Here is a 72,089-nt window from a genome sequence, read left to right as displayed (position 1 = left end):
CACTAGGTCTAAAGATGTTTGTAATATCTTAGAAACCGTATTTGAAGGAAACTCCAGTGAAAAGGAAGCTAGGCTTCAAAACCTTAATTCCGATTGGGAAAACCTTCGTATGGCATATGAAGATACATTTGATGAGTTTTATCACAGAGTGTCTGAAATTGTTAATGCATATTTTGCATTGGGTAAGACTATTCCTAAAAAGGACATTGTGATGAAAATTCTCAGATTGCTGCCATCTAGATACGAGTCTAAGAAGTATGCCATCGTTGAGGGAAATAACCTTGATAATCTTTCCAGAAATACATTGGTTGTAAAGCTAAAGCTCTTTGATCATGAGCATACATCCAAAATCGGAAAGGATGTTGCCTTTAAAGCATAGAAGAACACTAAGTTACTTGATAAAAGTAAAAGTGTTTATGTCTCTGAGGATGATCAGTCTGAGGGTGATTTTTCGGATGAAGATATTGACAAATTAGTCTCCTTGATCACAAAACATTTTAGGGATCTTCTATTGAAGAGAAGTAAACGGTTTTCAAGAGACAAACCTAGGTCGTCAGATAAACCTCACAATCGCGTTCCTCCTAAAAACAGGGATGCTGATGAGGCTGATGACGAGGATATGCCACAGTGTTTTAAGTGTAAAGGTTTTGGTCATTTCGCAAACGAGTTCCCAAATCGTAGAAAATACACTGGGAACAAAGGTCTTGCTGTAACACTTGATGAGATGTCTGAGATCTATGATTCTGATGAAGATAAGAAATCAAGTGTTGGTCTTCTATGTGAAAACATTGATTTTGATAATTGTAGAAATACATATATCAACCTTGATTTTTTTCGGTGAAGAAGAGAATCCAATCAAGTCGGAAGAATCAATTGACCCATCCTTTGGAAACTCTGGTTGTAATGTTTCAGGATCTACTATGTGTCTAGCTGCTTTCACACCACATATGCCTGAATACTATCCAAGTTTGACGTGCTCGTTTTGTTCTCAGAAGGGTCATGAACTATCAAGATGTTACAAGTACAAACATCAAGTGAGGCATGCCAACAAACTTCAACGAAGATCAAATCGATTGGCAAGGAAGCTTAAACTTGCTCAGAAGACTGCTGAGGTATGTATGATTTTATCTTCGTCTAAGAAGTTGGTTTCCAAAGACAAAATAAGACCATTAGAGAATAAGGTATGGTCAAATCGCTTTGATAGACATAAGTCTGAGGATTCCTCTCAAGAGGAAAATGGTGGACAAATTGTTGTTCACTACATCACAAATTAATTGTGTTGTTTGGTAAATCTTGTCTCATGTGCCTGATCAAAAAGAGATAAGATTGTATACCACTCAGGCTTTAGGAAAAGTTTTTTTCTTAGGATTGTTTTTCCTGTCTATAAAATGAATTAAAGGGTTATTATTGACAATTCTACTCTTTATAGGGTTTAGAATTGGGCGTCCACGAACCTGTTTAAAAGTTGTGAACCCTACATTCTTTTTTCCTCTCTGATATCTTTTATATCTTAAGACTGCTTGATGATATTGTGAATTCCACTCACAAAAACCAGTTGTTTATAAGTGTTCTCTAAGCATCATGTCTTTGGATGGAAAATATGTCAATATGATTGTTAAGCCATCAATCAAGGAAAAGGAGAAATCTCCAGTAACTCCTTCCTTGAAAAGAAAGAGGAGGAATACAAGAAGCAAGGGTTGTCCCTTCTAACTCTCAGAAAGTTTTCCGATGTCTTGATGAGTTGAAGGAAGTAAGAAAGGAGATTAGTGAAATAAAGCTTGCGTTTAAGATCTTTGGAAATTCAAAAGGCCTGGTTCGACATCATCAGCCAAGACGGTTGTGTTGGTATTGACTCCTTCCTACGAACCTTATATTCCGATGGCTGTTGACGACAAGGAGTTCGGGAATGATAAGGATTTCTCAAAGATATTGTTGCCTAGTATGTCTTCTTTTTGGTTTAGTTGGAAGAATAACTAGTGCTTGAAATGCAATCATTGTGACTACACATAGATATATTTTCATCTTCTTGTTCTTTTTAGGTTTATTGGTTTAAATTCTAAAAATATTTGGAGGATGATGGTTTGCAGTATTTAATCTTTATGATGATATTGCAATTGTTATGGGATATTGGTGTTTACGTCCGTGAACTATGTTGTCCCATATTTTGTCAAAAGTAAAGTCGTTCATGATCGGTATTCATGTATTGATTTAAGGATGAATAGACTTTTGACATATACAAAAGTTAAGCCTATATTGTCAATTCTTTGATGGAAGATAGGTTAAAATCTTTTGTGTTCAAGGATTATGTCTATTAAATTCGTTATGCAAATAGTGATGGAAGATAGAATGAATCCTTGTGTATTCCACAGTATTGATCTTCACTGATCCATATTTTATGTAATACTGTGAGGCTCCGTAATGTGTCTTATATTGAGCACGATACAACCAAGTTGATTAATTTTTGATTAGCTTTGTTGGTTGTTCCGTAAGGTACTTTATGTTGAGCATTCTTGAACTAATTTAATCATCTTGTTTGGTTATTTAGTTATTGCTCCATAAGCCTTTTTATGTCGAGCAAAACAAATGACAATTAAATTGATTATTTTTGTAATTAGTTTGGTTGTGTATTCCAATTAGATTAATTATGGGTTCTCTTGTAATTAATCTAGTTGAGTATTTTCATACTCCGTAAGATTCCTCTTATGTTGAGTATATGAACGACTATCCTATTCATTTTCTAATGGTTATGTTAGTCGTATGCTCCGTAAGTTCTCTTATGTCGAGCATAATCAATTAAGTTGACCACTTTTGTGTTTAATTTGATTGCGTATTCCGATTAAATTAATCATGGGTTTACTTGTGATTAATTTGATTGAGTTTTTTGATACAGAAAATCATTCTCGTGGTTTTTGATGTCCAATAAAAATCCTTCTTTTCTTTTGAAATTAAGGTCGCTCTTGTTGTTCCCTTGGGAAAGACATCAAATGGGGGAGAGTTCTTTTGAACTTGTGCTTAATAGTTATATCTTGAGGGGTGTGCGGCTGTGGAATTTTAAAAAGGTTATCTTGTATCTTTAAACTCCTTGATGAATGCTATTAGCTTCGGCTTCATGATTGCATCTAAATTAGTTGGAATGTATTTTTTTTCCTTTTGTCATGAAATGTCTCTCTCGGAAATTTCATTAGGATCCCCTTCTTGTACCTTTGCCAATTTTATTGACAAAAATGGGGAGAATTAATATGTGGTTCACACTACAAATACATATGGTTTTCGGATCATTGTGTAAAGGGGAGTGGTTTCCATGTGAGATGGAGTATTGACTAAGGGGGAGTGATACATATCACCATAGTATTATTGTTGAAGTTGTGATACAATTGGAGACACTGTGTAATAATACTATGACATTGTATAAAAATGATCGAGACTGATGCTTTCTCATTGTTATATCTACGGATCTTCAACAACGGTGATGCTAAACTTACAACCTTTGGGATCATTGGAGTACTTGGAAGTGACGAAGATTTCGAGGAATGTTGAAGAATAGACATGTGGAATAGGATCTACTAAAGTTTCTTTATCTTTCTTGTATTCCATATGTATTCATAGTTTTGTCACTAAAATTGACAAAGGGGGAGATTGTTAGAGCATTGCTCGGTCATACTCGCATGCGTTGTTATCTCAAGCATGTTTGTCAATGTTAGTGATCAAAACTATAAGTCTTGATTTCTAGTATACTATAGCTAAGTCTCGGACTAGGATATAAAGTGTAGTTGAGCTCAAGGACATCATGGCGATTCATCATACAAGAAGAAGAACTACTCAAGTAACCGGTGGAACTTCTCGACAAAAAGGTATGTTAAGACTTGAACTTATCTGTCACTCAAAGGTCTATCTATTTTATCTCCTACTTCTTGAGACAAAAAGTCGTATGCTATATATAGACTTAGATTATACACATTTGGTATTTCGAGTCGAGTATACCTCGCCTATCTATATCTAGAAATATGTGTTGGTAAGCGTCTCGCTTCGACCATGTTTATCTTTACCTAGTGACAAAATTCATGATATGTTTCAATCACTTTGAAAATTGCTTTGACGAGAAATGGTGTAACAACTATATAACGTCCTTCAAGAATGTTTCAATGGTTGGAATGAGAGTTTAGGTTACATAACCAATGATGGACATAAGTATTGTTGTGGAAACCCATATGTGCATAAGTCATATACCTTGAACCAACGTTTGCGAACTTTGTTGATCAAGAGAAACCGGAAGAATGGCTTGTTGCCAAGTCCGTGAACTGCCGAAATTCTCATCCCGAGAAATTCTGCTGGAGTTGACAGAATTGTTGCGTGAGTACCAGTCCGCGAACCGGCGGAAAGTCTTTGCCGAGATTTTCTGTCGGAGTTTGTAAACTCTGCCCGGTTGCTTAAGTCCGCAAACTTAAGAAGGTTATATATCTGAAGATGATTTTTGAACTTAAAATTATAAAGACTAAGGAATGCAATTTGCAAACCGTGGCTATAAAGTTCATGAACCGATTCGAGTGAATCAAATCATCTTTGCTTCAATTGTGTCTTGTGTAGTACATAAGATTTCCTTGCAATTGGAAAACTCTCTAACTAGTTCATTTGAGTCATTTGAACTAGTTATGGTGAAGAAGAATATGTTTGGTATGAAATGCTCATATGGCTAACCTTTTGGTTAGTTATTGTTGAACCAACAATGTACACATTTGGGTACGGTTAACAAACCTAGAAGCATGTATTTCATTTGTGTATAACAAGCTAAGTTTTCGATCTAACGGTTGAGAAATATTAGCTTGAATCTAAATCAGGTTTTCATCTAACGGTGGGTATTTTTTTCTTTGTGACCAAGGCAAAACCCTGATTTGATAGACTATATAAGGGGACATCTAGCAACTCTGCAAAACTAATCCCCACACTTCACGTGTGATACTAGTTTGCGTGCTAGAGTCGTGTATCCTTTAACCTTTGGTTTTCTTCTTCTAAAACCAGGTTAACGACTTAAAGACTTCATTAGGATTGTGAAGCCAGACCGATAATACTTTTATCGTAGTTGTGTGATATGATCTTGCATCTTTTATTGTACGAGTACAATCAGATTGATTGTCTTGAGATTAATATCTCCGATAGGCAAGATATAAAAAGTAGTCACAAACATCTTCGTCTCATTGTTTGTGATTCCGCAACATCTTGTTTCGCTATCATACGATTAAGATTATTGTGAGGTGATTGATTTATCTAGGCTGTTCTTCGGGAATATAATACCGGATTATCAATTGGTTCATGTTCACCTTGATTATTATCAAAAGACGGAACAAAAACTTTAGGGTTTTTCCGTGGGAGACAGATTGATCCTTTGAGAGACTTGTCTGTGTGAGACATATTTGTTTATTGTCAAAGCCTACGATTTTGGGTCGTAGCAACTCTTAGTTGTGGGTGAGATCAGCTAAGGGAATCAAATACGCAGTATCTTGCTGGGATCAGAGGCGTAGGGAGTATAATTGTACCTTGGATCAGTGAGAGACTGATTGGGGTTCAACTACAGTCCAATCCGAAGTTAGCTTAGAGTATTCTAGTGTCTTTAGCGGATTAATACAGTGTGTGTTCAATCTGGACTAGGTCCCATGGTTTTTCTGCATTTGCGGTTTCCTCGTTAACTAAATTTCTGGTCTTTGTGTTATTTCAGGTTTCACATTATATTGTTTTATCTTTATAATTGAAATAATACAGGTTGTGCGTTAGATCATCAATTAGAGTAATCCAACCTTTGATTGTTGATTGTCATTGATTCATCCTTGGATATTGGTCTTTGGTACCATCCAAGTTATTCCTTGTATTTGATTAGTACTCGCAGTTTCTGTTTGAGGAAATCAAATCAAGAGAGAGAGATATAAACTCATTGATGTACTTTTAATTGATTGAGTCTTGTTGACTATCTTAAAAGTATATTCGAGTTTGTCCATACAGATTGCTAAGAGAAATATTGGTTGGTGGTGTTAGAACCGCTTTTTCACATCCAAAGAGCTATGAGGACATAGAGTTTCTGCATGCTAGTAATAAGAAGTTAGAAATACCAAATAACATATTCTCATGCTTGAATGTTGAGTGAGAAATAAGCACACCATAATGAGAGAACGCGTGTTTGAGAGCCACCAATAAGCATTTCGCCTCGAATTTTGCCCCACTTAAAAGGATTTTATGATAATTGCACTCAATAATACGACTTTTTTTATGGGTCTCACATGTGTGCAGGTAGGAATGAAGACGGAAATCATACATATGCTGAGTGATGGGAAGGAAACTTCCGAATTATTTCTGGAGACCCCACAATATCGTGGGGAAAAAAAGACTTTTTCTGATGATCTTTAAGAAAGGAAATCAACCACTTGCAAGGATGGGACTACTTACCATCTTCACATCCGATCAGCAGTGACGAAAGCACCACTCCCACAACATCCAATAGAAGCATCTTCCTCTGGCTCGTCTTCTTCATCTTCTTCTTCGTCTTCGGTCTTCAATTGTTGATGATAAACTCTTGAACTTCATAAAACTCTGACATTTTGTAACTCTTTTTCTTCAAATCCTTGTTTCTTGAAACTCCCTTCTTGATTTTTCTTCCTTCTCCACGTCTTTATTAAACAAATAAAAACAATATAACAGTTTTTCTTGTCTCTTTTTTCTTTTTTTCATTTTTTTTATTTAATTTAATTCTTTTTTTTATTTGTGAGACAAGAAAAATAATCCAAAAATAACAATGGAAATAGCCATGGGTGAAGTACTTTACCGCTTGATTCTTTACAACTTGTATTGTTTTCGATATCATAAACTCCAATAATTCTCATCTTTTGATTTTCTTCACTCTTGTGATAAGTTTTCATACTTGGATATATAATTTCGCTCCTTAAGTGTAAGTCTTCAACATGTATATAAAAATCTGCTCATTGTATGTTGCTTTACTTGAGTATGAAATTTGCTCTTCTTTATGTTGTTGCTTGCAAACCTTAAACGTCTTCAACTGATGAACTCTATATTTTGATGTTGCTCCATTGTTGATGATGATGGTGTGTTTCTATGGAGATGTTGTTGGCGATAAAGAGAATGGTGCTAACTGCAAATCAAACTACAAGAAGGTGGCTTTCATCTATAGATGTCACCCTCATGATTAACAAAATTAGCACTCAAGAGATCAAAGAGTAGTGCTTCTATTGGTGGGAGGTTGGGTAGCTCACCGCTCTACCCGAAATTAACGCACAGTGACACACACTCAAAAGAAAGCTCTTTAGTCAGCTACAAAGAAAATATGGTATGGTGCCTCTGTTGATTTGAAAATAGGTAGTCTCCACTAATAATTGATCATCAACTCTAATAATGCATTTCTCCCCGATCCTTATTGGCATCACCGGCATGATTAAATCCATTATTTAACACTCTAAAAGTAAGAAATCGGAACGTAGTTCCCTAACACTTCCAAGTTCAGTTATGTCGGTCATAATTCTCTATGTAAACATACCTAGAAGTATGCTAGTCACTCTAAAATCTCTACAAGTTGGAGGTTTTATGCAAAAATTTTAAAAAACTCTATATGCAAAATATCCAAACGCTCCCCTACACTTAAACTTTACATTGTCCTCAATGTAAATGACTCATCCTAAGTAAAATCAATGTAGGAAATCAAAATATGATATGCAAAATAAGAAAAATAAAATCAAAAGGAGAAATACAAAACCGATGGGTTTCTTCCCATGCAGCGCTTAGTTTAATGTCCTCAACCTGACTTTCTTGTTATCGTCCGTAAACCAACAATTTGAAAATCTGGTAGTCTTCCCAGAAAACAATCTGCAATTCTAATAACAGCTTCACAAAAAGATTAGCACAAGATATAAATATTGAAGCTATCACTTTATTGAAGTTTCCGCCACACTTAGTCCTCTACACTCGAAAGTGGATAGAGAACATAAACTTCAGGAACTTCAAAAGGTTCCTCTTGGGTAACCTGCACAACGCTAGAATCAAACACATCAAGTGGTGGATACTAAAGCAAAATAATCCGTTAAAACTTTGGAAGCACACAACTCCAATCCTAAGTGAGGCATTTTTCTAAAAGTCGGGTTAACAACTCTTTGAGAAGCTACTTCAATTGGATGAAAAGGATCAATAGATATTAAATTATGTAAAGGATTAGACAAACCTTGTTCGAGATCCTCATCTTTTATTTCTAGTGAATTATTTACCTCAAGTATATCGTGGTCCTCTATCAAACTTTTAATTTCTGCTTCAACCGAAGTCTCAACATCATTGACAAGCTCAATTGGGTCTTCCACAACTTCAATCAATTTGGTTTCATTCTCAATCTCTATCTCTTCAACAATCTCGTCATCGGAATTAGAATCTTCCCCCAAAAAGTCTAGTTCATTGGTGCAAATCCTAGGTGAAAAAGTGGGGGTCTAACAACCACACCCAATATTTCTCTTAGCAATCTGTATGGACAACCTCCAATATACTTTTAAGAGAATCAACTAGACAGTCAGATTCAATCTTATAAAAAGTATATCAAAGAGTTATATCTCAATTTCTCGATTCAATACTTACTCAAGCAAATAGAAATCTGCGAATGTAATTGAATACAAGAGAAATTAACTTGAACGGTACCAAAGATCAATGTTCAAGTATCAATCAATTTCAATCAACAACCAAATTTTGGATTTCCCAATTGATTGATTCAACGCACAACCTATGATATTTCAATTATATAACAAAATATAATGCGGAAAAGAAATAACACAGACACCAGAAGTTTTGTTAATGAGGAAACCGCAAATGCAGAAAAACGTCGGGACCTAGTCCAGATTGAACACACACTGTATTAAGCCGCTACAAACACTAGCCTACTACAAATAACTTCGGTCTGGACTGTATTTGAATCCCAATCAATTTCACACTTATCCAAGGTACAGTTGCGCTCCTTACTTCTCTGATCCCAACAGGATACTACGCACTTGATTCCCTTAGTTGATCTCACCCACAACTAACAGATGTTATGACCCAAAGTCGAAGACTTTAACAAACAAATCAGTATCACACAGAAAAGTCTACAGTAATAGATAAATCTGTCTCCCACAGAAATACCAACAAGTTTTGTTCCGTCTTTTGATAAATCAAGGTGAACAGGAACCAATCGATAACCCGGACTTATATTCCCGAAGAACAACCTAGAATTATCAATCACCTCACAATAATCTAAATTGTGTGATGGCGAAACTATATATTGTGGAATCACAAACGATGAAACGAAGATGTTTGTGACTACTTTTCTCTGTTGCCTATCAGAAAATTGATTTCGAGCCAATCTTACAATTGTACTCAATACGATAGAAACAACAAGATCAGAGCACGCAGCTACAGAGAAAATAGTTGGGTATGGCTTCACAATCCCAATGAAGTCTTCAAGTCGTTAACCTACAGGGTCTCGAGAAGAAACCTAAGGTTAAAGGAGAACCGACTCTAGCTTATACAACTAGTATTACGCAAGAGGTGTGGGGATTAGGTTTCCCAGTTGCTAGAGTTCTCATTTATATAGTCTTCAAATCAGGATTTGCAATCAATGCACCTTGGTAACAAAGCATTCAATATTCACTATTAGATGAAAACCTGATTAGATTCAAGATAATATCTTTCAACCATTAGATCGAACTTAGCTTGTTATACACAAATAAAATGCACGTTCATTTAGGTTTGTGTAACCGTACCTAAACGTGTACACCTAATTGGTTCAACAGAAGTTAACCAAATGGTTAGACGTATGAGCACTTCCATATCAACCATATTCATCCTCACCATAACTAGTTCAAATGACTCAAAAGAACTAGTTAGAGAGTTGTTCAATTGCTTAGATCTTATAGAAGTATACAAGACACAACCAAAGCAAAATTGGTTTTGATTCACTCGAATTGATTCATGAACATTATAGCCACGATTTACAAATTTCATTCCTCAATATATAAATGTTTTAGTTCATGAACAAACCAATTTTAGAAAGTAACACACTTAAGTATGCGTACGGGTATGCGTACTTAAGTACCCGGATTTGAGTTTGTCTTGGTTTTCAAACTCAACAGAAATTCACGGACATGAACTTTACGCTAGTATGCGTACGGGTACGCATACTTTGGTAACCAGATTGAGTTGGTTTTGATTTCCAAACTCAGCAGAAATTCACGGTCGTGAACTTCCACCAGTATGTGTACGGGTACGCATACTTACCCAGTCTCCATCAACCATTTAGTACACACACAAGTATGCATACATTTGGTTCCCGGTTTTGGACTTATACACTAATGTGCGAACACAGTATATGCTTATATCCAAATATGGTTACATATTCTAAACTCTCATTCCAATCATTGAAACATTCTTAGAGAACATTATATAGTTGTTGTTCACAAACTATTTTTCGTCAAGGTGATTTTCAAGTGATTGAAATAATATGACTTTCGACACTAGTAAATATGAACTTGGCTAAAACGAAAGCTTACCAACACATATTTCGATAAATAGATAAGTGAGATAAACTCGGCTCGAAATAACAAATGTGTATAATCAAAGTCTATATAGCAATACGACTTTTGTCTCAAGATAGGAGATAGAGTAGATAGACTTTTGAGTGATACATAATTTCAATTTTCCACATACCTTTTAGTCGATAAAGTTCCACCAGTTCCTTGAGTAGTTCTTCGTCTTTGTATGATGAACGCCGTGGAGTCTAGAGCTCAACTACACTTTCTATCCTAGTCCGAGACTTAGATATTAGTAGACTAGAAATCAAGACTTATAGTTTTGGCAACTAAACTTGACAAACAAGCTTGAGGTAGCAACGCTTGCGAGTTCGACCGAGAAGTGCTCTAACAATCTCCCCCTTTGTCAATTTTAGTGAAAAAACTATCAATACATATGGAATACAAAATAAATAAACTTTGCAGATTCTCTTTCACATGCATGATCTCCTTGATTCTTCAACATTACTCGAAATCTTCGTCACTTCCAAGTACTCCAATGATTCCAAAGGATTTAAGTTCAGCATTATCGTTGTTGAAAATCCGTAACCATAACAATGAGAAAACAAAAACTCTCAATCATTGTTACACAGTATCATAGTATTATTGCAGAACATTAAAGTTCAATTGTATCACAACTTTGACAACAATACTATGGTGATATGTATCACTCCCCCTTAGTCAATACTACATCTCACATGGAAACCACTCCCCCTTAGTCAATACTCCATCTCACATGGAAACCACTCCCCCTTACATAATGATCCGAAAACCATATGTATTTGTAGTGTGAACTGCACATTAATTCTCCCCCTTTTTGTCAATAAAATTGGCAAAGGTACGAAAACTAGTGGGATCCTAATGAATTTTCCATAGAGACATTTCATGACCAAAAGAAAGCACATATCAACTTTTTAGATGCAATCATATAGCCGAACCTAAATGCATTCATCAAGGAGTTTATAAAGATACAAGATAACCCCTAAAATATGCCGCACTCCCCACAAAGATTTGGCAATTAAGCACAAGTTTAATAAAGAACTCTCACCCATAAAATGTCATTCCCGAAAGAATAACAAGAGCGACCTTACTTCACAAGAAAACAAGGATTTCTTTGGACAACACAAATCACATAAGAATATGAATTTGTATCCAAAAACTCAATTAAATTAGCCACAAGAGAACCCATGATTAATTTAATCGGAAATGCTCAACATAAGAAAACTTACAGAGCCACACAATATACACATAAAAAATATGGATCAGGGAAGATCAATACTGCGAAATGGACAAGGATTTGTTCTTTTTTCCATCACTATTTGCACAATGACATACAATAGACATAATCCTTCTAAACAGAAGTTTTATCCTTTCTTCTATCAAATAATGACATAAAGGCTTTAACTTTTGTAAGTCAAAAGTTCATTCAATCTTTTATCAATACTTGAATATCGATATACGAAGGACTTAACTTTAAACCACGTATGGGACAGTCATAGTTCACGGACGTAAACACACATATCCTATAACAATTTGCAATATATAAAACCATAAAGATTAATACTGCAAAAATCATCTTCCAAACAAACTTTAGAATTTAAGCAAATAAATCTAAAAACATTGAAGATGAAAATAGTTGGACATAGCTATGTGTAATGACAATAATGGCTATTCCAAACTCTAGTTATTCTTCCTAAAACTCAAGAATGAAATTCTCATAAGAAGATTTTCCTAGACAAAATCAAAACAACTCTTAGAGAAAATGATTCGGAAAACACATTAAACATAGCCAGCAACCAAAGATTGTACATGGACGAGTTCATCAGTTGCTTTCTTCAGTACGTTTTTCATAAAATCAAGATTCCTTGTTGCAATTCCAAGTTGTTCACGTACGACCTCAAAATCTCGAAAAAGATTTCCGACCAGTTGTGATGACATCTGAACTGGTAGTTTATTTTCATGATCAACATCATGATAGAAGGTTATGAAAACAGGGTTCTCGTGAAACTCGATAGGCTTTCCCTTCTCAACATTGTCTTCCTTGTTGCATCTATCCATTGTGTACACATAAATCAGGTGAACCTTTTGATATTACGGAACATGTATGTACCAAAACTGAGCATGATACACACATATATATATAAGTGTTTCTTAGGAAACCCTAGGGATACTCGTATATGTTCCGTGTAGGTCAGGTGTACGTGCACTTATGGTTACAACCTTGGTACGAGACCAAAAGAATAATGGATCTAAATTTAGAAGAGGTCTTGAAAAACTCAAGAATCATTCTAAACAAGGGATGAACTTCTTAGTTCAAGGGAACATAAGAGAATCGTTGAAAATCAAGGCAATCAACAAGAAACTGTTCTCAAGAGTGAACGATCAAAAAACATTACATCATGTAAAGTACTGGAGAAAGGCTCAACAATTTAATGATCGTCGTTTTGTAAACAAAAATAAATATAACAACAACTACTTTCTCAAGACAAACATGTTTCTTGAGAATTATAAGCATCCTTCCATATTACAAGAAGGATGTTACATTGAGTAGTCATATTGTATTTTGATGAGATTTTTGCTCATCAAGAGTATTGACTTCTTCTCTCTTTCCTTCTTGAAGATTTTCAGATAAATCACTAGGATTAGTAGAAAGAGATTTAACCAGAGGGGAACAAGGAATACCTGAACCTACTGCTTTCCTTGCCTTTTTGATGCTCCATTTAGGTCTGTTTATGCTGATCTTGAGCTCCGAGACTCGATTATTGGTATGAATGAAATTTGGAGCAGACACCTCGAGTTAATTGTCTTCTTTAGAGGGAGATAAGGAATTGGGCTTTTATTTCTTTCTCCTATGCTTTTTCTCTTCTCAGAGTAATTTAAAGAGTCAGTTGTCCACCTGACATTCTTCCTTCTACAATTGTAGGCATTTTTTGTCTCAAAATCATATTCTAGAAATGACTCATCACAACATTTCTCTTGATTGCAGACACTTCCTTTTACTCTAGCAATATGAGATATAGGTTTAATTACTTCTTTGGACATCCATGCAAGAATATTGTGAAGTTTCTCATTCCTCGGTCAAAAACGACATCTTCGTTCAAGCTTTCCTTTATTTCCGCAACAATAGCAATTAAAGGATTTGTTCTTGACTGTTCTCATGCGAGTTAATTTTGAAGGAGTACAATCCTTGTTCCTAAGATTGTCGGCTGCTTGAAAAGTTTTTTCGCATGAAGAGTTTTCATTAGCATGAAAAAAATTAATCTTACCAGTACTTGGAGCATCTATTCCCTTATAGCCCAGACCACGTGTATCACGATGCTCTTTACATGCTCCAAGATAGAAGATAATTTTGTAGAGCTAGAATAAAATATTTTCATATTTTCTTCCAGTGATTTTACCTTATTAAGAGCAGCAACGAGATCAGTCTCCAATGATTTTTCTCTGGCGAGGAGACTGAGTTCTCTGTCATTAAAACATTTTTGTTGGGAGCCATATCTTGCTTCAGATTCCGCAAGTTTTTCTTTCAACACAAAGAGATTTTGAAGAAGTTTGTCACACTCAGACTTTTTTGAGCGTAAGTCTTCTTCTCGATCTTTAACGGTAGATTGTAAAAGTTTATATCCATAATCATAACCTTTAAAGAGTTTTCTCATCTTTCTGTTTTCTTGACAGAGAGGTGCCAAATATTTTCTCAAGCAAGTTGTTGACTTTTTTCTTTCAAATCATGGTCAAACAACTTGATATATTGAGAGACTTCCTCATCAATAGTTTTTCCTTCTTCTGAATCACTCTCATCCGAAAGATCATCCAACTGTTCATCAAGACACTTTTCCCAATTGAAGTCAGATTCTGACACAGAAGCAGAAACATGAGATTTCTTAGATGTCTCAGGATTTTGAAACATCTCATGGGAACTCTGATCTGGTGTTGCGTTATCAGAGAGATTACTATCCATGTAGTCAGATCGCTACAAACACATTCTTATAAGGTCTTTAAACGTGTTTTCCTGCTCTGATACCAATTGAAAAAGGGGGGTCTAACAAACACATCCAATATTTCGCTTAGCAATCTGTATGGACAAACTCCAATATACTTTTAAGAGAATCAACTAGACAGACAGACTCAATCTTATAAAAAGTATATCAAAGAGTTATATCTCAATTTATCGATTCAATACTTACTCAAGCAAATAGAAATCTGTGAGTCTAATTGAACACAAGAGAAATTAACTTGAATGAAACCAAAGACCAATGTTCAAGTATCAATCAATTTCAATCAACAACCAAAGGTTGGATTTCCCAATTGATTGATTCAACACAAAACCTGTGATATTTCAATTATATAACAAAATATAATGCGGAAAACAAATAACACAGACACCAGAAGTTTTGTTAACGAGGAAACCACAAATGCAGAAAAACCCGGGACCGAGTCTAGATTGAACACAAACTATATTAAGCCGCTACAAACACTAGCCTACTACAAACTAACTTCGGTATGGACTGTAGTTGAACCCAAATAAATCTCACACTGATCCAAGGTACAATTGCGCTCCTTACTTCTCTGATCCCAGCAGGATGCTATGCACTTGATTCCCTTAGATGATCTCACCCACAACTAAGAGTTTCTACAACCCAAAGTTGAAGACTTTAATAAACAAATCTATATCACACAGAAAAGTCTACAGTAATAGATAAATCCGTCTCCCACGTAAATACCTACGAGTATTGTTCCGTCTTTTGATAAATCAAGGTGAACATGAACCAATCGATAACCCAGACTTATATTCTCAAAAAACATCCTAGATTTATCAATCACCTCACAATAATCTAAATTGTATGATGGCGAAACTAGATATTGTGGAATAACAAAAGATGAGATGAAGATGTTTGTGACTACTTTTCTATCTTTCCTATCGGAGAAATTAATCTCGAGCCAATCTTACACTTGTACTCAATACGATAGAAACAACAAGATCAGATCACGCAACTACAAAGAAAATAGTTGGGCCTGGCTTCACAATCCCAATGAAGTCTTCAAGTCGTTAACCTACAGGGTCTCGAGAAGAAACCTAAAATTAAAGGAGAACCGACTCTAGATTATACAACTAGTATCACACAGGAGGTGTGGGGATTAGGTTTCCCAGTTGCTAGAGTTCTCCTTTATATAGTCTTCAAATCAGGGTTTGCAATCAATACTACCTTTGTAACAAAGCATTCAATATTCACCATTAGATGAAAACCTGATTAGATTCAAGCTAATATATTTCAACCGTTAGATCGAACTTATCTTGTTATACACAAATGAAATGCACGTTCATTTAGGTTTGTGTAACCGTACCTAAACGTGTACACCTAGTTGGTTCAACAGTAGTTAACCAAATGGTTATCCATATGAGCACTTCCATATTAACAATATTCATCTTCACCAAAACTAGTTCAAATGCCTCAAAAGAACTAGTTAGAGAGTTATCCAATTGCTTAGATCGTATAGAATTATACAAGACACAATCGAAGCAAAATTGGTTTTGATTCACTCGAATCGATTCATGAACATTATAGCTACGGTTTGCAAATTGAATTCCTTAATATATAAATGTTTTAGTTCATGAATAAACAATTTTAGAACGTAACACACTTAAGTATGTGTACAGGTATGCATACTTAAGTACACGAATTTGAGTTTGTTTTGGTTTTCAAACTCAACAGAAATTAACGGATATGAACTTTCTGCTAGTATGCGTATGGGTGCGCATACTTTGGTAACCAGATTGAGTTGGTTTTGATTTACAAACTTAGCATAAATTCACGGTCGTGAACTTCCGGCAGTATGCGTACGGGTACGCATACTTACCCAGTATCCATCAACCATTTAGTACACACACAAGTATGCATACATTTGGTTCCCGGTTTTGGACTTATACACTAATGTGCGAACACAGTATATGCTTATATCCAAAGATGGTTACATATTCTAAACTCTCATTTCAATCATTGGAACATTCTTAGAGAATGTTCTATAGTTGTTCACAAATTATTTTTCTTCAAAGCGATTTTCAAGTGATTGAACTAATATGAATTTCGTCACTAGTAAAGATGAACTTGGTCAAAGCGAAATCTTACCAACAAATATTTCAAGAAATAGATAATCGAGATAAACTCAGCTCGAAATACCAAATGTGCATAATCGAAGTCTATATATCAATACGACTTTTGTCTCAAGATAGGAGATAGAGTAGATAGACTTTTGAGTGATAGATAAGTTCAAGTCTCCACATACCTTTTAGTCGATGAAGTTCCACCAGTTCCTTGAGTAGTTCTTCTCCTTTGTATGATGAACGCCGTGGAGTCTAGAGCTCAACTACACTTTCTATCCTAGTCCGAGACTTACCTATTAGTAGACTAGAAATCAAGACTTAGAGTTTTGGCAACTAAACTTGACAAACAAGCTTGAGATAGCAACGCTTGCGAGTTCGACCGAGCAGTGCTCTAATACTAGGGTCTTCCTTATGAGTCCATGACAAAGGAATAATATGCTCCACTTTTTGCAAATCAACCGGCCTAAAAACTTTGTAATCCGGATATTCATTATAATATTGATATGCATTCGAGTATGTTACACCGTTCATAACAATGGTTCGTTCATACCAAAGCTCCTCCTTTTGAATAGTCGAATAATCATTATTACGAACCGGAGCTATGATAACTTCATCATTGTTAGATGGACTTTCCAAAGGTTGCTCATGTTCAAAATATTTGTTTTCTTCGTTAGGAATTTCAGAATTAATTAGGTTTTGAGGACAAACTTCTTCTTCATTCCTTGTCTTCCTGAGTTGAGCAAGTTGTAACTTTACGTTGTCCACATTCCTTTGAATTTCTTGGAGATGCTCATCTTGATTATGGTAATATTGGATTGTTTATCATTGAAACTCCTCCATCATGGTACACATTGGTTCTGTAACACTCGAAGAAATATGATTAGTAGCATAACTATCCTCCCATCCTTGTGATTATTCACTTACATGCCCGTCATAAGGTTGTTGACATGTATGAGAATATACATAAGGTTCTGTGGGATATTGACCATAGACAAAAGATTGGTTTTGATTATACCCATAGGATGGTTGGTAGTTTTCATAAGAATGAGATTGTAAACCACATCGATTACCACTATTGTATGTGTGATCTTGTGCTCCGTACATGTTACTGTAAGGAAACATGACGACTCACAAGAAAGAGGAAATCAAAAAGAAAATATAAAAACAAAAACAAGCTAAACAAATAACAAATCAATTAGCAACTGCTCCCCGGCAGCGGCGCCAAAATTTGATGCGTGTCGTAACCACAACAAATTAATCGAGATATTCTCTACTAATTAACTAGTAATATAGCGTTAGTAAGGGTCATCCCCACAGAGAGATGTGTAATTGATAAATTATTTATATTATCAAAACAAAGGAAAACATAAAGGGGGTTGAATAAAAGTAAAATAAAAAGAATAATAAATAAAAGAAAGATGATCAAGAATTCCTTAAAAGAATAACAAATAAAAATTTGATGCGTGTCGTAACCACAACAAATTAATCGACATATTTCCCACTAATTAACTGGCAATATAGCGGTAGTAAGGATCGTTCCCACAGAGAGCTGTGTAATTGATATGTTATTTAGATAGCAAAAAAAAGTAAAAAGGGGGTTGGTTTATGAAGTAAATAAAAATATAATAAAAAGAGAATAAGATGAAAGGGATGATTAAGGATTCCTTCGTCGTTCCCAAACCTTGAATCAATAGTATACTTATCTATTTTCGTTAGAACCATTCATCACCAACCGTAGGAAAGCAGCTAAAGCAGTGTTATCCCTAAAGTTCTTCTTGTAACCGGATACCGAAGCGCTCGCATATCAAGTTTTATCCAACCAAACCATCAAGTAGTAGCGCACTCAAGGTGTAACCCAATTGGAAGCTTTAAGTTATGTGAACTTAGGTTGTATATAGCAGTTAGACTCTTAGCGCAAGGTCCACTTACTAGTGTTGTCTTCACACACGATTTCTCCACAGAATCCCTCTGCGAGGTCTCATGTTCTTTACTTGTGTAAGGATTATTCAACATATACACGGATATCCTAACCCTTTACTAGCAATAGAATGATCAAAAAATTAATCCATTGTGCACTCCAAACAATCTAATTAATCAATCGTAAACCCTAGAAATAGTGAAAACAAATGATTATGTGATTAAAACTCCGAATAGATTTATATAACTAATAAATCTTCATACTAGAACATTGAGTTCATCCTTAATCAACAAAGGTTTAGTTACATATAATTGCAAAAGAATGGGTTCTCCCTAAAGGGGTAAACCCTAGGTTTTGATGTAGAAGATGTGATATGAGAGGTAGATATGAGATGAGATGAGATTTATGATATGTAATAAAATATCTCCTCTAATTGTTGTGGAAGTCCTATTATATAGTTTTCATGAGATCTAGGTATTATAATCCATCCGGGACCAAGTTTCCTTGATTTGAAAGTCAAAATACGTCAAAAGGGACCCCATAGGTTTGTCTCAGTCGCTATTATCGAATCCCTCAAAGAAATGACCAAAGTTGGGGTCTAAAATACACCTTCTCTGCCCGAAATATGGCCACTTTTTGTATTGCTTTAGTAATGCCGAAAGTTGTGCTGTAGATCGCGTTTTCGTCTCGACTATTTTGGCCGTAACTTCTTCGTCCAAACTCGGAATGAACTAATTCTTTAGCCGTTCACTTCGTAATTGAATTATCTTCAATATGGTGATAATAATCCTGAATTTGGATGAGTGAACTTGGTCTTTCGCCTTGCTTCATTGATAGACTCCATTTCCTTACTCGTTTAACCACTTTGTAGCTCCTTTTTGGATGATTCACCTGATATGACACATAAACTAGAAAGTAATCATAATAACAAGTAATATACAAGAATTAAACTAAAACAAGTATGGAATTGACATTCTAAACATGTAAATTATGCACTTATCCTAATCCGAGACATAGCTATAAGTAGAATAGAAATAAAGACTTATAGTTTTGGAAACTAAACTTGACAAACAAGCTTGAGATAGCAATGCTTGCGAGTTCGACCGAGCAATACTCTAAAAATATCCACCTTTGTCAATTTTAGTGACAAAACTATCAATACATATGGATTACAAAATAAATAAACTTTGTAGCTTCTCATCCAAATGCTTGATTTCCTTGGTTCTTCAATATTACTCGAAATCTTCGTCACTTCCAAGTACTCCAGTGATTCTGAACGTGTTCAACTCAGCATCATAGTTGTTAAAGATCCGTAGCCATAACAATAAGAAAACAATTGTTCTCAATTATTGTAATATAGTGTCATAGTATTATTATACAACATCAAAGTTCAATTGTATTATAACTTTGACAATAATACTACGGTGATACGTATCACCCCCCTTAGTCAATAATTTATCTCACAATGAAAACCACTCCCCCTTACATAATGTTCCGCAAACCATATGTATCTGTAGTGTGAACCACACAATAATTTTCCCCTTTTTTGTCTGGAAAAGGTACGAAAACTAGCGGGATCATAATAAAATTCTCATATAGATACTTCATGACTAAAAAGAGAACATATCAACTTTGTTTAGATGATTTCACATAGTCTAAATTTAGTGTATTCATCAAGGAGTTTATAAAGATACAAGAAAACTCCTACAATAATCTACAGCCGCACTCCCCACAAAGATTTGGAAATTAAGCACAAGTTCAATTAAGAACTCTCCCCCATAAAATGTATTCTCGAAAGAACAATAAGAGCGACCTTACTTTTACAAGAAAAGAAGGATTTCTTTGGACATCAACAAATCACATGAAACATGAATTTGTATCCAGAAAACTCAATTAAATTAACCACAAGAGAACCCATGATTAATTTAATCGGAAATGCTCAACATAAGAGAACTTACGGAGCCATACAGTACTTTCACATAGAAGTGGATCAGGGAAAGATTAATACTGCGGAATATTCAAAGATTCATTCTATTTTTCATCAATATTTGGATAATGACACAATAGACTTGATCTTTGACATCAAAAGTTCATTCTATTTTCCATCAATATTTGCATAATGACATAATAGACTTTAACTTTTGACATGTATGGGACAATCATAGTTCACGGACGCAAACACACATATTTCATAACAATTTTTGCAATATATAAAACCAATAAAGATTAATACTGCAAAATCATCTTCCAAATGAACTTTAGAATTTAAATAAATAAATCTTAAAACATTGCAAGTTGAAAATCGTTGGCAATAGCAATGTGTAATCACAATATAGGCTATCCCAAACCCTAATTATCCTTCTTAAAAAACAATAATAAATTCTCATAAGAAGTTTCCTAGACAATAAGACCTCTGAAAAATTCTTTATCGTCCCCAAACTCCTTGTCGTCAACATCCATTGGAACATAAGGTTCATGAAGAAATGAGTCAATTCCAACAAACCTTCTTGACTGATGTCGAACCAGGGCCTTCTGAATTTCAAGAGTCCTTAAAACAACAGCCTTTATTTGATGAATCTCCTTCCTTGTTTCCTTCAACTCTTCAAGAACACCAGAAAACTTCTGAAGATTAGAGGGGATAACCCTTGGTTTCTTTATATTCTTCTTTTTTCTCTTCAAAGTTGTAGAGGAAGGAGACTTATCATTTTACTTCATGATTGATGGCGTAACAATCATATTAACATCTTTTCCATCAGAAGACATGATGCTTGGAGTCTCCATACAAGTATGGAATTGTGAAAGAAATACACAAATAAAGCTCAACAATCAATCTTGTGATAAAAAGAGTTTTTCAGGGAAGGAAAAAGGAATGTTGGGTTACGGAACCTATATACAGAGTAGGATTCACGTACGACCAATTCATAACCCTAAAGAAGGTAGAATTATGGATTTTAACCCTCTTTTAATGAAAAAGGAAATTCTTTTCAATACCAATTTATGATATGAAAAGATCAACAGAATTCCAGAAAACAACAACCAAAAAATAAAATAAAATATTTTCCTAAAGCCTGAGCTGTGCAAACTCTTGTCTCTTTGAAGTCAGGCGCATGAGACAAGACACTCTTTCAATACAATTAAGCTGTGTTGGGGTGAACAATAATCTGTCCACCATGCACTTCTTGTACGGAATTCTTAATACCCTTTTTCACAGAATGTTTAGACCTTGTTATTTTCCGGAGAGGTCTAATTAATTCTTTAGAAATTAACTTTTCCAGAGAGGAATTGAGTATTTTACTTACCTCGGGTGAATTAGACTTTTGAACAAGTTTGATCTTGTTTGCTAATTGATTTGCTCTCAATTGAAGTTCATTGACATATGTTATTTTACGTTTGTACTTGTAACACTTAGAGAGTTCATGACCCGTAAAAGTACAATAAGAACATGTCAATGTGGAGGACGGTTCAGACACCATATGAAATGGAATTTTCAGTATACATGGAAAAATACCTTTTATCCCCCATAGTGGTTGACGAAGTTTCTCCAAGAAGAATATCAAGATTAATGTGCGTATTGCTACAATGATCAAAATTAATATTTTCACCAAGGAGGGAAACACTTGGTTTTTCATCTTTATCTGAATTATAGTGATCAAACATTTCATCAAGAGTTGCAGCAAGACCTTTGTTCCCAATGTATTTTCTACTAGTTGGACACTCATTAGAAAAATGACAAAAACCTTTACATTTGAAGCACTGTAGCTTATCATCATCATCAGTATCGATGGTGTCCCTGTTTTTAGGAGGAGCACGGTCATGAGGTTTGACTGATGACCTGGGTTTATCTTTGATGAACCGTTTACTTCTCTTCAAAAGAAGATCTCTAAAATGTCTTATGGTCAGTGAAATTGAGTTGTCAAGATCTTCATCTGATGAATCAGTCTCAATAGGATCAACAACAGAGTTGCCAACATTTTTACTTTTGTCAAGCAATTTAGTATTCTTTTGTGCTTTGAAAGCAATATCCTTCCCAGATTTGGATGTATGCTCATGATCAAAGATCTTTAACTTCCCAACAAGAATATTTCAGGATAAAGTATTAAGGTTATTTCCTTCAACGATAACATGCTTTTTAGAATCGTATTTGGCTAGCAACGATATGAGAATTTTCATCACAATGTCCTTTTCAGGAATAGTCTTACCCAATGTAAAAGATGCATTAACAATTTCAGAAACTTTGTGATTAAACTCATCAAATGAATCTTCATCAGCTATACGAACGTTTTCTTAATCAGAATTTAGGTTTTGAAGCCTAGCTTCTTTCTCAGAGAAATTTCTTACAAATACAGTTTCTAAGATATCCCAGGCTTCTTTAGACTTAGTGCATGTAGTCAAATGGTGTTGAAGATCTGGGGTAATATCATGAATGATAGCATTTAATTCATCCGAATTTTGCTTTGCAGCAAGAATCTCGGCAGGATCATAAGCACCAATATCCTTCGGGACAGTTATATCGGCTTATGACAACCGTAGGATCATAGCCATTAACTACACGAACCCATGATTGAAAATCACGCGCTTGAAGAAAGGCACGCATAATTTTCCACCATAGATAATTCGAGTCATCGAAAACTGGTGGTACGTTTATAGAGATAGTGTTTATGAGGTCTTAAACATGATTGCCTGCTCTGATACCAATTGAAAAAGCGGGGGTCTAACAACCACACCCAATATTTCTTTTCGGTAATCTGTGCGGACTAACTCCCGTGATCCTGATTATTATGAGAAACAACTTGAACGGTACCAAAGACCAACGTTCAAGTGTCAATCAATTTCAACCAAAGGTTGGATTATCTAACTGATTGAACTACACACAACCTGTGATATTTCAATTATACAGAAAATATAATGCGGAAAACAAACAACACAGACACTAGAAATTTTGTTAACAAGGAAACCGAAAATGCAGAAAAACCCTGGGACCTAGTCCAGATTTGAACACCACACTGTATTAAGCCGCTACAGACTCTATCCTACTACAAGTTAACTTCGTACTAGAATGTAGTTGAGCCCTAACCAATCTCACATTGATTAAGGTACAGTCGCGTTCCTTACGCCTCTGAATCCCTGCAGTACTTTACGCACTTGATTCCCTTAGCCGATCTCACCCACAACTAAGAGTTGCTACGACCCAAAGTCGAAGACTTGATAAATAAATCTGTCTCACATATAAAAGTATAATGAATAGATAAATGTGTCTCCCACAGAAATACCTACGAGTTTTTGTTCCGTCTCTTGATAAATCAAGCTGAACCAATTGATACACCGGACTTATATTCCCGAAGAACAGCCTAGTAATATCAATCACCTCACAGTGATCTTAACCGTATGGAAGCGGAACAAGATATTGTGGAATTACAAACGATGAAACGAAGATTTTTGTGACTACTTTTTATCTTACCTATCGGAGATTAAATCTCGAGGAAATCTTAGAGAAGATAGTACTCAATACGATAGAACAAAGTAAGATCAGAACACTCAACTAAAGAGAAAATAGTTGGGTCTGGCTTCAGAATCCCAATGAAGTCTTTAAGTCGTTAACCTATAATAGTTTTATGAAAACCTAGGTTAAAGGAGAATCGACTCTAGTCGCAACTAGTATCACCCATGAGGTGTGGGGATTAGGTTTCCCAGTTGCTAGAGTTTTCCCTTATATATTCTTCAAATCATGGTTTGCAATCAATATTACCTTGGTAACAAAGCATTTAATATTCACCGTTAGATGAAAACCTGATTAGATTCAAGCTAATATCTTTCAACCGTTAGACTGAACTTAGCTTGTTACACACAAATGAAATGTGCCTTCATTTAGATATGGGTAACCATACCTAAACGTGTACACTTGGTTGGCTCAATAATAGTTAACCGAAGTTAGCTATCTGAACACTTTCATATCAACCTTGTTCATCTTAATCACAACTAGTTCAAATGACTCAAATGAAACTAGTTATAGAGTTGTTCAATTGTTTATATTCTCATAGAAGTATACAAGACACAATTGAAGCAAAATCAATTTTGATTCACTCGAATCGATTCATGAACATTATATCCACGGTTTCGCAAAGATGCATTCCTTATTATATAAATGTATTTGTTCACGAATAAACCGATTTTAGAACTTAACCCACTCAAGTATGCAAACGCGTACGCATACTTAGAGTTCCCGGACCTGGTCTGTCCTCTAGTATGCGAACATGTACGTATACTGTCGTTCACGACTGTAGTAGGGTAAAAACTGATTCTGCTGAAAATGGTAAACTGGGTGCGCCGCCGAGAAACGAATTTAAACCCTAAAAAAATGTACTGCACATGAGTACTTTAGATTCGAGAGATTAATCTGTACAATTCTGGCCTAAACCAAGAAATGGCCATTCCAGTCTTGCTTCGGTCACAAAATGAAGGAGAAGGCTGATCTTAGGGACGGAAGCGAAGAAGTTGTTGAGATCAGAATGATGAACTATGAAACTGTGGTTGTTTTATGACTTGTATCAGAATGTAGAACTTGCTTGCATAATGTAAGCTATAAGTTCTTGGTGTTTTCTGGATACTTGTGTTAAAGAACCGTTGTTGGTTGAAATCGATTGAAAATATTTTTATACAAGTCATAGTCAAACACCCATTGATCTCATAGGAAGTGGAAGTAGTTGAGTGATGGAGAAGTGGAGATCGTGTAGAATGGTAAAAACCATGTCCCTACTATGGGGGGAAGGCTGGTTGGTTTTACTCCCACTAATTCTCTACTGCCACTAACTGTCCGCCTTTCCTGACACTTTCTCGTAATGGGCGTATTGCACGCCGCACGCTGTAAACCGCCAGACCAATACCCTGATGAACATCCCCAGTTTGTGACATGTTTGATGTCTCAAGTATTTTTGTAGAAAATATGGAGCAAGTTACACAAAGAATGTAACAAGTCTCACAGGTTAATTTTTGGGTGGGTCTTACTTGCAAGACCCAAATTAGATCTAAGTCGATTAAATCAGCTATCCAAGTTAAATGGTTGAGATGATTTGCAGAAGTTTGTGTTAATTCATCAAATTTCGTAATCAGAAAATTCATATGTGAATCCCTCACTAAAACTGTTGTAGAATTCTCATACAAACTCGGATTTTTATGATCCGCCTATCCATTCTTACCAGAAAAGAATTTCCTATCTTCTACGCGGGAATATTTAGGTTTTGAGCTCGTTTAGGAGGTGAAAACAGCCTGACAATAAAAGCTCAGGAAGAATTCAGGAGGAATCCTGTCACTTTTCAACCATGACCTAGCTCGCCTTTTAAGATGTATCTTTTAGGTCGTTAATCCGATTGATGTGATTTTTTAGTATGTTATACCATACATCCATACGAAACTTTTGGAATATAGCTCATATCCAAATTCTTTAGGAGTTGCTCCCAGCTGTTCGGCCAACCTTGGGTGACCTTTTGGATATCGTTCAACCTAGTTAAATCGATCTGATTGGTGAGAGCGGAGCATGTAGGCTATAAACAGGTAGATATCATGGATCTTGCAGCTTAGAAGTGATTTGATTGTCCAATAAGAAAGAGGGGCCGATGGACAACCATCTTTAATTAAAAGTGTAGCTTACAGCTTTAGAACGATCTGATTGGTCGATTGGAAAGAGGGGCCTAAAGACAACCATCTTTAATTAAAGTGTAGGTTGCGGCTTTGGAGAAATTTGATTGGTCGATGGGAAAGAGAGACTGGCATCCAACAACATGGGGCATGACCGATTGGTGATAGGCGGCGTACACTAGGGCAAACCGGCTGGCCAAGTGGCGAGGTCGTGCCTCTTTGGCTGTTGTCCTCACTTGTCGCAGTTTCCATTTTATTTTTTGTTTCCAACTTTTGGTAGGATTCTACTCCTACTAGTTCCATGATGGATCGATTTCCTAGTTTACCTAGGTTTAGTATCGACCAATAGGGTCAAGATATTTCGCAGACCGCAAAAACCTAATTTTTGCAAATTGATAAAATTAAGTTAGAAAAATTGAATTTTGCGAGCTGACACAAAATTAATCAAATTTGGTGAATTTTGCACATTGATACAAAGTCACTAATTTTTTTTATCTCGGAGAGGAGTGCAGCGTGCTTCTGATTTAGTACCTTCATGCACATCTTAGTGTTGACATTTCGGGAAACTCATGCTACCCAGCTGCGAGTGAACATTAATTGTCATATCCTGTCAATATTAAGAGTTCATCCGGGGAACATAGCATTGATAACTACTCAGCAAGCCATGCGTCAATGCGTAACGCAAGTGGGAGTTTAATAAAATTTACAGAATATCTGGGATTTTGCAACCAACATTATTCTAAGTAAATTTCATATATATAAGTATACTGAATTGCTCGATACATATGTAAGCAAAGAGGCGTAGGCACTCATCACTATTAAAATGGCTCTATTTCTTTGCAAAACAAGAGTACATAAATTTAGGGTTTTGCGGTTTTATCCCTGAACTAAAAACCACCATCAACAACGACCAACATCAGTTTAATTAGTATGCAAACTGGTACACATACTAAATTCCCGGACTTGAACTGTAAAGCCAGTACGCGTACGGGTATGCATACTAAGTTCCCGAACTTCAACTGTTAAACCAGTATGCATACTATGGTCCCCGGACTTGGAGTAACTTGCAACACTTAGCATCCAAGTACGCATACTGTGCTGTATCCAATCAATGGTTAATTGTTTTAAATTCCATTTTAATTATTGAAAACATTCTTAGAAGACGGGAATAGCTGTCTCACACAAACTATTATCTTCAAATCAATTTTCAAGTGATCAATAAATCAATACGAAATATTCCGAGTCTACATCAAATGACTGTCTCAAACTAATCATGTAAGATGTTACCAGGCGATTTTCACATGATCATCTTTTGACTTTCGTCAAGAATAAAACATGAACTTGGTTAAAGCGAAAGCTTACCAACACATATTTAGAGAAATATGTAAGCGAGTTAAACTCAGCTCGAAATATCAAATGTGCATAAAGTAAAGTCTATATAGATATACGACTTTTGTCTCAATAGGAGATAAAATAAAAATAGACTTTTAAGTTATAGATGAGTTTAACTATCCACATACCTTTTGTTGATGAAGTTTCACAAGCTCCCCTTAATAGTTCTTCATCTTCAATCGATGAACGCCGTGAATTCTAAAGCTCAGCTACACATCTATCCTAATCCGAGACATAGCTATAAGTAGAGTAGAAATCAAGAATTATAGTTTTGGAAATTAAACTTGACAAACAAGCTTGATATAGCAACGCTTGAGAGTTCGACCGAGCATTTCTCTAACACATAAGACGTAGTCATGCGAATTTCACGGCCTTAACAGCCTAGGTCAAGGCCATAATACGTAACCGTGCGACTTTCACGGCCTTGGCAGTCGGGGCCAAGGCCATAGCATGTAGTCGTGCGACTTTCACGACCTTGACAGCATGGGCCAAGGTCATGGCATCATGCCATGCGTCGATTCTTGGTCATCATAGCTGAGGCCGAAGCTAGGGAAAGACTCTGTGCACTATTTTCGGTCATAATAGCTTATGCTACAACAAGGCACGATTACGCCCTAAACATATGGCATATCAATGGCTATGATTTAGTCTAATTAAGATGAGATCTACGATTCATCAAAAACACCTAAGAAACATCAAAATATATCACGTGGGCGATTCTTCATGGGTTATTGGTTTGGTGGTCTACAACAACATGCGGCGTGGCAACACCCCATGTGGAAAGTTAAAGTAGCATGGCAGTTGCAGCAGTTGGAGAGATAGTGGGCGTAACATAAAGGGGTTTCCGGAAACTTCCTTAAATTATCTCACACTAACCCATCATCTCCATCTATCCATAACTCACAACTTCCACTACTTACGAGACTAGCATTGTGTATCTTAAAATACTATAAATAGGTAACTTAACCTATTCAGAAGATAGAACAAGCTTTCATACCTAAAAGCTCTGTACTTTTTCATAGTTTTCAATACCCAACACACACAATTCAATACCATTGTCAATTTCTCAAATTTATGCTTTCCTTCCCTAAGATCAACCCATCTTCCTCTCCATCATGATCGAAACAGGACGAAACGACTGCTATCGTGGTTTAGGCTTGTCATGTTCGATTTTGATTTTCGAACCTAAAGAGAAAGTACCACGGTGGTGCATTTTTTTTACCTAAAAGTAATTTTCAGCTACTAACAGGAATCAATTTCGTAAAGCTTTGCTAGGTTCAAGAGACGTAAGGAGCGCGACTGTAACTAAGTCTCTTGTAAGGTGGATTCAGTTTCAACTACATTCCAATCCGAAATATGATAGTAGGCTAGTGTCTGTAGCGTCTTAAGACAGTTTGGTGTTTAAATTTGGACGAGGTCCCAGGGTTTTTCTGCTAGTGCGGTTTCCTCGTTAATAAAACTTCTATTATCTTGGTTTTTTTTCTTCCGTATTATATTGTTTACCTTTATAATTGGATTCACACAAGTAGTACGTATTCAATCTTAGTAGATACATTCATATAATTGTAGAATTCGTATTTTGAAATATAGATAACAAGTTTATTACTTGGCAAAATTCCGATTAAATTATTTGGATACAACTATATTGGTCTTGGATATTGATTTTTGAGATCGTCCAAGCACTCTTCTTAACAATCAGGTTCACGGACTCTATAATCTATACGTTCTGATTGAGAAGAGATAAAGATATAAAAATCTATATACATATTGTCAAGGATCATTAAGTTAGTGCATTTGCGTTTGTATTAGGTTTTGTCCATACAGGTTTTCTAACGGAAAATTTGGTGGTATACTTGGTACCCTCTCATTTTCAATTGATATCAGAGCAAGCAAACACCTTTAGACCTAACAACTCTGTGTTTGTGGCGATCTGAATTATGTATAAGAGTGTAATCGCGATTAGTATACCACAATCCTTCGATGGCAAAAATTACTTATGGTGGAAAATAACTAGGTGATCTTTCTTACAAGCTCGTGATTTCAAGACATGGATTCTTGTTGTAACTGGATATAGTCTTCCAGTATCTGAAGAAGGGTCAGCTGTTGTTCCGAAAGTTGTAGCTACATATAGTGATGCCGAAATCAGTGATACTAAATACAACTCTGATGGGCTGAATGTTATAATCCACGCCATATGCCAAGATCTTCAACATCACGTGCCTACATGCACTACATCGAAGCAAGCTTGGGATATCTTAGAAACTTTATTTGAAGAAAATACCGCAGAGAAATAAACAAGGCTTCAAAACCTAATTTTTGACTAGGAAAACCTTTGTATGAGTGACGAAGATTCGTTTGAGGAATTTAATAACTAGTTATCTGAAATAGTGAATGCTTGTCATGTATTAGGAGGGACTATTCCTGAAAGGGATATTGTGATGGAAATTCTGAGATCCTTGCCGGCTCGATACGAGTCTAAGATATATGCCATCACTAAAGGAAATGATCGTACTAAACTTTCCAGAAGCACCCTCATTGGAAAGTTAAAGATTTTAGATCATGAAATACAAACTAAAGCTGGAAAAGATATTTACTTCAGTCTGAGACGAAGAGAAATTTGCGATTACTAACTATCTTTCCTGAAAGAGATTACGAAAACCTCGATAACAGAAAAACAAGATCAGGATACACGAACTATCAAGATAAAAATAGTCGGACCTAGCTTCACGAATCCCCAAATCGAAGTCTTTTAGTCGTAGACCTATTTATGTTTCTCAGAGGAAACCTAGGTCAATAGAGGACGGCTCTAGCTATCAACTAGGACATAAAAGTGTCCAAGATTGAATTTCCCAATTGAAAGACCATATCTATTTATAGAGTTTTAAGACCAAGGGTTGCTTAGAATTCAAGCTAAGATAAGTTGATATTCAAGCAAACACTTTCTCTGTTTAGATGAAACTTTAAATAGGGTTCCAAGTAAGCATGTGAAAATTAATCTTGAAATCACATAAAAGAATATACAGATTGGTTCGAGTACGTGAACCGTGTATAGTGACTCTTATGGAAAATACGCCTTATGAACTATAATCAGTTTGATGTTCATCTAAAAACTTAAGAATTTAATCAAGATATAAATACACAAGTGTGTTAGTGATCAATGATGTCTTATAGGTATTTATGAGAGTCATAGCGACGCCACATATTTAAAAAATAAGTCTTTGAACATCTGCTAAACTTTTACTGGGACCGTTGGTGAAACGGTTCGTAAACCGTATAGGCAGTTCACGAGTGAGGGTGTAACAGTTCGTGAATCGGGTTCGCCGACCCTACTCGGATCGTGAACTCACATGGACACGATTCATGAACCGGGTTCGCCAACTGTTAGCCTTTTTCCACCAACATAAAAAATTCATATCACCACTGTTCGTGAACAGTCCCCTTCTGAACTTAAGGTTTGAGAACAGGTTCACCAACCTTCCTGTATTTCAGAAACTCAGATATATATGGTTTTCGAACTGCTTCGCCAACCTACCTGAGTCGAAATATCAGAAGTTCATAATTTCTCTCTTTTAATGTCTGAAACATTCTCAAATGATAAAATCATTGCTTGGGTTATTTTCAAATTGATCTACAAATTAATTCTTGAACAATAAATAGTGCGAACTAATATTGTGAAGTACTTTTGAACATCCAATGCTATTGAGATGATTAACAAGACAAGCTTGACTCGAAATTTCTTCTTTGCAATAAAGCTACTAAAAGTCATACGATATAGTCTCATATAGATATAATGGTGATGCATGTGAGTATATAAAATGGTTCAGTCTTCACATACCTTGTTGATGAAGTTCTCCAAATGTCTTCGTCGATCTTTAGTCTTCGATGGTGATGTCTGATACTCAACTACCAAATTCTAACCTAGTCTGAAACTTGACTTAGTAGACTAAAAATCAAGATATATTTTTTTTCAACTAACATTGAAAATAAGCTTGAGATATCAAAACTTGTGGGTTCAACCGAGCATTTTCTCTAAAAAATATTTATTGCTTTTCCTCTCACTCCCGTGGTTTCAACGGGTTTGAAGGAGAATCCGATTAACTTCATGGACCACTTAGTCATTCGCCTGGGATTAGACTGATGTTGTCGTAAAGTATGTTATAGGGTTAGCGGCAGCCACTACAAACATGTGGTGTGCTAACGGATAGTGTCTTTAACTTTTGCGCAGCAAACACCATGGGAGACATGCCTTTTCTGTTGGGGAGTATCTCGTTTCCACTTCCTTTAATGCTATCCTGATGTAATAAATTGGCGCTAAATTGTTAATTCCCATGTCCTGCGATGATATCTCTGATTTCCTTGTCTGTGTTTGCCACATATAGATATAACGGCTCCCCCAGTACTGGTGGTCGTAGCACATGCGGATGCACTAAACATATCTTGATCCTTTGAAGTACATCTTGATGTTCAACCCCCATATGAATGGTGTTCCTTTCTTCATCAAGGGAGTAGGCTCGCCATGCTTGTTCCTAGGACCAATATGAAGCATCTGACGTATGTGATTCTCTCAATGAGCGCTTGTAGCTCCTCTTTATATTTATTTTCCACCATCGTCAAGATGGCTTCTGCTTTCGTCTCATCAATCTCTACTCCACTTTTCGTGACTTCAAATCCAAGGAACTTGCCCGAGGTTACTCCAAACTAGCATTTTGCCGGTTTCATTTTTAGGCCGTATGCTCGACATCTCGTAAACACTCGACGAAGATTGGGGATGTGATCGTGTCTAGCTTTTGCTTTGACTATGATGTCATCTACATAAACCTCCACTATATCATGGTTCAAGTCGTAGAAAATTCGAGTCATCGCTCTCTAGTAGTTGCTCTCATATTCTTCAATCCGAACGACATTACCACGTAGAAAAAATTTCCAACCAGGGTGGCTAACACGGTCTTTGTCATTTGGATCTGGTTGTAACCACTGTATACATCCATGAGGGAGAAAATCTTGTGCCCGTGTATCACATCGACTAATATGTCTATATTGTGGAGTGGGATATCATTCTTGGGACATGCTTTGTTGAGGTATCTGAAATCGACGCAACATCTAATATTACCATTTTTGTTTTCTAACAGGACGATATTAGCTAGCCACAAGAGATGATAGATTGACTTTATGTATCCTGCTTCTAGCAGTTTGGCTACCTCTTCCTTGATTTTTTTATCACGTGGGAGAATTTTCGTCGAGGTTGTTTCACAGGCTTGCTTGTTGGTGCGGTCTTAAGTTCGTGGAATACAAGTGTCAGATGTAAGCCGGACATGTTCTCATATATCTAAGAAAAAAACATCTTGAAATTCAACTAGCAGGTCTTCCAGTTTCTTATTTTCTTCTCATATCTCAAGCACTTTCGGGTTTTCCGTGGTTCCGATGTTCAATGATTGTGTTGGCTCCGCTTGTTGTTGCGGGGAGCTGAATGTTGGTATTTCTCAGACCTGCTAGTTCTTCAACCGTTAGCCCCTTTATTGAGTTTTTTGACATAATCTTCCTCTACTGCCTGAGCTTCCCCCGTAGCGTTGAAGGGGTAGATTCTTCGCCCATCTGGTACGAGTTGGAATTTACCACCGATGTTTCCCAACTTACTTCCCTCACCTCCTTTGTTTTGCATTTAAAAATTTGACCTGTTTCCGTTTTCTCACCTATTTCTTTGTAAAATGCGGCCTCCGGGAATGACTATTCTTCCTTCGATTGGGACTCTCGTGGCTGAGATGCGCCATTGTTTTCCTTTATGAAGAAAATTAACACATGGTGATCCGTCGGTGATACAGCTCTGTATTTCTGTAGCCATAATTGTCCTAGGAGCAAGTGATGTGCCAAATCTACTTCAGTCACGTGGAAGAGCTCGATAGACTTGACGGGTCCGACTGTGACTTCGAGGTTTATCGTCCCTATTGTTTTTTGAATTTTTTCACATGAATCTCTTACTCTTGTGTCAAATCTCCTAATTTATATGGAGGTTCTCCAACCTTTGTAATTGTTTGTTTTGAAATCAAATTTAGTAATGCCTCAGTATCAATCAAAACCCTCTTGAGGATATTCTTTCTTACTGGTGGTGTAATGAGCAGAGGGCGTAAGTGTTCTTCTTCAATAATTATATCCTCCGCACCAAAGGTGAGTTGTACGTTTGTTTTGGAAAATATGATTCCACATAGCCGTGTAGGTTGTATGTTGTAAGGATATTCAACATGTGGGTGTAGGCCAATTGACGTCGGTGTTCATTGAACTTTGCTTCACAAAAGAATATGGAAAATATTTGTGCGTAGGCTTCCCAAGCCGCTCTATCTTACGGGTCTCCCATAAGTCCCAGATCCACCAAAATCATAGTGCCTAGTATTTTCTACGATGTTTGTATTAAAGGTGCTTTCATCGTGGTTCTGCTGGTATTCTGTTGTAGCTATCTGGGGTAATTTGCTTATAAGGTACTCCCCTCGTTTCAAAATAATAGGCTTCTTGTTTATATGCAAATTTGCACATAAATAAGCCTATTATTTTGAAATTTTTTAAACGGAAAGCAAAATAGGATCAAAGGAATGCGAAAATTGTAATCAACTCTCTTTTTGAACCTATTCAGTATAGTCTTTCTGACTCGGACCACAATACCCTTATGAGTAGCCACATCTAACTCGCACCCATTATTAGTTCGAATCTACCAATCTTAAGCCATAAACATCATCAAATCAAAAAAGAAACAATGATTATCAAATCAAAAAAGAAACCCACAGAAAGAAACAATGATATTAGTGATTAAAATTATATATGTAGATAATCAAAGTTAACCTATTTTACATTGTAGAATCATCCGTTATCATAAATTTGAGAATCGAATGATTAAACTAGGTAAAGCATATCATTGATTAATTCTGATGTAGAAAAAGCTTTGGAACCTAAAACTAAGGGTTTTCAAGATTTGGGTTTATTTGTTCTTTCAATTGGGCGATTTATGAAAGCTTTAGGTAGTAACTAAATTGTGATTTATGCTATTACGATATCAAATCGGTTGATTTTGTAGATCCCCACCCCCAACCCAAAATAAAAAATAAAATAAATCAACCTAATATATTGTTCTTGACTACAAAATGTCTTATGATAATTAAGAAATACTTTCAAGTATTTCTAGACACTTTGGCTTGATAGGATGGTTGTATTTAGGAAGGGTAATATCATGGTTTATAAAGGCGTTTGTGGGCGCTTTTTTGGGCGCTTTTTTGCGCTTCAGGTCCTAGGCGCTTCTAGAGCGCCGTTTTACGAATTGGTTTATATTAGAAAGTGAAAAGTCGGCCTTTGAAGCCCAGTAGGGCCTGTTTCACGTTTTCTAACTAAATATTAATAAACCTAATTTATAGGGCATGATGATCATGATGACGATGACTATCTACATGATGATATGAATGATGCAGAAATCCGTGGCTAGTATTTTTAAATATCTCTTGGGTAGTATATGCAATATCAGTATGCCATATGCTTAGTTAGTCTAATTGTTCCTTTCATTATGTCTGAACTTCGTAGTTTTCTTTTATTAGGTTGATAAATTCTTATTTATATATATTATTATATATTTCAAAAAGATCGCTTTCGCTTTACGCTTTGGTATGAGAGCGCTTCGCCCCACGCTTTCGCTTTTTAAAACCTTGGGTAATATGGTCTGAATCGGAAGGACTATACTGAATAGGTCCAAATAGTGAGTTGACTACGATTTTTGCACTCCTCGGATCATGTTTGCTATCCTTTTAACAAAAATCTTATTTTGAAACGGAGAGAACAGTCAAGTAAGTTGTTAATTTTGGATGTGGAGTAATTAATTTCCGATATTCTCAGGTGCGAATGCACCATTTTTTGTAGCACCACTTGTACTGGTAATGGGGATCATTCCCAGTGAAGTCGCCAAAATGTAAGGCCCGTAAGTAAATAGTAAATGGTACATACTCTGATACCAGTACACAGTACTACCAGAAAATATGCTTTGTCAATCTCTGGTAATCAGCTTCCTTTTGTAGATATAATGTTAAGGCTACTGATAGATATAATGTTGGTGAAAATTTTGGGATCTCGATAAACAATCTTATTAATTTTAGGGCTACTGCGTTTATACTGATCTCAAGATTTAATATTAGGAAAGCAGCGGATATATCAGTTTTCTGTAATCGTAATGCCATTGAAAGTATTTGGATAAGGGATAACCTCGTAGCCATTTTGAACAATCTTTATATCAGAAATTGTATTAACCTTGTAACTGCCAATGTCTCTCGGTTAAGAGAGAACTAAATCAATAAAGGTTTCTAGAGGCACCAATACTTAGAGCCTCTTTAATGGAACGTGTTTGAAGAAAAAAGTCATATTCCACGTAGGATTCTCAACCATAATTATAAAAAATCATCTCCAACACATTGAAGTAAAGATGATGTGGCAAAAAAAAAGGTTAGACATCCTCCAGGTGAACCTCTAGTTTTTAGACATTCACTTAGAGGATGTCTTCTCATCCTAGTCAAACTTTTTATTAATAAAAATCATTGAAAAATAAAAATAGAAAGTATTTTAACCAATTGTATGCCTACAAATAAGTAAAAATATAATAGAAAACTGTATGGATTGGAGATAAAATTTTATTTTTCCTAATATTTAGAGTTTTATATTCAAATGATGTCTTAGAAGTGATGCCACGTATGAAACATCCACTTCCACCATCGGAGAAGCTATTAATACTAAGTATTAAGTTGTCACAACCGTACTTGCTCACAAAGTATTCAAGAGAACAGCCTAAATGATATTAATCAAACTTTGTAATGGTGTTCAAACTTTAGAACGTCAAATTTTGCATGTACTATAGATTATCCCTATGTCGGTCTCTCCTCGAAAATCGAAGAGAATAAATGTGATGTTTTTACGCACAAGAGCAAAAAAATACCTTTGAATGAATAAATTGGTGGTTGATTAGTTACCCATCAACACCTCCACAGCTTTGATTGCTTAGTGTTCACTTCAGTATTATCAAAAAGCAGTTGGAACTTAAATGAAAAGAAAAACCTCAGTAACGATCTGAATAACTAACTCAATATAATTGATTCAGTCACTCAGAGAGTTAAAACTTACAGAATTCTCTGCCAACAATTTTGCAAGGAGATATGGGGAACAAAAGAACTATAGAAGAGAGTTTCATCCATTGTTGAGTAGAGAAAAGAGAGAAAATGGTATATACAATCATGGATTATGTTCTTTTGAGATGCAATCATTAACTTCCATTTGTGAAACTCTCATACCTTCTATAACATTGGATCCAGTTCAAATGAAAAATATGGATAAGCCACCAAGCGAAAGTGTTCTCGAGTCATTTTACCTATCTTCGGGATCTCAAAAACCAATTCCAGATGAGGTGAGAATATTTTCATTTCAACTTTCATTGCAACTTTCTTTGTCTGTTTCTGTTTCTGATCTATTAAGTAAATTATGAGATTTGATATACTTCTAGTTGGTGTCTTGTGGCTTTTTCATGTCATTATCGGTGTATTTCTGTCCAAAGGCTCTCAATATTTCATTTCTGCTGAGTTATTTAATCTGTGTAAACCGTGAACAGGTTGCAGAACTGATGACGAAGAGGGGTTTGATGCATGGTTTTATCATGGTGAGGCTAGTCCTACTGATGCTTTCAACAAGACTCGGAACACTACTGCTTTGCGGGTCTCTATGTTTTAGCAAGGAGTTTCCATTCGTCAAGAAGTTCAAAGATATTTCATTGGAGAAAAGAGACAGGATTTTGCAGAATTGGTCAAGGTCGAAGTACATCATTTTAACTAGAGCTGCATTTGCCATGATCAAATCATTTTGCTTCTACATTTTCTTCACACGAGTAAGGCTTTAAACATATTGACTTCTAAGACTGAAGTAAATTGTAGAAACCAACTGAATTTTCTTTCTCTTTTTCATTACAGATTGATGAGAATTCAGAAAATCCAGCATGGGAAGCAATTGGATATCGGCTAAACACTGAAAAAATTTCATCCAAGCATAGAATGGAGAGGCCTCTTCAGAGAGGAATTATAGAAACTCTGCATGAAACTGACTTTACTCTCATCAAATCTTTGTCACAAAAAGGCCTTAAGGTCACTGAAGACGTGAATCAAAATGCTTACAAGATTGATTGCGATGTTGTTATTGTTGGTTCTGGTAGTGGTGGTGAAGTTGCAGCTGCAGTTCTAGCAAGCTCGGGTCAGAAAGTGATCGTGATAGAGAAAGGAAACTATTTCACGCCAGAAGAGTATTCATGTCTAGAGGGTCCTTCCTTCAATCAATTATATGAGCATGGTGCTTTCTTACTGACTCTTGATGGGAAAATGATAATAATGGCAGGATCAACAGTTGGTGGTGGATCAGCCATAAACTGGTCTGCTAGCATCAGAACACCTACTTCAGTATTAACAGAGTGGTTTTTGGATTACAGGATTCCTCTTTTTGGAAGTTCTGATTATCAATCTGCCATGGATATAGTTTGTAAAAGAATCGGTGTCACCGAGAATTCCTTGAAGGAAGGATTTCAGAATCAAGTTCTTCGTAAAGGGTGTGAGAAACTAGGCCTAAAAGTTGATAATGTTCCACGTAATTCGTCTGAGAATCATTATTGTGGATCTTGTTGCTATGGTTGTAAAACAGGAGATAAAAAAGGGACAGATTTCTACTTGGCTAGTTGATGCAGTTAATAGTGGTGCAGTGATCTTAACTGGGTGTGAAGCAGATAAGTTCATATTAGAAAAAAACAATTCTGGAAGGTCTAGAAACAACAAATGCTTGGGAGTTACGGCAGCATCTTTGAACAAGCGCATCACAAAGAAACTGCTAATTCATTCCAAGGTAACAGTTTCAGCATGCGGGTCTCTCTTAACACTTCCTCTAATGATCAAAAGTGGATTGAAGAACCCGAATATTAGGAGGACCTTACGATTACATCCTGTTTTGTTTGCTTGGGGTTACTTCCCAGAATCAATGGCAGAGATCGAAGGCAAAAAACACGAGGGAGGAATTATCACATCACTGCATAAGGTGATGTCAGAGAAATCCGAAGTTAAGGCAGTGATAGAAACTCCTATACAAGGTCCTGCTGGTCTCAGTGTAATGTTTCCTTGGGTATCTGGACGGGATATGAAGGATAAAATGGTGAAATATTCGAGGACTGCTCATTTGTTTTCACTAGTTAGGGATAATGGGTCAGGAGAGGTGAAGGCGAAAGGAAGGATCACGTATAAACTAAGTTCACTGGATAAAGAGAACCTCAAGGCTGGTCTGAGACAAGCTTTGAGAATTTTAGTTGCTGCAGGAGCAGTTGAAGTTGGTACACATCGAGAAGACGGGCAGAGTATCAAGTGTAAAGGGATTAAGGAGGAAGAATTGGAAGAATTCTTGAACACTGTTACTGCAGTAGGCGGGCCCTTGTCAGTAGGCGAACACTGGAGTTTGCACTGTTCTGCTCATCAGATGGGAAGTTGTAGAATGGGGGCTACTGAAGCTAAAGGTGCCATAGATGAAAATGGAGAGAGTTGGGAAGCGGAAGGATTATTTGTGTGTGATTGAAGTGTACTTCCTACTGCAACTGGGGTTAATCCCATGATTACCATCCAATCAACTGCTTACTGTTTGTCCAAGAATATTGTTGAGAGGATGAACGGGAGGAAATTATCGGACCGAGATGTTACATGGGAGTCAGTCTAGGTCTTATATGGAACATTTTTAGTTATAATTCTCCAAGAATTTACTTGTGCAAGTGTAAGGTTCTATATATTGTAATAGTCAAGGTAAAGGTATTTGAATTATGATGCATGTAATTTGTGAAGCAATTTTAATAATCATGGTAAAGATATGCTTCATTTGGCAAACTTTTTTTTTTTTTTTTTTTGATAACAAAGGAACCTTATATTAATGGAAATTCAAGGTTATATTGGGTTTAAAATGGAAAATTAGAGAATACAAAATAACAAGAACATGCCATACAAGCACAATACCGAAAAATCCGACGAAAGAAACAGAAGGATTAACGGAACTTGACGAATACAAGCATGAATAAGAACCGATTAAATTGGTGGAAAGATGCAGAATTTAATCCAACCATTTTGTGTGTTTTTCTTCTTCATAAAAAAATGCTACTAAAGTTTGAGTGTAGAAGAAATGCTACTAAAGTTTGAGTGATATACTCAAATCTCTTAAAATTTATGATGTGAATTCCGTCGTCATTGATGAAGTTTCCGTCGCCGGATAATATAAAGATGAAGATTCCATCACCGGAAACAAAAATGTAATTTCCGTCGCCGGATTATATAAAGATGAAGATTCCATCGCCGGAGACAAGAATGATGAAGATCTCGTCGTTGGAATGCATCTCAAGTGATTTTAACACCCATAGTGACCAAGAACGGCCATTAAAGTCGAGATAAGCCTCTCTAGTAGAGGAGAAAAAACCACCATAAAGTTGCACAAAACTTATCTAATGATAAGAGATAAACATAAATAAACCCAGCTAAAACAAGGTGAAAACAAGTAAAAGAGGTGAAAATCCCGCTCAGATCCAGCCCAAAACGGACCAGATCTGAACAGGTTATGTTTTCCCGTGTGTTCTTTTTTTTTTCTCTTTCTGTTGAGGGGGATGAGAGAGGTGAGAGGTGAAGTTGCTTCAACTCCAAACTTTTTCTGATGAATTGCAGATTAATAAATAAGACTAAGAATCGGCAAACTTTTTCTTTGACTACAAGAATATAGATACTACAAAAGAAGGAAAAAAACACCCGCCGAAATTAAGGCACGGAAAAAGTAATATATGCAGCTTTATTCAAGGAGCCGTCCGGGTTGTAAGTCATTAGGAAAATTCAAATGGATCCCTCCATTACCAAAAGGACTACAATATGTATGTGCTCGACAGAAAGCAATATAAACACATCGCCTAGAAAAGAATCAAAGCTGAAATAACAACACTGCAGTAGACGAGACCCACTTAACTGGCTGCTGCTTTAACTGCTTTCTCAGCTGCATCATCCAGATCTTCTGCGGTAATAAGAGTCATCCCACTCTCCTGCACATTTTGTACTTGATGTTATTGACCAAAGAAATAATCACAAAACTTAATCATTTGTTATGCAGCAAATTTAGGAAACCACTGCGAAGAAAAAGAAACTAAAGAAGCTCGATACTGTGAGCTGAAATGAGATTTTTATATTTTTACCTTCAAAATTCTCTTCCCTTGATCGACGTTAGTTCCTTCAAGACGAACAATAACTGGAACTTTCAATGAAACCTGATAAAACCATAATGACATGTTTAGCATCTTTGAGACATAAATGTCATATTCTGAATAACATTCTCAAGAAAAAACCGATAATTTACAGTTTCCAAAACCAGGCTCAAAACACTGTTGTTTCGAGAGCACACCATTTGAATGATATTAAAATATTGAAGCATGTCATTACCTCTTTGGCAGCATTGACAATACCACTTGCTATAACATCACACTTCATGATTCCTCCAAAAATGTTGACCAAGATTGCTTTCACCTTGTCGTCGGATGTCAATATTTTAAATGCTTCCACAACCTAGTCCAAAATTTAGAAGGTAGTATGAGACATGAATGGTGTATATCTCGCTAATGTTAAATCTCATTGGTAGTAGTGTCAAAGCATAATAAACAACTTTGGACAATGCATTCGAAAATTTTAACTTCCCAGGATCTAGTTTCCATACCAAGCTTCTGTCTTATGATTACAAGCCTGCTAGGTGTACGGCTGCTCAGTCTAAAGTATTATCGCAATGATAAAATGTACAGAAGATATCGGTGGGTGGAGAGATCAGTTTGGTAGAAAAAGCGCAAATAACTATAGTTAATTGAATTGCGGAGAAATTAGCTACAGAAGAGCAAAGTACCTGATGTTCTGAGGCACTGCCACCGACATCTAAGAAATTGGCAGGAGTTCCACCATGCAACTTAATTATGTCCATGGTAGACATTGCCAATCCAGCACCATTAACCATGCACCCAATTTCCCCATCTAAGCCAATGTAGTTCAAATCGGCTTTGTCAGCAGCCACCTGAATAATCCAACAAAATGAATGTCATGAATTGACCAAAATACTTATATTCAGACATGACAAAGTACTAAACAATCCTTAGATCAAATATCATGAGATATTAATCTGTAAATATGCCTTTTGCATAAAGATAAATGAACATAAGATAAGAAAACCACAATAATAGTCAAACCTCTCGAGGGTCCTCTTGGGTTGTATCACGAAGAGCAAAGATCTCTTTCTGGCGGAAAGCAGCATTATCATCGAAGTTCAACTTAGCATCAGCTGCTACCAATTTGTTATCAGAAGTCTCAGCAATGGGGTTGATCTGCAAAGTGAATGTTGATCACAAAATCCAAAAAGATGATGGAATGACCACTGAAAAAGATGTGCATATATGAACTCACCTCCAGCATGGTGCAGTCACTTTTGCAAAAAAGCTCGTAGAGCTTCTTCACTTGTTCCATTGAAGCCGCCTTATCTGCAACCTTGGGGGCCAAGCCATCAACAACTTTAGCAGCATCTTCATCAGTTATTCCTTTGAAGACATCAATGGGCACCTGGTAGATTCGGAACCAGACAAAGATAACAGAGTTAGCGGGAGAGGAAGGATAGAGTGGCATTGATGATAACCTCTGACCCAGATAATTGAGTTAATGACATTTACCTTGATTATCATATCAGGGAATTTCTCAGCAAGGTCTTCAATGCTGGTCCCTCCCTTGCTACAGGCAATAATAAGCTAAAACACGATGCATGGTAAGAGAATCAGACGAGATGTAACTTGATTGGATTTGTGGAAAAAAAATACAACTGAAACAATTAATGAGAGACAACAAAGGTATTTGTTTGGTTTAAAAACGTACTGGACCAGCAGTTGTCCTGTCAAGAGTGATGGCGAAGTACATCTCGTTGACTAGAGACATCTTTTCACACAAATAAACCTGCACAGAAAAGACAAACGAGTGAATGTTAGATCCCCTGAGATTAGAAATGGGTATTTAGTTTCCACAAACAAAACTGATACTAGATCATGATAGGGAAGGAAACATACATCAGGAGTTCAGGACTGCGTAAAACAGAAGCAAACACAAATAAGGTAAAAATAGGTCCAACCAATTACACCCTTTAGTTCCACAAAAGCATTGAACACACTAAATAATGATATCAAAATCTTAAAACTTGAAGAATGCTGACAACAGCATTTTTCACAGCTTTAGTCGGATTGACCTAAACGAGTACATGTGCCAAAAGCATGTGGATATATCCATCTCGCAGACGAATGTTACTTTGAGAAATAACTGAAAGGACACCAACTAAACTATGCCCTGGCTTATCATATTCCCTTCACACTCCATAGATTGCTTCTTAACAAAATCAAGACACTAGAAATCAGTAAGTCTTTACAATCTAGTTCACAAGATACTTGCATCATTAATACACATAAAAGTCAAAAACTGATGCAACTACTAACCTTGCTCACGGTTTTTCCTTGTGCACCAGTTTGCTTAGTGACGAGAACTTGTCCAAGCATCTTCCCTACAAAACCAACCAAATTCCCCAAGTTACCAGACACCCTAAAACAAAAATGATTCGAAGTTCAACACCAAACTGAAACAAATGGTAATAATTAAGGCAATTATATAATCACGACGTAAATACCAGCTATATCCTCAGCCTCATTTGTCTTCACAATGTGAACTCCACCTTTAAGACCACTCTTAAATGTTCCCAAACCTCGACCACCAGCTAGAATTTGACTTTTAACAACCAACTACACCATCAATCAGAACAGAACTCAAAACCTACAATTTATGAAAACAATCACTACTTTTATTTTGGATAATAATGAACCAAGGATCATACCTCGTTTTCCTTGGGGAAAACATCACTGATGGCTTTACGAACTTCTTCGACAGATGAAACAGCGACTCCCTTTGGTACATTAATTCCATGTTTACTCATCAACTCTGCTCCCTATTTTACATATTCAAACCAAAATCAGTTTTCAATGAAGGAGATAGAAAAGAATCTAGAAGAAGCGAGGAAGAAAAAATAAAGAAAGAAAAAGAAATCTGACCTGATATTCATGGATATTGAGACGACGAATCTGTTGTTGTTGAGATTTACCCCCAACTGAAAGAGATCGACAAACGAGTTTACTAAGTAATCCTCTCACCATTTTATCTTCTGTGTTTATCAACCGATGAACTCAAACCCTAAAACTTCTGTAAATCGGATCAGAGGAGCTCTCAACTTATAGGGAGAGGGAGAAGGAGATCTGTGCACAGTCGGACAGAGAATAAAATAAAAGGAAAATGAGGAAGGAAACCCTTATTTCCTTTTTCTCTTTTCAGACCCTCACCATGACCCTCACCTAAGCCTTTTAGCCGAGTCGTTCCGCTGTCGATCGCACCGGTCAAGTTTTCTAGAGCACGGTTTTTCTATCGCGAAACGTGAAATATTCTAGAACTCATGTTTTAGTTGTGGGCGATCAAAAATGAATGTTGACTGACATTAAGTCAACTTCTTTTTTTACACCTTCTCCAATGGAATATGTACGGGATAGATACCTAAATTCACATGGGATACACATTAATTTTCTCTGAAAAAAATCCAATCTTAACTTCTTGAATGAATGTGTAGATGATGTGGCTTAATTTTGTGAAGACATCCTCAAGGTGCATGTACAGTTTTAGACATTCATGAAGATGCATATTTCATGTCTTTGGATTAGAGACTTCGTATACGTACCTACACAGAGTTATGATCTGAAGATTCGCATAGTTGATCGCCAATTCTGATCAATTACGGTACTCTTATAGGTAATTATCTTGATTCAAACTAGTTAGGGGATTATGGTTATCTTCTCTGTAAGTTAGATTGTCAGTCCAGAAAGTATCAAGAGAGAAAATCATTGAAAGTATTTCTTATTGATCAGTCAAAGTTGTGTACATTGTACTTGATTTACAAGCATAGCCATTCTGCCTATTTATACTAGCGTAGCTATCACGCAGGAAGTATACCTGATTGGAAACCGCCTTAATCTAGTCGGAGATGACATCATTATCCACTTAAATGTTACTTCCTTCTCGAATGATCTCCTCGACCTGGGTAATTCTCCTTGTCACGTGACTCTTACTCCAGGTTGTGGGCTCTTAGTCTTGACTTCTAGTTGTGTCTTCGGTCTCTATCTTCGTTGTGGGCTCCAGAACTCATATCGTGCACATGGTTTAGTCTTCGTATTCATGTCATGGTTATGAGAGTAAGATGTCCTATAAGTATTGCATGTACTAAAGACTCTATCTGCCCGACCTTCACCTAGGTTGTCTCTCAGCACTCTAGCTCGTAGGACTTGCACATATGTCAGTAGTAGGTAGATGCTATATTTTATCAACTACAATTCACCTTGAGGATGTCTTCCCATCCTAGCCATATTATGTCAGTGAAATAAGTTAGAAAATGAAAATAAGAAGATTGTTTACCAATTATTAAATGACACTTAAGAGGTAAGAGATTAAGACTGATTTAGGTTAGAGATGAGTTTTTTTAGTTCCTATATTTAGGAATTTATATCTATATCAATATAGTCAATTTCGGATTTCGGATTTCGAATTGTCTCGGTAGGATCGGGACACTAATACAACTTTGTCTCGGGAAAATTCTTATTTCAAATCTTGGTGAAATTTCGATTTCAAATTTTATATCCTTATCATTGATTATTACCAAATTTATTGTATGGATTATCACCAAATATATAATTGACTAATATTAATTTGTATATAGATATAGAAATAAGAACATTTGTATATAGAAATAAGAACGAACGTGTCAATCAAACTTTATGCATTTGACACAATATTTGTTAACATACTAGGTGTCAATATTTGTGCCCTGAATTATAACAAATTGGTAGCTTATTTTATACTGTATCTATCTCTAGCTGTTAAAAATATAACAACCACACCCAATTAGATCTAACACCTAAGATGAAGATCTACTAACAAATAAAAGATGAACTGCATAAAAGTAAACATGAACACAGAGCTTTCTACGTGGTTCGGCCATTAATATGGAAGTGTTGCATATGAACTCCATTAGAAGGAGTTGGATTTTTTGTTGAACTCTAAGTTGTGGGAGGAAGAAGAAGGCCCCATACAAACATATTTCAGTTTCCCTTATAAAGGGTAGGGATGTACATCAAGTTATAATAGTGCCCTTAGGGCTGACTAGATAGGATAAGAGCTAGTGAGAAAGTCTTATTTCCCACAGACAGTTGTATCTAAACTAAGTTACTTCCGCCTTGATCTTTTGACACACGTTCGCTACATATTTATTCCCATTTTCTTGAGGTTTGTTTGAAGAGCAATCCTATAGAAAATCCTTCCGAACTTGCGCCTGCACTGTTGTTGATGTTTTGTATTTGATACCTTTGCTTCCGGTCTTGGCTTACTGACTCTCTGTGTGTTATCAAACTGATCGCTAGTTGATGGTTTATCAAATAGTGATTGTAGTTGTAGTGGTAACAGGTTCTTTTCAGACTTGTGAAGGTAACAAAATTTCTAGATTTAAATAAAATTTAGGAAAATAGCAAACTGACGTAAAATTTTTTGGAGAAATAGGGGTTAAGATTCCACCAATCAACAATACTTATGTGATCTAATATTTTTTTACTATGCAATTTAAATAATTGGGTTGATTCTAAATATTGCCAAAAGCAGATTTTCCAAAATATCAAATGTTAATCATAAGTATAATGCATCAAGAGTCTAAAACTAAGCATGCATTATCAAGGGAAAACACAGTTGATTAATAAAAACCATTTAAATCATTTTTATCAATGCAATTAATCATATAAAAATATTGCATAAATTAATAAAATAGAGATTACCACATAATTATTGTGAGAGTGGCTTCCTCTGTCACCCCTGGGATTGGGTTTAGCTCCTCATCTCAAAAACACACTCACAAGATGTATTCATGGCTAAATAAGTGTTTTTATTGATGAAAATAATTGATAATTGAAGTTTGTAACGCTGTTATACTGTTGCAGCGTCACTGTTACAAAGGGGTAGTGCTGAAAATAATCGATACAACACGAGTGTTGTATAACAACGACACAGAGAGTTCGCTGTTTGCACTGTTGAAGAACGACACTTCGGTACTGCTGTAATGAAGAACACGGATACTGTTGTTTAAGACTGTTAAAGAACGACTGACTCTGAGAGTCTGTTCTTCGTGTTCTTCAGGCGTGTTAATGGCAGCAACAGCAGCAGGTAACTTCTCTGCAACTCCTCCTGCGCCTCTCTGCTCGCCTCCAAACCTCCCCTAACTCTCTCCTAAAACTTTCTAACCCTTCTATGACAAAAACCCAACTATATATAGCCTTCAGATTGCCTAGAAACTCGATCAAATTCGAGAATAAATCTCTTATTCTTCACGTGCAGTTTGAACAATAATTCCATCTGTCGATCTTTGTATGCGTCTGTTAGCTATTCTATTGCTCCCAAAATCTTCTCTGACTTGAACTCGACTAAATACATGGTTGTCCAGCGTAGAAAATCCCCCACAAATCTCTCACCAATCTTTGAAAGTGAACAGCAACACACGTATCCTGTTTGAACTTTGATTACTTCTCCCGGCCTTTCCAGCCCAATTGGTTGGGTCCAATTGATTGTATCAGGCCTGTTTAGTCATGCAGAGTCCATACGTACCAAATACAGCAATTGAATCTCCTAAAATCACGTCCAAAATTCGATCTTCAAATCTGCCAGACGCTGCATAGTCTTTTCCCGCCAAAATCTTGAGTTTGAAAATTGAGAAGGGATGCCCCCTATCCTATGATGGGGTGAGAATAGCAAGTGGGGCTGAAATAAAATTGTTGGGTGGAAATAACCAAAACTTGGGTGCCTTTAGTGATTTTTCTGGGATGTTTTCCGCACTTTTTCGGGGTTCCTCCGGGATATTCCTGGGGTACTTCCGGTACAATTCTGGGGCGCTTCCGGTACGTTATCAACGGAGGTCCAAATGCCGCATTTTTAGCCAATTTCGCCACAAAGCCTTATTTTTCCAAACACACCTAAAAATAAATAAAATAACCAAATAAGTACGATATCGAGCACTAACAATATATACAAATGAGCTATATTAGACACATAAATGCGTCTATCAAATACCCCCAAACTTATTATTTGCTAGTCCTCGAGCAAATCAATCTAAAATAAAATGAACAACACTTAGCGTGCAGTAAGCCTTTAAACCACTAGGTGGCCCTAGTGGCGGTTTTCTCGGGGGGTTTACCAGAGGTGTACCCACAAAACCTTAATACTCCAGACTTAGCTATCTACGCAGAACCTTGGAAGGCACTAAAGAATCTCCTTGGTTGGCATACTTATTGACTACAGGAAGAAGTACCCTGATGCGAAATTCCAATTGTGTACACGAGTTTGCACTCAAGCATACTAAAATTCATATAAAGTGACAGAGCTCTACTCAGATAGTTGCACTATGGACATCATATTCGGAGTCAAAACTAATCACATGGATAGATCAAGAAGATGGATATAGAAAAACATAGATGGTTTTGATGTTTACTAAGTGAACGTTTCCCATATCTGTCTGAAGGCCTCCGCCAAAATGAACCTATCCTAATGGATTGAGATACTAGTCTGACTAATCAACACACTGGCATATACAAGGGTACCAGTGGTCGATAACCTAACTCTAGGTCAACACAACTGGCATATACAAGGGTACCAGTGGTCGACTTTATTGAATTTATTCCTTTTGGTCAAATGGTCTGGTCTCAATTTCTTTTTTTTTTTTTTTTTTTTTCACTTTTTGGTAACTACCATTTTTTTCTTTTTTTTTTCATTTCTTTTTCAACTTTTTTTTTTTTTTTTTTTTTTTTTTTCATGGTATCTCAATCACTCTAATTCACCCTAGCATTGGTAACAACTTGAATCGTGGGCCCCACCTATCACTTAGAGAAACATAGTTTAAAAACAAAATAAAATAAAAATAGAAGTGAAAAGGACTCAACGAGATATGGTGAAACTATCATGTTATTTCTAACACCTGAGCTCTGTGCTTTTATGAATAGACTCTTTAGATGTTTCCATCTAATCAGATTGGTTCCTCAAACTCCTACAATCAAAATGCTTCCATCCACTTAGATTAGTTAGTGCAATCCTCAATAGGCATAAATTTCTAGGCTCTGGAGTTTATTTATTGCAAAAAGGTGACAAAAAGTGTTTCTTCCCCCCCCCAAACTTAAATCTTACATTGTCCTCAATGTTCTAAAGATGAAATTAAAAGCATGAACAAGGAGAAACTATTACCACTGGAGGGAAAAGAAATAAGGAAGGATATTACCGTATCACATGAACGCGGGAGCCTCCCAGTAAATGCTAAATTTATAGTCATTAGCTAGACATCAAATACCTCAAAAAGAATTTTCACCTTCCAAAGTCGTATACCAATAGTCGAAATAATTGTGGGTCCATAAGACCAAATAGAACTGCCACAATAGGAGACAAATGCTCAAGATCAGAAAAATGAGCAGATAGAGCACAACCTGATCTAAAGTTTCTCGCAAGACAACTGGATTTATCTGAGGTGCCCACTTGGGCTTCATATGAGTGTCTCGGCAAACAGATTCATCCGAAAAACGGGTCTCTAACATATGGATTTTCTCCTGGACATTATCAGGCGGATCAGGTTGTGGAGTCTGAATACACTCAAGCGATACCTCAGATGCACTAGGCTTGAGTCCCAAGTTAGGGACTTCTATTGGGGATAATTGACAATCTCTACCCCCAAACTTAGAATTTTGGGTGCCTCTACAATGACTAGTCACAATGTTCCTAATTTCTAGACCATCGGGTTCTTGAAAAAGGTCAATTGCTTTCTCTAAGTCATAATCAGGTGGTTCATCCTCAGCTTGCTTCATATCTTCTATGGTCCACTCTAAGGCTTCCTTATTTTCTTGAAGCACGGTCTCTGGACTACTTTCCTGATCACTATCCAAATCGGAGGCTATAATCACAGGGAAAGACTCGGGTGGGCCTAAAAATGTATAGTTAGACTCCAACTCAGGGCTCTTTTAAATAAGGTATTAAGATAGACTCAGAAGCTAGTAATGGTTCGAACCTATCTTTCCATATATCAATATCTAACATAGGAACAGAATCCAACAGAGCATTTACTTGTTCAATGTTACTATCATCGTCGAAATCCAGCTAAAATGGGCTATACAACTCTCCAATGGATTTCCGATTCGATGTTTGGTAGACTTCGAACTAAGGTTCCTATCATGTTGACCTCTTCAATACACGTGTCATCTAGCTCAGAATGTAGCTTGTTGACATTAAAAATATTCAACTCAATAGTCATATTACCAAAAGATAGATTCATAATACCATTTCGACAGTTTATGATCGCATTAGACGTAGCTAAGAATGGGCGACCTAAAATCACAGGTATTTGGTTCTCTGGGTCGGGGACAGGTTGGGTATCTAGGACCACGAAATCCACTGGATAAATAAACTTGTCGACCTCAATAAGAACATCCTCGATCACACCACGAGGGATTTTAACGGACCTATCAGCTAACTGGAGTGTTATCTGGGTAGGTTTCATCTCACCAAGTCCTAGCTTAAGGTACACATGGTATGGCAGTAAGTTCACACTGGCTCCTAAGTCAAGCAACGCTTTCTCAACACGGTACTTACCTATTGTACAAGAAATGGTAGGGGACCCTGGGTCTTTATACTTAGGAGTAGTGGTATTCTGAATAATAGAACTCACATGACTAGCTATGAAGGCTTTCTTCTGGACACTGAGCTTACGCTTTCGCGTACACAAGTCCTTAAGGAACTTGGCATAAGAGGGAATCTGCCTAATTGCATCTAATAATGGAAGGTTGATATTAACCTGCTTAAAAACCTCCAATATATCATTAAAGTTGGACTCCCTCTTAGTCGGAACTAGCAGCTGTGGGAATGGGGCTCTGGGAACAAAGCTGGGCTCAACAGGACCCTCATTGGTCTCCTTGGAGACTCTATCAGTCTCCTCATTTTCTGGCTCAGCAGGGTGAACTACAGCATGTTCACTATCAGGCATGGCAACCTTGTTGTCAACTTTCTTTCCACTCCTAAGGGTTGTGACAGCATTCACATGATTGTACGATTTCTCTCCTTTTGGGTTGGTATCAGTACGACTAGGGAACCTTCCATTTCTCTCTCACTTATGAACTTAGCTATTTGTCCTACTTGAAGTTCTAATTTGGCAAGACTCTGGGAATTATTCTTCAATTCTTGCCTAGTTTCTTGTTGAAAGCTCATGTGGTTCTTTGTTAGCATTTCATGGTTATTTGCTAACATAGTGAGAGTATCCTCTAAGGTAGAGATCTTTTTCTCGGAAGTGTTTGAAACTGGGTTTGACCTGAAGAGTTCTTAAAACCAAAACCTGGGGGAGGCTGAGAATTGCTAGACTGGCCTTGACTCTGGCCCTTAGACCAAGAGAAATTAGGATGGTTTCTCCAACCAGGGTTGTAGGTTTCTGAGTATGGGTCAAACTTCTGACGGTTCTCAAACCTAGCATTGTTATAGACAGCATGGGCTTGCTCTTCACTAACCTGACCTTCCCAAAATGAATTATCGGGCTCTATTCACAACTAGAGACTTGAGAGGCTCTATTAGGTTCAACAAGGGACCTATTTTTAGACTGACCCATTTCCAAAGCTTCTAACCTTCTAGATAAAGCAGCAAACTTAGCATCTGAACCAAAACTCGTATCTACCATATTGGTGCTACTTCTATTGACCAAGAGTCTTTTAGGGGGTTCAACACAAGATTCCCACTGTTGGGATTTTTCAGCGATAGCTCCTAAGAAGGTAAAAGCATCATCAGCATTTTTACTAGTGAACTCACCAGCGCACATAGATTCAACCATGGCTTTGGTCGAATAGTCTAAACCATCATAAATAATCTGTACAAGTTTCATATTATCAAATCCATGGTGAGGACACTGAGATAGGAGATCATTGAATCGCTCTAAAAACCTATAAAGAGACTCTCCCTCTTGTTGCACACTAGCACTAATTTTCTGCCTAACAGCTGCAGTTTTATGCTTAGGGTAGAATTTCATATAGAAGGCAGCGATAAGTTCCTGCCATGTTTCTATGGATTCAGACGGTAGGTTGTTAAGCCAGGTCTTGGCTTTCTCTCAAAGAAAAGGGAAACATCTTAAGTTTCAAGACTTCATCGGTAAGGTCCTTTATCCTAATTGTCCCACAGATTTCCTCAAAGTCCCTAATATGAAAATAAGGGTTCTCATCATCTTTTCCTAAGAATATAGGGATCATCTGAAGAATACTAGGTTTTATCTCGAAATTAGCCGTAGTGGCTGGCAATTTAATGCATGAAGCTCGGTTGGTCCTAGTTGGGAACATGTAATCTTTCAAAGTTGCCATCGTTGGCACAACTGGAGTACTAGGGGTACTTTTGTCACTCAGAGATAAATTCTCAAAACTGAAGTTTCCAAAAAAGGGCTCTCAAAAGAAGATCTTCGAGCTCCCTGCTTAAATCAGAAGAACTACTAGGTTTTTCGCTAATCAATCGACCTAGAGTATCTCTTTTCCAAGCCCTAACAAAATCGGGCATACACTAAAAAGAATTCAAAAAGAAATAAAAAAAATCCTAACAGGAAGGTTCTAGCAACACACAGCAGGCTGACTCGACTTTACCACAGCAAACCTAAAGATTTCTAGCAAACAACAAGCATGATGGCTCCACTTAGATTGTTTCTAGACCAGCTTCTAATCCTTCGAAAGGGAATTCGTTACAATTTGAGCAAACCCCTCTGGAATCAATCCGAGTTAAAGCAAGTTGAATCGAGGCGAGGGAAGCTCAGTGGAGCTTTGATACCCAAAACCTCACCGATCCAATGCGGCGCAGTCACGCATTCAACTCGCAGAAACCGTCAAGAACTTCGAGGTGTGCTTAAAAGAGTAACCAATATTTTTCGAATGATTGTCCTGTTAAGCTCGATACCCTATAGGTCTCTTTCTAGTCCAAATTTTAGGCTTAGGTTCGCTTTAGGTTTCGTTTTCCTAAGGCGGGCAAGAAGGGAGCGGTGATGAAATCCGAACCCTTATCTTATATGGTCCAGTCCTTGCCCTTTACTAGGAATTTAAAAACAGTCCATATTCAAGTCCTCAACATATTCACCTTAAGGAGTCAGTAACCCGCTTGCAGGGATTCGCGGTGTTTAGAATTTTACCTCCCGTACCAGACGGGCGAAGAACCGCTGAAGTCGACTCGGGCCACGACTCCTATGCCGTGTGCGAACCCGAGGGGCCGAGACGATATTGTAATCGTCGTCCTTCCCTGCAAACAGTTTATATTTAAGGGTACCCTTCCGTAGGGTTTAAAAATAAAAATAAAATGTCCCAAATTAATGTCCAAAGTCCAAAAAAAACAAAAAAAAGAAAGCTAAAAAAACAAAAATCTCTCTCTTTTTTTTTTCTCTTTTACAAAATAAAGAAAATCTTCTTCTTTCGCTCCTTTAGCTTTGCTTTTCGCTCCCAAACTTTAAGTAATCACCACAAGCTTTGGCAAAATTGTCTTTCGCTCCAATCTTCAAAAATCTGCAAGGAAACAAAAAAAAAAAAACCAAAAACGTAAAGAGGAACAAAAATAATAATAAAAATAAAAATAAAATAAATCTAAGAAAAAAATGCTACCTAAACACAAATACCCGGCAACGGCGCCAAAAATTTGATGGTTTATCAAATAGTGATTGTAGTTGTAGTGGTAACAGGTTCTTTTCAGACTTGTGAAGGTAACAAAATTTCTAGATTTAAATAAAATTTAGGAAAATAGCAAACTGACGTAAAATTTTATGGAGAAATAGGGGTTAAGATTCCACCAATCAACAATACTTATGTGATCTAATATTTTTTTACTATGCAATTTAAATAATTGGGTTGATTCTAAATATTGCCAAAAGCAGATTTTCCAAAATATCAAATGTTAATCACAAGTATAATGCATCAAGAGTCTAAAACTAAGCATGCATTATCAAGGGAAAACACAGTTGATTAATAAAAACCATTTAAATCATTTTTATCAATGCAATTAATCATATAAAAATATTGCATAAATTAATAAAATAGAGATTACCACATAATTATTGTGAGAGTGGCTTCCTCTGTCACCCCTGGGATTGGGTTTAGCTCCTCATCTCAAAAACACACTCACAAGATGTATTCATGGCTAAATAAGTGTTTTTATTGATGAAAATAATTGATAATTGAAGTTTGTAACGCTGTTATACTGTTGCAGCGTCACTGTTACAAAGGGGTAGTGCTGAAAATAATCGATACAACACGAGTGCTGTATAACAACGACACAGAGAGTTCGCTGTTTGCACTGTTGAAGAACGACACTTCGGTACTGCTGTGATGAAGAACACGGATACTGCTGTTTAAGACTGTTAAAGAACGACTGACTCTGAGAGTCTGTTCTTCGTGTTCTTCAGGCGTGTTAATGGCAGCAGCAGCAGCAGCAGCAGGTAACTTCTCTGCAACTCCTCCTGCGCCTCTCTGCTCGCCTCCAAACCTCCCCTAACTCTCTCCTAAAACTTTCTAACCCTTCTATGACAAAAACTCAACTATATATAGCCTTCAGATTGCCTAGAAACTCGATCAAATTCGAGAATAAATCTCTTATTCTTCACGTGCAGTTTGAACAATAATTCCATCTGTCGATCTTTGTATGCGTCTGTTAGCTATTCTATTGCTCCCAAAATCTTCTCTGACTTGAACTCGACTAAATACATGGTTGTCCAGCGTAGAAAATCCCCCACAAATCTCTCACCAATCTTTGAAAGTGAACAGCAACACACGTATCCTGTTTGAACTTTGATTACTTCTCCCGGCCTTTCCAGCCCAATTGGTTGGGTCCAATTGATTGTATCAGGCCTGTTTAGTCATGCAGAGTCCATACGTACCAAATACAGCAATTGAATCTCCTAAAATCACGTCCAAAATTCGATCTTCAAATCTGCCAGACGCTGCATAGTCTTTTCCCGCCAAAATCTTGAGTTTGAAAATTGAGAAGGGATGCCCCCTATCCTCTGATGGGGTGAGAATAGCAAGTGGGGCTGAAATAAAATTGTTGGGTGGAAATAACCAAAACTTGGGTGCCTTTAGTGATTTTTCTGGGATGTTTTCCGCACTTTTTCGGGGTTCCTCCGGGATATTCCTGGGGTACTTCCGGTACGTTATGAACGGAGGTCCAAATGCCGCGTTTTTAGCCAATTTCGCCACAAAGCCTTATTTTTCCAAACACACCTAAAAATAAATAAAATAACCAAATAAGTACGATATCGAGCACTAACAATATATACAAATGAGCTATATTCTATCACTAGTAAAACTTCACATTGCAGCTACCTGTGCTTTTTGTTGGGCTGAGAGTTGCTTGATTTTGGGCTTCGAGTAGCAGGCCTTCGGATTTTGTGCGTTTTACCCGTCTTTAGTCCCGAGTAATCTGTACTTCTCGATATATACACTTCAATTGTAGGTTTAGTGGTAATGTTATCTTCATCATTGATCGGCTCTAGCTTTCCTTGATATTGTAATTGTATGGTGAGGTAGATGATCGGCTCGGAGTCAAGTATCTCGCCTTGTAAGAAAAGTCCACCTTGGGTTGTTTGAAATTCTTGGGTATACCTCTGGCTCGGTGTAACGGTTTAAGCTTGCACCTGAAGTTGAAATTCCTGGATGGTAGCAGTTTTCTTCGGGACAGCTGTTTTAACACTTGCTCAAGATGGTGTTGGTGTCTGGAATGTCTTAACGGGTTGAATCCGAAACAACAGAATACGGATGGTTCATGATTCGAAGAGGCTATTCAACTGGGTCTGGCCTTGGTGACTAGTTATTGTGATTGTGTTGCAAAGCTGCTGACTGTTGCTTTCAATGGTGGATCGCTTTCCTCGAAGAGACTATCTCACTTGTAAATTTCTGATGTTGGATCGCTTTCCTCTGTTTTAACTGAATTTCCTTTTCCAATACGAGTCTGATCCTTTGCTGGGGCCAGTTGATAACTTCGACTTAATGTCGCATCTGGTAAACATTGCAGTGAGCTTCATAGCTCTACACTGTTGCTGAAGGAACCGAGCAGAAGAATACAAATTGTGTGTAGCAGTATGCATACTTGCCCCTAGTCTTATGCAAAGTTTCAAAGCAATTCTTGACTCAAAGGTGGTTGATTGTTGTCGTCGTGTCGTGGTATTCCTCGCAACTCTGCTGTCGTAGGATCATACTGGCTAGCCTCGCTAATAGTTGTGGTTCATGACCTTAGCCCCGAACTATCTATCTCCCTTAGTAATTGTTGGAGCTCGCTTCGAGATGCTTGCTAGTTTCTTTTCTGAAGTATATGAAGCATTCCTGAACTGACTAAACCCTTGAAAATCTGGTCATGCACTCATCATGTTCGAAGTTGCCGCGGTGACGCCCTGGTAGTCAATGCTCAAACTTTGTCTGGTTCGGTTGCCGTCAGTTCTTGACAAATCATTGTTTTGAAGCTCTTTACAGGGACGAGGGTACCTGCTACTTGTGAGGAGAAGTGGTTGTGACGGACCAGAGAATTCCCCCTCTAACGGGTTGATTTCAACCCGAATTAGCAGAGCCGAATCCCCGGTACGTCACTCGGGAAGTTAAAATAAAAATATACATTCATTTTAAAAACAAGAAGTAAAATGGTTCCGACTGGGTTGAAAAATAAAAATAAAAAAATATATGTAGATGTCACAAGTATGGAGTAAAACGACACTCGAATACTAAAACGACACATTTCATTTCCATGATCCAGTATAATGAAAATCACTCGGAACCGGAACAAGATAAAAAGAATGTGTTCAATTTAAAAAAGAGCAACAAAGGATTAAAGACCACCGCACTGGCATGCGTAGAAACAAGAGATAAAAGTTTGTAACCGCAGCTCCAACATAGTCAGGTAAAGTTCTCTAGTTTCTGAATTCTGGTTACCACAAAATAAAATTTAAAGAAATGTACTCAAATACACTTGGTTGCTGAAAAGCTTGATCAAAAGTAAAATTAACATTCAATTCTTGAGAGCTAAACAATTCGTAAGGAGTAGACACTTAAACAGTACACTAGTTTATTTTATTTCAAATCATTTTTACATAAGAACGAGATTCCCAAAACATACATACTATGAGGCATTCAGTAAACTATTCCATATGACTCAGACATAGTAATCAAATGCTCTTAATAATAAAGTGTGCAGTTCAAACTTAGACTAGACTACAGAACATAGATAAAAAGAAAAATGAAATTATTTTTACAAGCAATCTTGGATGCTCCGAATATTAAACATTATGCAAGATCATAGTATTTATATATAAAGCAAAACAAAACGTTCCACAATCTACATGCCAACACTTTTTGAATTGACATCAAGACAAGTTTCATATGCAGTAGATCCAAAAAAATGATGCAGACTGTTCGATCTCGGCATAACAAAGTTTTCCTTACAAACCATGCAAGGGCTTTCTACTAAATCCCCTCATATATACAATAGCAAAACACATCAAAATGACATGGGACGACAGCAAAATAAACTACCCAAGCTTGGGTTAAGCAAGAAATTAAAAACCACCCAGATAACCCTGTGATATACACATTATAGACAAACAAAAATACCAACTTTTGCTCAAGCTCCTGGCTGCAAGCTCTTCCCAAGCTTACTGCCTCAATATCGCTTCGTACTCTGTGGAAAGCAAAACCAAAACGGGGTGAGCCACAGCCCAAAATAATGTACCAACGACGAATGAAATGTAAATCAAGCTAAAGAGTTGAGTATTTCAAATTCAGAAAATATAAATATAAAGCTTGACATTTCCTAATTCATTTGAAACATTAGAAATGAAATAACCGTCAAGCGATGGTGAAGAAAATTCACGTATGTTACTTGTGAGGACCAGTCTCTAATGTTAGGATAGTCAGGATATCAGCCACCGTCCCGGACGGTCTCCCGCGGGTAGCCACATTTGTGGGATGCCCCTATGGGCCTAACAAACTCACCTGTAGCCTTTTAAAATTCTTCCAAAACATACTCAACAAACGATCGCGGCAAACGCAGTAAACTCCAAGGTGAGACCATGCTCCGAAATCAAATTCAGTTACCCAAGCCATCAAATTACAAAAAAGAACCGTAACATGAAGTAGGATCAGATACCAAAGGACATGATTACACCAACCAATCCTATTTAATTTATTACAGTAGAAGATCAACCATAAATAAAACCATAGCATGTGGAAATGGTAAATAATGAAGGCAGAAATCAAGAGAAAAGTTGACTAAGGTCCGAGGCAGGTTTAAGATTTTTTGTAGACCATATTCTGTTTCAAAGCAATCATATCAAAAACAAGACCCATGAGATGCCAACAAAATTAAATTAATACCTTCATGTGGTCAGAGTGCAATGATTAATGATAGCCAAAATGTTAAGTAAACAGAGTGAATAGAAAAAAACAACCCATCCAGTTCGAACTCATTTTTGTAAGACAAAGCACTTCTAAAAACTGGTAAAATCAAGTGTTTGATTAAAAGCAAAATAAAACTTTAAAAAAATGAGTTGCATAATAATGGCAGTATGCCTTTTCAAAGTGGATTGTTCAAAGGCTTTTAAAGAATCATGCTGGTGATATTGTAAACGTAATGAAATGCAAAGTATTAGCATGTAACATCTAGACTTCAGGGTAGTGAAAGGATTAAAATGAGAAACATTTAAGTAGCACATACGATCTTTCTTTTGGCTATCAATGGGGTTTTAAATTCATAAGCTCATTTTGTCATTTTAACAAACAGTTGGCAGGCTACTTTGGAAATCCAATAGGACTTGGTTATTGATGGAAATTAATGGAAATCAAAACTTGATGGTTGTGTACACTTTTAAATCTTAGTAAAATAATTTGTGACATTTCGAAATTATTCACAGTTCAAATGCAAGGATTTAATCCCTATAGGGTTTAAACCAAAAAGAGCTAATTGTGCAAAAATCACCCGAAAACTACAGAGACAATTTGAAAGAATTTCATGAACTAAAGTTAGAGGTTTGCAAAAATCTCAAATACTCATTTGTTAATCCGTATGAATCATTGTAAACATTGAAGCATTAATCAAGTTCGGTAATTTAAAATAAAGAAAACACAAAATGAAATGTTGAGAGAAAACCCCTTACCTGTTACAGTCTCTAGCCAAATACAGAACGTGAGTTAATCTTAAGTATGGACCAAAATCTCTACTTCTACTCAGAGCTGGTTTTCGCAAATGAAATCGATGACATTTGTTGAATGAGATAAAAAGAAATATCCACAGGAGTAGAAAAGAAAGAAAACCGAATCTACAAAGCAGATTCTTAAATTATAGTGATTTTGTAAAAAGACCAAATTCTCCCTAATTGTTCTTGTGCAACATGCGTCGAACATGCTTAAAAATTCTAGAGATCATTGCTCATAATAATCCAGCAGCCTAGAACTACTAAGGGATAATCTATTTAGATAAAAACACCCATATTTAGTTTAGGGCACTCACCACGACTGTACGCACCCTAGACTAGGATTGTACGCGCATAGTTTTAGCTTTTCACTAAAATGGGTTGAGTTCAGATTTGGATCCGAATGGAGACTTTTAGTGGTGCTACAGTGGAAATTGTTATATCTCAAGTACATTTATGACACAAATTCAAAAACTTTAATATTAGCATAAACATCACGGCGAATCAAGCGATAAAGACACAACAGATTGTTCAGAGATTAGGACAGGAGCCGAATACTACCCAGGTTCAATGTTTTAGCATGCTTTTATAGATTTAAATCGAGCTGTGTACTGGTTAACAAAGTTCAAAAATGAAAGAGCAATGTAAAGCTGTAAGCTTTACCCCTTACTGTCCTATTGCCAAGGGATTTCCGTCTTAACCACTTTGCACAAGGTTCGACATAAGTCCCGAGAAACTTACATTTAATTTTAAGACGAAAGATAGGGTCTTTTAGATGTAACATTTCTACGGCCTAACATGTCACTATGTAATTACAAGGATGTAAACGATCGTTTCGGTTCCTGCAATGTTGTTCACTCAGCATGCTCATGGTATGCGTCAATAAGACATTATGTATCCAAAGTAGAAAGGCATATTCGAATAATTCAAATTATGGCATGTTAAGTTTTCGAATGTCTAGGTTCAACATGATAATTTCTCGAGGTAGGTAATACTTAGTTGTCCTGCGAACCGGCTGCTGGTCTTAGCATCCTCAGTTTGCTTCTAATGATGTGAGTATTTTCGTGCCACTTCTCCAAAGCATTTGTCTTGCATCAATCTGGTGACCATTTGATTGGTGTTGAAGGGACTGCGCAAAGGAATACAATCGCCATCCTAGTACGCGTACTTTCCCCTATTCGTTTGCGTAGTCTCGAGATGACAATCATGGTCCAGATTTGCTCTCGTTAATAGTTTCCATGTCTTTCTTCTCACCCGAAGATATGTGTCCAGACCTGTAGTAATGGAAACTTAAGCTCTGACATAGTCAGTGGGGTTGTCATGGTGATTATACAATCAATATCGTGTCTGCATTTTGCAATAACGTATGCCGTAGAGACCTATCGTATGAGCCATCAAGAACATATTTTTGTTCTAAAATATTATTCAAAAGTGTCGTCCGTATAGTTTGTACGTTTTCCCATAAAGAACTGGAATATATTGATGGCAGGCGTCATTATGCTAAAGAGCACGCAGTCGGAATTAAGTAATACTTAGCTCACTGTTGACGATGAGGTCCATCTGGCAATTTCAAGCATTCGGGTGCGTTGCTCTGCTACACTTTGCAATGCTGCAAAAGAACTAGATGTACGCTGTACTCATACATTACTCTCCTCGCAACTGGATTGTATGATTGCTCGTGAATGTTTTTGCTGGTAGCTATGTTGATGTAGTTTTGAAAGTGGTAGTAAAGTTCGTTCAACTCGGACTTGATAAGATTGGGTTCTAGACTTAAAATAAAAATAGAAAATATATATACAAAAGGTTTGTCATAATGTCGAGAGAGACTGTGACTCAGGATTCCACCAAGTTTCATTCATGTGATTCAAATAATAATTCCAATCAATTATAGATCAAATATTAAAAATATGGACTCTTATTCTTTGCCAAAAAGTAGATTTTTGAAAAGCAATGATTGTAAATCAAAAGCATGATGTATCAAAAATACATAGATCAAGCATACACCATCAAACAAAATCACACCCATTCAATAAAAATCATAAATCGATTAAAAATCAATGCAAATAGTCATAAAAGAATTATTAGAATTACCACATGCGTGAAATAGGGCTTCCTCCGTCATCCCATTGTTTGGGTTTAGCTCCTCATATTAATCAATTGCTCAAAATACATGTTTATATCCCAAAAGTTGATTAAAAGATGAAATAGTGCTAAAACAGTGAGTTTAAGACCGCCAGAAGAAGAACGATAAATTAAAAGTGCTGCTACGCTGTTGTTTTAAGACCGTCAGCCGCTGGTCGTAGTCACTGTTGAAGAACGACTGTCAGTGAGGGTCTGTTCTTCGTGTTCTTCAGCAGCAGCAGCAGCAGAAAAATATTTTGATCAAACTCTGATTTCTTCTTCTATGGCTCTCCTAAGGTTCCCAAACTTTCGACACCTCTTCTATATGACCCAACCAATCTATTTATATCAAAAAGACCGATTAAATATCTCCAGAATCTTCCAAAATCTCTTCCTTTCTCTTCACGGCAAAGTTGCGGAAATTTCGTGTTTTAGAGTTTCTACGCGTTTCTGAGCTTTCCTTTTGATTCTAAACTCTTCCTTAGATATATATGAATCTTTTGGAAGGTTTATAGCTCTTTAGTCTCTCTAGAATTTCCTAAAACAAGTCACACACGTGACTTTCCATATTTTGCTGTTGAGGTAAAAACCCGTCGATTGAGCCCAAGTTAATCGTTTCCAACACCCATATTAGATTCCTAGACCCATAAGGAGTCTATCCTATGAAAATCAGAGGTTTAGTCGACCTCAAACTCTTCCAAATCACGCACAACAAATCTGCCAGAGATGTTTCTCTTTTCCCGCCAATTTCAAAATTCAAAAGGTGAAGGTGACCTCCCCTAGTAATTAGGTTACCCCTTATCCAGGGTGCTGGGGTCCGCATAACACTTGTCCCTTAGGTGCCTTTAGTAATTTTTCTGGGATGTTTTCAACACTTTTTCGGGGTTCCTCCGGGGTATTTCTGGTGTGTCTCTGGCATACTTCTGGGGTGCTTCTGGTACGTTATCTAGGGAGGTTCAAATGCCACATTTTGAGCCAATTTCGCAGCAAAAGCTTATTTCTCCAAAAACACCTACAAAGACATAAAATAACCAAATAAGTACAAAATCGAGCGCTAACAATATATACAATTGGGACAAATTAGACACATAAATGTGTCTATCAAATACCCCCAAACTTATTATTTGCTAGTCCCGAGCAAATCAAAACTACAAAATAAAATCCTAACTCACTGTCGCAGGCATCGTCGATTGCATTTAGCGTATGAAATAAGCCTTTAAACCCCTAGGTGTCCCTAGTGGCCGAGTTATAGTCTCAGGAGGGCTTACTAGAGATATACCCACAAAACCTTAATACTCCAGACCCTAGCTATCTACAACGAACCTTGGAAGGCACTAAAGAATCTCCTTGGTTGTCATACTTATTGACTACAAGAGGAAGTACCCTGATGCGAAATTCCAATTGATGTACACGAGTTTGCACTCAAGCATACTAAAATTCATATATAAGTGACAGAGCTCTACTCAGATAGTTGCACTATGGACATCATATTCGGAGTCAAACTAATCACATGGAAAGATTAAGAAGATGGATATAGAGAAAAACATAGATGGTTTTGATGTTTACTAAGTGAACGGCGTTTCCCATATCTGTCTGAAGGCCTCAGCCAAAATGAACCTATCCTAATGGATTGAGGTACTAGTCTGACTAATATCAACACACTGTCATATACAAGGGAACCAGTGGTCGATAACCTAACTCTAGGTCAACACAACTGGCATATACAAGGGTACCAGTGGTTGACTTTATTGAATTTATTCCTTTTGGTCAAATGGTCTGGTCTCAATTTATTTATTTTTGTTTTTTTATTTTTTTTTAAACTTTTTTTTTTTAGCTTTTTTTTTTTAGCTTTTTTTTTTATGGTATCTCAATCACTCTAATTCACCCTAGCATTGGTAACAACTTGAATCGTGAGCCCCACCAAATCACTTAGAAACATATTTAAAAAGAAAAGTAAAAACAGAAGTGAAAAGGACTCAACGAGATATGGCGAAACTACCATGTTATTTCTAACACCCGAGCTCTGTGCTTTTATGAATAGACTCTTCTAGATGTTGACATCTAATCAGATTGGTTCCTCAACTCCTACGATCAAAATGCTTCCATCCACTTAGATTAGTTAGTGCAATCCTCAATAGGCATCAATTTCTAAGCTCTGGAGTTTATTTATTCATACTGCAACTAAAAAGTTTCTCCCATACCCCCAAACTTAAATCTAACATTGTCCTCAATGTTCTAAAGATAAAATTAAAAGCATGAACAAGGAGAAACTGTTACCATTTGAAGCAAAAGAGATAAGGAAAAATATTACCGTGTCGCATGAATGTTGGGTTACCTCCCAAGAAGTGCTAAATTTAAAGTCTTCAGCCAGATGTCAATACCACAAAATGGCTAATTACCTTTCAAATCATATATCAATAGTCGAAACAACTGTGGGTCAACAAAAGCAAATAAAATTTCCACAATTATCAGACAACTGCACCAAATCAGAAAAATGAACAGACATAGCACATCCTCATCCAAGGTTTCCTGCAAGACAACTGGGTTTTTCTGTTGTGCCCATTTGGGCTTCATATGAGTGTCTTGACAAATTGATTCATTCGAACAACAAGTCTTTAGAATTTCCTCCTGGACAATATCAGGAGGATCCGGTTGCGGAGTCGGAAGTGACTCAAGTAATACCTCAAGTACACTAGTCTCGAATCCCAAGTTAGGGACTTCTAATGGAGATAATTGACCATTACTACCCCCAAACTTAGGGTAGTCAGTATTCTCGGACAAACCTCTAACTATTGCTTGAATTTCTGGATCCTCAGAGTCTTTAAAATACTCAAGAGCTTCTTCTAGTTCATTACCCCCAAACTTAGGGTCAACACTACTCTCCGTAAGGCCTAGCACTATGGCTTGAATCTCAGGGTCCGTAGAGTCTTTAAAGTACTCAAGAGCTTCTTCTAGTTCAAAAGTTTGGTCACCTAACTGACTTAAGAGAATTTCCTCATCAAGTTCATCTAAGGAATCACCAAATAAAGTGTCGTCTTCCCAATTATCCTGAGTTAGATCCTGAACTAAAGTGCTAATCATATTCACTTATTCTAAATCATCGGAAGGTTGTCTATTAATATTAAAGACATTTAGTTCAGTGGTCATATTACCAAAGGATATGTTCATAAGTCCGGTCCTACAGTTGATGACAGCGTTAGTTGTGGCTAAAAATGGGCGACCTAAAATCACCGGTATTTGAGCACTAGGATCCTGAACAGGCTGAGTATTTAGAACAACGAAATCCACTGGATAACTAAATTTATCAACCTCAATCAGAACATCCTCTATGACACCACGAGGTATTTTGACAGACCTATCAGCTAATTGCAATGTCATTTTAGTCGGTTTCAACTTACCAAGACCTAGCTGGTTGTATACATGATAAGGGAGTAAGTTCACACTAGCTCCTAAGTCAAGCAATGCCTTATCTAATAAATAATTACCGATCACACAAGATATGGTGGGGCATCCAGGGTCTTTATACTTAGGGGCTGTTTGGTTCAGAAGGATTGAACTTACCTGACCATCTAAAAAGGCTTTCTTATGGACATTAAGCTTACGCTTTCGTGTACAAAGGTCCTTAAGGAACTTGGCATAATCAGGCATTTGCCTAATTGCTTCTAATAAAGGGATGTTAATGTTTACCTGCTTAAATATCTCTAGTATTTCGTTGAAAATCGACTCTCTCTTTGTTGGAGCTAACAACTGTGGATATGGGGCTTTGGGTACAAAATGAGACCTGTCGGGAACCACATTGGCATCACTAGAAATTTTATCGGTTTCTTCAGTTAGTGGATCCTTCTGGGGCTCATCTTGGGAACTAGAAGGTGGATATACAGTATGTCCACTATTAGGCATGGCTACCTTATTGTCTACCGTTTTACCACTCCTAAGGGTTGTGACAGAATTCACTTGATTAAATGGTTTTGCACCTACTTCATTAACTCCTCTAGGGTTGGGTATCGGTTGACTAGGGAACTTACCTTTTTCTATTAGAGACTCATTGATCAGACTAACCTGGTCTTTCAACTCAGAAATGGCCTGACTATGTTCTTGTCCTATCCTATTACTAGCTTCTATGCTTTGTGAAAGCAATTGACGCATATTTTCAGTATTTTGAATGAACGAGGTGAGAGTTTAATCTAGACTTAAGATTTTCTTATCAGACTGATTCTGAAACTGAGTTGATCCTGAAGTATTCTTAGTATAGCCAAAACCTGGGGGAACATTAGAATTACTAAACTGACCTTGGTCCTTAGACCATGAAAGGTTCGGATGGTTTCTCCAACCAGGATTATAGGTTTCTGAATATGGGTCAAACTTCTAACGGTTATCAAATCTAGTGTTATTATAGGGAGCATTGGCTTGCTCTTTATTATTCTGGCATTCCCAAAAAGGCTCTACTCTACCACTAGTGTGACCCAATTCTAAAGCTTCTAACCTTTTTGCTATAGCAGCAATTTTGTCATATGATTCATAGCCTCCTTCTACCCTATTAACGTTTCCTCTACCTAGAAGAATTGTTCTCTTGAGTTCCCTACAATATTCCCATTGCTGGGTCTTTTCGGCGATTTCATTCAAAAATTCCATCGCCGCATCAACAGTTTGGTTTTCAAAACCACCAGTGCATAGAGACTCAACCATGGTTGTTGTCGAATAATCTAAACCCTCATAAAGGATTTGAACTAGCCTAACCTTTTCTAAACCATGATGAGGACATTGGGCTAATAAGTCATTGAACCTTTCCAAATACCTATATAACGATTCTCCCTCCTGTTGAGAAAATGTGCATATTTGCGTCCTAATAGACGATGTTTTGTGCCTAGGGAAAAACTTGTTCAAAAAGGCAGATGTAAGTTGTTCATATGTTTCTATTAAACCGGAAGCCAGACTATATAGCCACGATTTGGCTTTATCTTTCAGGGAAAAATGAAATAACCTAAGTTTCAAAGCATCATCATCAAGGTCTCTAATCTTTAGGGTACTACAAATTTCCTCAAAATCCCTAACATGGAAGTATGGGTTTTCATTTTCTTTCTCTAAAAAGTTTGGGAGCATCTGTAGGGTCCCAGGCCTAAGTTCATAATTTGCTTCAGTTTCAGCTAACCTGATACAGGAGGGACGAGTAGTCCTAGTAGGGTTCAACAAAGCTTTTAAAGTTGCCATTTCTGGCACTATCGGGATATTTGGGATTCTATGCAATCACAAAACAAGGCTGACTCAACCAAATCAACCTAATTTTCTAGCAAACAAAAAGCATGATGGTTCCACTTAGATTGTTTCTAGACCAGCTTCTATTCTTTTGAAAAGGAACTCGTTACAATCTGAGCAAACCCCTCTGGAATCAATCCGATTCAAAGTAAGTTGAATCGAGGCGAGGGAAGCTCAGTGGAGCTTTGATACCCAAGGCCTCACCGGTTACAAGGGGCACAGTCACGCATTCAACTCACAGAAACTATAATGAACTTCAAAGTATGCTCAAAAGAGTAACCAATATTTTTCGAACGACTTTCCTATTAAGCTCGTTACCCTATAGGTCTCGTTCTAGTCAAAATTTTAGGCTTAGGTTCGCGTTTGGTTTCGTTTTCCTAAGGCGGGCAAGAAGAGAACGGTGATGAAATCCGAACCCTTATCTTGTATGGCCAGTCTTTGCCCTTTACTAGGAAATTAAAGCAGCCGTTTTCAAGTCCTCAGCATATATGCAAACGACGGAATACAGTAAACCCGTTGACAGGGGATTCACGGGTGTTTCGAAAAACTTACCTCCCGTACCAGACGGGAGAAGAACCGCTGAAGTCGACTCGGGCCACGACTCCTATGTCATGTACGAACCTGAGGGGCCGAGGCGATATCATAATCACCGTCCTTCTCTGCACATAGTTTTTATTTAAACCAACCCTTCTGTAGGGTTTAAAAAAAATTAATAATGTCCAAAGTCCAGTGTCCAAGTGTCCAAAAAAGAAAAGAAAAATTACAAAAAATAAAACCCTATTTACAGTTTCTAAAAATAAACCAAAATAACTATATACAAAATCTTCTTCTTCACTCCTTTCAGATTCCTCTTTTCTTTCCTTCTTTGGCGATGCTTTCCTTTTATAGCACTTTTTCTTTCCTTGTAGCTTCGCTCGAAATCTGAAAAGAATCAAAAAATACCAAAGGCGTAAAGGAGAACAAAAATTCTAAAAGAAATAAAATAAATCTAAAACCTAAAACCTAATACAAATCCGCGTCGGCGGCGCCAAAAATTAATGTAGTTTTGAAAGTGGTAGTAAAGTTCGTTCAACTCGGACTTGATAAGATTGGGTTCTAGACTTAAAATAAAAATAGAAAATATATATACAAAAGATTTGTCACAATGTCGAGATAGACTGAGACTCAGGATTCCACCAAATTCCATTCATGTGATTCAAATAATAATTCCAATCAATTATAGATCAAATATTAAAAATATGGACTCTTATTCTTTGCCAAAAAGTAGATTTTGAAAAGAAATGATTGTAAATCAAAAGCATGATGTATCAAAAATACATAGACCAAGCATACACCATCAAACGAAATCACACTCATTCAATAAAAATCATAAATCGATTAACATTCAATGCAAATAGTCATAAAAGAATTATTAGAATTACCACATGCGTGAAATAGGGCTTCCTCCGTCATCCCAGTGTTTGGGTTTAGCTCCTCATATTAATCAATTGCTCAAAATACATGTTTATAGCCCAAAAGTTGATTAAAAGATGAAATAGTGCTAAAGCAGTGAGTTTAAGACTGCCATAAAGGGTCACAGAAGAACGATAAATTAAAAGTGCTGCTACGCTGTTATTTTAAGACCGTCAGTCGCTGGTCGTAGCCACTGTTGAAGAACGACTGTCAGTGAGGGTCTGTTCTTCGTGTTCTTCAGCAGCAGCAGCAGCAGAAAAGTATTTTGATCAAACTCTGATTTCTTCTTCTATGGCTCTCCTAAGGTTCCCAAACTTTCGACACCTCTTCTATGTGACCCAAGCAATCTATTTATATCAAAAAGACCGATTAAATCTCTCCAGAATCTTCCAAAATCTCTTCATTTCTCTTCGCGGCAAAGTTGCGGCAATTTCGTGTTTTAGAGTTTCTACGCGTTTCTGAGCTTTCCTTTTGATTCTAAACTCTTCCTTAGATATATATGAATCTTTGGGAAGGTTTATAGCTCTTTAGTCTCTCTAGAATTTCCTAAAACAAGTCACACACGTGACTTTCCATATTTTGCTGTTGAGGTAAAAACCCGTCGATTGAGCCCAAGTTAATCGTTTCCAACACCCATATTAGATTCCTAGACCCATAAGGAGTCTATCCTATGAAAATCAGAGGTTTAGTCGACCTCAAACTCCTCCAAATCACGCACAACAAATCTGCCAGAGATGTTTCTCTTTTCCCGCCAATTTCAAAATTCAAAAGGTGAAGGTGACCCCCCCTAGTAATTAGGTTACCCCTTATCCAGGGTGCTGGGGTCCGCATAACACTTGTCCCTTGGGTGCCTTTAGTAATTTTTCTGGGTTGTTTTCAACACTTTTTTGGGGTTCCTCCGGCGTATTTCTGGGGTGTCTCTGGCATACTTCTGGGGTGCTTCTGGTACGTTATCTACGGAGGTTCAAATGCCACATTTTGAGCCAATTTCGCCGCACAAGCTTATTTCTCCAAAAACACCTACAAAGATATAAAATAACCAAATAAGTACAAAATCGAGCACTAACAATATATACAATTGGGACAAATTAGACACATAAATGCGTCTATCAAATGTCAATACGGTACGGTTCATTGTTGCAACCTTCAGTTCGATTCAGGATATCGGGAAACTCAATAATCTCGTTGTCGGCTTCATTTGGTTTGTGAGCCGATCGTTGTTGTCGATTCGTAACTTCTGCTATCGACCGTTTTTGATCGTAATCGTAAAAACCAAGAAAGTTATTTTCGCATCTTATAATCGCTTTTGCATTTGATTTTCTCCATCGTGCAGCTTCCGTGCGCCAGCGCGTAGCCTCTTTGCAATATTTAGCTGTGAAATGAAGGCCTCAGGGAAGATCCAGTAACAAGCCTCAACGCCTTCAACCGACCATCAACACTTATGTAGACTAGGTGACTCAGTTCGTTTTATGCTGGCATGACTTGGATTTCCTTCGACCATTCCTGTTGCAGTTGTTATTCACTAGCCGAATGATGTGTCTCGGTGCGGTATACAATTTCTAAGGACTTGGATAGCTCATGTATGCCCATGTCACTGATATACATCGCGTCCCGCTACGAAAGAACTTCTTAAGTTGTTTTTGATAAGTTAATCAATATGCAAAGTATTGTCCTCTTTCATATCGTCAGTTGCATGCATGTATATTGACCCCTCAATCAATATTGATAAAGAGAATAACCGTGAGCTGTGTCGTGGAAAGGGAATTTGATCTCCAACGGTGAGGTCACTGAGATGGGTCGTGGCAAGGGAGACCAAGCGTTTCCGTTGTCATGGGGAAAACTGTTGAGAGTTAAAAAAGGTATAGAAACATCAATGTTCCTATTATAGTTGTTACAAGATATGTTGATGGGTCTGGGTGGTGGTGGTGGTGTATGCTACCGAATACGGACAGTTTTACACTCACCGATATTTTTTCACGAGCTTTATCCCAATAGGGGAACTGACGGACAAAAATAAAACCTGTTAACATTAGGATTAGTAAGGAAAAGTGGGTCCCAACGTTCGTGTGTTGTAGGAATAGTTCGGGATTCCTTTTAGGTCAACATAGCGTCTTTGACCGAATACCATTCTCTATATAAAAATAGATAATGAAATTGAATAGTTAAATGATGTTCTTTTTTTTTTTTTGCAGTTGTTGGTGATACCTCTCCTTTGTAAATGAACGAGGTTATGAAATTGATTTCATTTTTGTTTTGCATGGATGAGGTGATGGATTTAATTCTTTTTGCTTTTCTTTCTAGGTTTTTTCTTTCATGGGTTGTTATTAATTTTTGAAATTAGATCTGTCATACCTCCTGGCAGCGAAAAGTCAGGGTTAAAAGATATATGTGAAACTGTATTTCTAATGTTCTTAGTATGTTGCAAGCTAATGAAAAGTATTGGAGTTACAAAATCATACGCGTCTTTTTGTTTTCGTTTTGCAGGGGAGGACGAAAAGGATATGTTAGGTAAAGCATCTGTTTACTGTGTTTATAATTCTATGGCTAACAACAAATTCACGTGTTTGGTAGTCTAGGTTGATTTATTGACTCTGCTTTCTGAATTTGGTTGCGCTGCTCATTGATTGACGGCCAAAATCTCATATGTTTTCTTTACTCTCCTTTCTGTTTAAAGCCTGAATGTGTGAACTTTAAAATTAATTAAATGTGTGTTTTATACTAAAAAATTGAGCCTCATAGGGCTATGTAAGTGCTTGGATATTCTGATTGTCAGTGTGAGTACGTTGAATTAATGGCTTGTTGCTGAGAGTGTGTCTAACATGGGAGGAATGGATAAAACTAATCATGAATATATACATATGAGAAACCGTATAACACAAGCAGACACTTATGGTGATGAATCGGAAGATGATGAGTTGTACAAGATCATATAGAGTTTAGCCATATAGAGTTTAGCCAATACTTACCAGCAAAGGTCAGTAAAATGCATCTACTGTTTACTCGGGGTTCTCTTTCAAATTCCCTTAGCCAATTGTTTTATTCAACTATGAGATCATGGCAAACAAACATGGATTACGAATGCGAGTTAATAAGCTTATGTTTTAAAAGACAGTAAAATCATTAGTAGTTGTATTTTATCATAAATGGGTTCTTGAGACGTGTCAAAACTTTTATGCATATCCTCACAAAGCAGCGTAGGGACCTCTTTGATTTCATAAACGGTTAGTATGTTTTAATTTGTTTGCTTATTACTAATTTCATCCACTACTATGTGAAATAGCTCTAACCATCCATATATTTATCTGTGTATACGTAGCAGAGGTGGTAGCGAAAAGAAATATTAACGGGCTTAATCTGATAGGAAAAGTATTATAGTTGAATAATGATTTGCGCAATGATATACATGCATCTTAAAGAGCTCATTTCAGTCATTTGGAAGTTTGTACAGGAAAACTAAGAATTGAAGCTATTTTCTCCATATCTCGATATTTTTTCAAATGCTATATCATACCACCAACTTTTCTGGATGTTCTTACTCAATAAGTATATATATGAGGCCGAGTAATTGTATAAAATTTGATCTCGATCATGTTTGCCCCTAATCTGTCGGGGGTTTATGTATTCCTCTCTAGATTCAAGTAATTGAATTCTAATAACCGTACCAGAAGCTCCTCTATTTTTTATAGCCTAATAGATTTACACATTGCAGTGACTTAAGATCCTTACTACGATAGGACAATACCTTACTGTACGCAAAAAACATTATTCATTAGTGGTTGTTTTTTGTTTGGATCATAGGTTAGTTGTTCAACATGAGGCCGCAACAGAAAATTCTGAAATCAATTTGCATGGGCTTATGCATATTCATTAGAACCTATATAAACTTATGTGAAAGTGAAATGGAGTAGATTATGCATAAATTTGTTAATTTATAAGGGGGTAATAGCCAACTGCTAGCTCATTTTTTGTTGATCACTATTTAAGTTTTGGAGTACTAAAATTACCACATTTTGGAGTACTATAACTACTAAGGTTGTCCAAAGTAACATCACATTTTACTCATTCGTTGCGTCGGAACTGACACTACTGTAAGTATTCAAATTAGTTTGCGTGTATTTAGTTTGTATCGATTTCAAGAAAATAAAACAGTTCTTTTTTTTTGCTACATTATGTTATAGTTATGCTTATATTGTATTTTTTGTATGGATTTGCAGGGATTATCGTTATATGTTATGCATATAGCTATACTAAAATT

The 72,089-nt window shown here is 36.8% G+C and overlaps 1 protein-coding gene, 1 long non-coding RNA gene and 1 pseudogene across 2 annotated transcripts; 1 reads left to right on the top strand and 2 right to left on the bottom strand.

Moving 5' to 3' along the window:
- The first annotated feature begins 36,756 nt into the window (after window positions 1-36,756).
- Window positions 36,757-39,476, top strand: LOC113349866 (annotated as a pseudogene).
- An 888-nt stretch (window positions 39,477-40,364) lies between these two features.
- On the bottom strand, window positions 40,365-44,128 carry LOC113349865 (succinate--CoA ligase [ADP-forming] subunit beta, mitochondrial-like). The gene is made up of 12 exons (XM_026593904.1): window positions 43,779-44,128; window positions 43,565-43,675; window positions 43,361-43,472; window positions 43,173-43,237; window positions 42,565-42,642; window positions 42,366-42,440; window positions 42,106-42,258; window positions 41,892-42,026; window positions 41,555-41,719; window positions 41,104-41,226; window positions 40,860-40,931; window positions 40,365-40,709 (listed from the first exon to the last, which is right to left on the bottom strand). The coding sequence occupies exons 1-12, from the start codon at window positions 43,878-43,880 to the stop codon at window positions 40,632-40,634; spliced, it is 1,269 nt and encodes a 422-aa protein (XP_026449689.1). The 5' UTR covers window positions 43,881-44,128; the 3' UTR covers window positions 40,365-40,631.
- Window positions 44,129-54,995: 10,867 nt separating this feature from the next.
- Window positions 54,996-59,102, bottom strand: LOC113349864. The gene is made up of 3 exons (XR_003360435.1): window positions 58,973-59,102; window positions 55,158-57,498; window positions 54,996-55,055 (listed from the first exon to the last, which is right to left on the bottom strand). It is a non-coding gene; the product is annotated as an uncharacterized LOC113349864 (long non-coding RNA).
- Window positions 59,103-72,089: the final 12,987 nt, after the last annotated feature.

The sequence above is a fragment of the Papaver somniferum genome, chromosome 2 (assembly GCF_003573695.1).
Source record: "Papaver somniferum cultivar HN1 chromosome 2, ASM357369v1, whole genome shotgun sequence".
Taxonomy (NCBI): Eukaryota; Viridiplantae; Streptophyta; class Magnoliopsida; order Ranunculales; family Papaveraceae; genus Papaver; species Papaver somniferum.
Note: the sequence above shows the minus strand (reverse complement) of the source record. Positions and strands in the feature narration are given on the sequence as shown.

Bases quoted from the DNA above. Each gene is read 5' to 3' on its own strand.
- LOC113349865 (XM_026593904.1), bottom strand. From the start codon at position 43,880: ATGGTGAGAGGATTACTTAGTAAACTCGTTTGTCGATCTCTTTCAGTT. The intron at 42,643-43,172 runs GTTAGTAGTTGC...TTTTCTGTGCAG, and splicing joins AAGGAAAAACCGTGAGCAAG to GTTTATTTGTGTGAAAAGAT. The intron at 40,932-41,103 runs GTAATGACATGC...TGGTTTTATCAG, and splicing joins TTGTCAATGCTGCCAAAGAG to GTTTCATTGAAAGTTCCAGT.